This window comes from Apium graveolens, chromosome 7 (assembly GCF_009905375.1).
Source record: "Apium graveolens cultivar Ventura chromosome 7, ASM990537v1, whole genome shotgun sequence".
Classification (NCBI taxonomy): Eukaryota; Viridiplantae; Streptophyta; class Magnoliopsida; order Apiales; family Apiaceae; genus Apium; species Apium graveolens.
This window is the reverse complement of record NC_133653.1, coordinates 205,645,242-205,717,330: the sequence shown is the minus strand read 5'-3', so window position 1 is coordinate 205,717,330 and position 72,089 is coordinate 205,645,242. Positions and strand designations below refer to the sequence as shown.

At 34.2% G+C, this 72,089-nt stretch overlaps 5 protein-coding genes across 8 annotated transcripts; 2 read left to right on the top strand and 3 right to left on the bottom strand.

Moving 5' to 3' along the window:
* Positions 1 to 39,809: 39,809 nt before the first annotated feature.
* Positions 39,810 to 45,314, bottom strand: LOC141672546 (putative ADP-ribosylation factor GTPase-activating protein AGD11). The gene is made up of 10 exons (XM_074479168.1): positions 45,129 to 45,314; positions 44,213 to 45,025; positions 43,722 to 43,796; positions 43,367 to 43,463; positions 42,766 to 42,841; positions 41,903 to 42,066; positions 41,628 to 41,814; positions 40,661 to 40,783; positions 40,468 to 40,563; positions 39,810 to 40,260 (listed from the first exon to the last, which is right to left on the bottom strand). Exons 1-10 carry the CDS (start codon positions 45,142 to 45,144, stop codon positions 39,982 to 39,984), a joined length of 1,926 nt encoding a protein of 641 aa, XP_074335269.1. The 5' UTR covers positions 45,145 to 45,314; the 3' UTR covers positions 39,810 to 39,981.
* A 183-nt stretch (positions 45,315 to 45,497) lies between these two features.
* LOC141673008 (uncharacterized) lies at positions 45,498 to 52,385 on the top strand. Of its 2 annotated transcripts, none has more exons than XM_074479739.1 (10): positions 45,498 to 45,648; positions 45,742 to 45,896; positions 47,646 to 47,933; positions 48,187 to 48,316; positions 49,424 to 49,531; positions 49,614 to 49,716; positions 49,792 to 49,917; positions 50,821 to 51,014; positions 51,735 to 51,860; positions 52,034 to 52,385. In XM_074479739.1, the coding sequence occupies exons 1-9, from the start codon at positions 45,596 to 45,598 to the stop codon at positions 51,823 to 51,825; spliced, it is 1,248 nt and encodes a 415-aa protein (XP_074335840.1). In that variant the 5' UTR covers positions 45,498 to 45,595; the 3' UTR covers positions 51,826 to 51,860; positions 52,034 to 52,385. The 2 variants fall into 2 exon arrangements, with proteins under 2 accessions (XP_074335840.1, XP_074335841.1); XM_074479740.1 differs by having other exon boundaries at positions 52,015 to 52,385.
* Positions 52,386 to 52,768: 383 nt separating this feature from the next.
* LOC141671957 (F-box protein At3g54460) lies at positions 52,769 to 62,617 on the top strand. 3 transcript variants are annotated; one of them, XR_012555314.1, is made up of 11 exons: positions 52,770 to 53,411; positions 53,628 to 56,228; positions 56,407 to 56,620; positions 56,708 to 56,953; positions 57,046 to 57,105; positions 57,186 to 57,316; positions 57,543 to 57,657; positions 59,202 to 59,349; positions 59,478 to 59,546; positions 60,903 to 61,188; positions 61,330 to 62,617. XR_012555314.1 is itself a non-coding variant. In XM_074478425.1 (9 exons), exons 1-9 carry the CDS (start codon positions 52,948 to 52,950, stop codon positions 59,498 to 59,500), a joined length of 3,978 nt encoding a protein of 1,325 aa, XP_074334526.1. In that variant the 5' UTR covers positions 52,769 to 52,947; the 3' UTR covers positions 59,501 to 59,709. The 3 variants fall into 3 exon arrangements, 2 of the variants coding, with proteins under 2 accessions (XP_074334526.1, XP_074334525.1); XM_074478425.1 differs by lacking the exons at positions 60,903 to 61,188; positions 61,330 to 62,617 and having other exon boundaries at positions 52,769 to 53,411; positions 57,210 to 57,316; positions 59,478 to 59,709; XM_074478424.1 differs by lacking the exons at positions 60,903 to 61,188; positions 61,330 to 62,617 and having other exon boundaries at positions 52,771 to 53,411; positions 59,478 to 59,709.
* LOC141674402 (putative disease resistance protein At3g14460) lies at positions 61,066 to 63,839 on the bottom strand. The gene is made up of 4 exons (XM_074481110.1): positions 63,664 to 63,839; positions 63,226 to 63,379; positions 62,374 to 63,135; positions 61,066 to 62,313 (listed from the first exon to the last, which is right to left on the bottom strand). Exons 1-4 carry the CDS (start codon positions 63,837 to 63,839, stop codon positions 61,066 to 61,068), a joined length of 2,340 nt encoding a protein of 779 aa, XP_074337211.1.
* A 284-nt stretch (positions 63,840 to 64,123) lies between these two features.
* Positions 64,124 to 68,626, bottom strand: LOC141671958 (putative disease resistance protein RGA1). The gene is made up of 3 exons (XM_074478426.1): positions 64,852 to 68,626; positions 64,683 to 64,769; positions 64,124 to 64,375 (listed from the first exon to the last, which is right to left on the bottom strand). The coding sequence occupies exons 1-2, from the start codon at positions 68,367 to 68,369 to the stop codon at positions 64,751 to 64,753; spliced, it is 3,537 nt and encodes a 1,178-aa protein (XP_074334527.1). The 5' UTR covers positions 68,370 to 68,626; the 3' UTR covers positions 64,124 to 64,375; positions 64,683 to 64,750.
* Positions 68,627 to 72,089: the final 3,463 nt, after the last annotated feature.

Genomic DNA, 72,089 nt, shown 5'->3' with positions numbered 1-72,089 from the left:
GGATATAGTTTTCAAAACTATTGATCGAATAAGGTTTATTCGATAACTTTATTTTATTTAATGAATATTATTTGAATATTCATTTGAGGACTTATGACTCTGTTTATTCTATTTAATGATTATTAATTGGATATTCATTTGAGGATGTATGACTCCGTTTATTTTATTTAATGAATGTTATTTATAATATTCATTCGAGGTATTATGACTCTGCTTATTATTTAATGATATTCTTTATTTTATTAAAGAATAATATTTCGATAATCAAACTTATTTTCGATTATTCAAATACAGATAGTACTTTCCTATAAGTATATCTTTGGTTATTTAATATTCATTTCAAGTATGAGTTTTAAAACTTCTACTTCGATTATTTTTATAAGGATTATCTTTATGAGAATATTATTTAAATAATAATATTCAGATATTTCTAATATATCAGGACTGATTTATTTTAATAAATCAGCAGTACTCCAAACATTCTTAAAAATGTTTTCGAGTCTTCAAAATGATTTCTAAAAGTTAGGGCGGATCCCAAAACTCATTCTTTATATTTAAGATCCTCCTTTCGAAGGGGATTTAAATACTCGCTCAAAACCTGGGGGATCCGGCTCTGTGGTGTATTTTACATTCGCAACGTGGTTGCTGTTTTGAGAAAACAATTTGATTACTTGCCCAACGTTCGGGAAGTAAGTCCCTCTAATTGAGTCGGCATAAGCGACAGGCCAGGGTACGGTCTATCAAAGTGTAAGTGGCTGGGTGGCAGTCCATCAATGCGTAAGAGGCCGGGTGGCGGTCCAGCACAAGGTCCTTATGTGGCCAGGGTGATGACCGGTGGGGGATTCATCCATCTACTAGTAGAAAAGGTTACTTATTGGTATCTTTGCCTGATCAGCAAGATATCAGGTTTATGCCAAAATTCTTTTCCTTTCCAAAATTCATTGGATGTTACAAACTCTGTTCATACTTTACATAACAGAGGTTCCAGGAAATGTTTAAGAGATATATATGTGGATATATATATATCGGAACTAAATAAAGTATCTCGTAACTTTATTTCATTCAATAATATTTCAAGGATTGAATCTATTCAAGTCTTAACTTGTGGTCTCATCTATGGGATGACCTTTTGAAACCTATAATACTTTGAACAGTGGTAGTTCAAGTAGCCTTATAAATGATATAAGTATAGCGAAGTAATTGGTAACTTCATCCCTTGTTTTTGCTTATATCCAGTAAGTAATTATCTTTCACCTGATAAAGGTTTCCAGCAAGTTATCCTTTTAGATGCTTGCGTTATTGTTTACCCTATATATTATCTTGCGAGCTGTAATGCTCACTCTTGCTTTATTTCTTCATCACACAACAACAGTTAGGAAAGATGGTCAGACTCCAGCAGACCCGGCGCAAGAGCGTGGGAAGCGCCCCGCGCCTTCCTGTTGAGATCATAGCTGCTATAGCTGCAGAGGTAGATCTATTTATAGATCAGACCTTCTACTTTTGGGAATCAATTATGTATAATTATAACTTGTGGCAGATAATGGCAATTAATTGTAAACTTATCAAGTAATCATTTTTGGGTTGTAATAACTTTTAAATTGTGGATTCAAAGACTTGTACTTATTTCAATTTCATCTCTGAGACTATAACGGGTTGTGGTGTGTGTTAGTGTGGGGTCACAGCATGAGGTTATTTATTGTTAATTAAGTGAAGTGATATTGTGGAAAGAAAGACCGTGACGACCCGGATCCCTGACCCCGGATCTGGGGGTGTTACAATGTTGGTCATGATATTGACAATTGTAGTCAACTTAAGGATGATATTGAGTATTTGATCTAAAGGGGAAAATTCGGACATTTCACTAAGGTTGAAGAGGCTGGAGGCTAATAAAGAGACAATGACCAAAGATATGACGATCGAAGGGGTAATGACAGAGATCGCAACCCATTACCCCGAGGTCCGGTAATTAATATGATCTCAGGAGGTCCTACAGCAGCTGGTACTACAAGGAACTCTCAAAAAGCTTATGTGTGAGAGGTGATGAGCGTAGTTGGAGAACCATCTAAGTGTTCTAAGTCAGAGGTGACGCTTGAATTTGGTGACCAGACCTTGAAGGTTTGAAATTCCCTCAGGATAATCCTCTTGCAGGATATACTTACCAAAGGTTGGTAAATAAGATATTTGTCCATCTAATTAGAAAGACCATGGAGGTCTATGTTAATGACATATTAGTCAAAATCCTAAGCAAGGCCGAACATATTAGTCACCTCGGAGAGGCATTTGAAGTGCTGAGGTACCACAAGATGATGTTAAACCCCACCAAGTGTGCTTTTGGTGTTTGGTCTGGAAAATTTTTGGGTCACATGGTCTCTAAGAGGGGCATAGAGTCCAACCCCAACAAGATCAAAGCCATCCTAGACATGGATCCACCATGCTCCATCAAGGACATCGAAAAGCTGACAGGAAGACTCGCAGCTCTAGGGAGGTTCATCTCCAAGTCCGGAGATAAATGCTTGCCCTTTTCCGGAATCCTTAAGAAGGTGAAGAACTTCGTATGGACAGCTGAGAGCCAAGAGGCCTTTGAACAGCTAAAGAAGTACATGACTGAAGCCCCATTGCTGGTTAAACCAAGTCCGGGGACACTCTTTATTTGTACCTAGTGGTATCTGAACAAGCGGTGAATGCAGTCTGAAGGGTTTCGAGCACATAAATGCAACGGAAACGATGTAAAACTAAATTAAAACCAGAATAAAATAGAAACCCTATGCATGATCCATGCGAAAAAAGACATTTTTTTTGCTAATTAGTATTTATATAACAGAAAGAGAAGAATACACAAGGGTTGACCCGTGCTATGTGACATGCCACATAGAGGACTATCTATAGGCAATCTGGGGAAAACAGATTGCTAATAGAAAGTAAAAGATGGTCAAAAGTTAAGACCTATAAAATGTAGGAAAGCCAAATATAAAAGTTGTTAATGTAGTCTAACGGAGGATTAATGGAGTTCCAAACCTTGTTGAATTACAACGTATCCCGCTCTCACGATCTACGCTCTACGGTATCCACTTGAACGCTTTTTTGAAGGATTGATGTGTACTAGCACCTGAAAACTCAATCGCTATGTCTCTTCCTCTTTCTCCTTGAACGACTAGGGTTTTGTAAACCAAGTATCCCTTTTTTTATATAAATCAGCCCTCAAAGAGTTTATATAGAGAGAAAAATGAGTTTTCTAATTATAATCTAATTATAATTAATACTAATCTGAAATCTTAATTTATTATTTAATTAAGTCACACTTAATTAATTAATAACTTATTTTAGAATTAGTTTAAGTAATTTCACTATTTTATTTATTTAATTAATTAAGTCATACTTAATTAATATCATAAATAAAATAAATTACTTATTTAGTTTAAATTCATAATTAAATTATTTCTCCTTCAAGCATTCTTTGTGTGTGACCCTGTAGGTTATTATTACGTTGATAATAATTTTAATATCTCATATTAAAATTATAAATAATGAGCGACATCTAGTAATACATCAATGCTACCCAAGTAATAATAATTAAATCGGTGATTCGATTAAACCTTTCGTGATAATGTACAATGTAATATAATCCCTTTAACCAAATATTATAGATTAAACTAGAGGCATGTAATGTTTCATCCTCATCATAGTTTAATCCAAGTTTCCTTGATCAATGAGTAAACTATCATATCAAATCAACATTTGAGCATGGCCACGCATTTCATAGTCTAGCTAACACAAGAGGCCAATAATATCATTCCCAATAATAGGAGGGTTAAATCCCATCTAGATCATTCATATTTCTCATATAATTCATAATATACCCGAAATACACTTTTATCATTATCTGGTCAAAGGTAACTTTTAATGTAATCAAAGTACATTAATTCTCGTATAAAAATATAATGATTTCAATTCTAAGGACCATTACATCATTATCACAGTGAGAATTACTTATGACACAACAGGCATGTAGAATCTCACATTGGGTTTGTCCAACACCATGTACATTTACATCTTCCTGTGTTTTTTACTTTAGTATCACCATACATATGATCAATGAGATGTGATTATCAGTCAATAAACACACCAGTCTTAATACATTATTATTGTCCCTTAATAATAATACTCGACTAGGGACCTTTAGAAATATTGATAATATTTTCATAATCTCATTTCTAAGTCACGTACTTGGAGATATAGAATCCATATCATATTCAAAGGACATTTATTAATCAAACATTTATATCATGGTAAATTAAGACATAATAAATTATAAAAGGAATATCGATAGAACATAAACATTAATAATCAAAATGTCTTAATCTAAAACATTATAGTGTTGTCTCTAGGGCACAAACACTAACAATCTCCCACTTGCACTAGAGCCAAATATCCATGTATCTAATACTCATGGAACTAGTATGACCATTGTGTTTCTGCTGCGACAAAGCCTTAGTCACTGGGTCTGCAACATTATCATTACTATGCACTTCATATATATATATATATATATATATCCTTGATCATTAATCTCATTAATAAGGTGAATTCACCTAAGGACATGTCTAAACAGTTTCCTTGGTTGTTTTGAAAGCATCAATATATCTGGCTTCCATTATAGAATCATTAATGTTCTTGTTATGAATTATTCAAGCTAACATCACTTATATTTAGACGAAACACAAACCAGACATAGACACATAATCATCCTTGTCTTCCAAAAAAATAGGTTCAGAAACTAGCACCAGTGTAACCCCTTACAACAGTTCCCTATCTTCTCCATACACCAAAAATAATTCTTTAGTCCTCTTTAAGTACTTAAGAATATTTTTGACAACTATCATGTAACCCTCACCTAGATTAGACTAGTATCTGCTCGTCATGCTCAAAGTATATAAAATACATGTCATTGCACACATTATATGTCCAATTGTTGAAGCATATGGAACTTTTTTCAAACGGCCCTTATCATCTAATGATCGAGGGGAAATTATCCTTTGAGATCACTATCCCATGGGACATCGAAACATATCTTTTATTTTCCTCCTGCATCCTAAAATGATGCAATACTTTGTCAATGTATGTACTTTAATATAGGCCGATTAATCTCCGCAATCTATCTCTATAGATCTTGATACCTAATACATAGGTAGCATCGCCTAAGTCTTTCATGGAGAAACTATTTTTCAACCAAGTCTTAACAGCCTGTAGAGAAGGTATGTCATTTCTTATTTATTATATGTCATATACATATAATACTAGGAATGTCACATGGCTCCCACTAACCTTCTTGCAAACACATGATTCATATTCATTTTGAATAAAGCCAAACTGTTTGACTGTTTTTTCAAAATGAATATTCCATCTCCTTGAGGCTTGCTTCAATATATAAATAGATATAAGCAACTTACAGACCATCTTAGCAAACTTTGGATCGACAAAACCCTCAGGTTGTATCATATATACATCCACTTCAAGGCTTCCATATAAGAAAGCGATTTTGACATCCATTTTCCAAATATCATAGTCAAAGTAAGAAGTTATTGCTAGCAAAATCCTAATGGACTTGATCATAGTAACTGGTGAAAAAGTCTCATCATAGTCTATACCATGAATTTGTTTAAAACCTTTTGCCACTAGTCACGTCTTATAGGTCTGTACCATCCATGTCAGTTTTCTTCTTAAAAACCCACTTGCACCCTATAGGTTTTACCCCTTCGGGGGATCAACTAAAGTCAATAATTTATTTTTATACATGGATTCCATTTCGGATTTCATGGCCTCCATCCATCTATCGGAGTCTGGACTGTTCATAGCATCTTGGTAGGTGAGATACTCATTATTATCCGTAAGCATCACATCACCGTCTTGAGTCAAGAGAAATCCATAATTTCCCTCGGGCTCATGGTGAATCCTACTAGATCTATAAACAACCTGATTGAAAGATCTGCTTGACTCATCATCTATCGCACCATGTCCAATAAGGTACGATTTCTCCTCTCAGAATCTCTATTCCATTGAGGTGTTCCAGAAGGAGTAAACTGTGATCCAATATCACACTCCTTCAAGAAACTCTTGAATTTGAGGCTTAAGTATTCTCCTCCATGATCTGATCACTAAACTTTTATACTTTCCCCTGTTTGCTTTTCTACTTCGGCCCTATATTCTTTGAACATTTAAAAAGAATCGGATTTATTCTTCATAAGAACCACATATCCATATCTACTAAAATCATCAGTAAATGTTATAAAGTAGTGTAAGCCACCCCTTGCCATCATAAGCATTCGACCACATACATAATTATATATAAGTCTTAATCGTTCGGTGTAACGCCCTCCAAATCCGGGGTATAAGTCTAGGATTACGAGCTAATCACCAAACCTGTACAATCTTATTAATAAATAATAAAGAAATGAAACTAAACCCCTTTAACACTAACCATGACCTTTTTAGGTTAAAGTATGAAAACAAGAACCACTAACTACTCTTATTACAAACCAACATTCACAATCTCACAAACTCTTTTTATTACAAGCCATTGTCTAATTCATTTTAAACTAAGTTCATCTTTTATTCAAACACACATACTATCTATCAACACTCCACTTGCTCGGGCAACTCAAAGCTTTCTTCCTGGATTGGGATCAACACCTTGGGTATGAGAAGATCCCGAGGCTTGACCCGCTTCTTTACCACTCGAGTCCTGATGGGTTTCATATTCCTTCTTAACTAAAAACAATAAGGTGAATAACAACAAAAGGGGTGAGCCAAAAATTTGCTCAACAAGTCCACAAAATATAAATAGTGTTAAAGCAATTTAAATGAATCCGTAACCCAGGTATATCTGCAAAGATATAACCTCACGAGAATAGAAAGAAGGCCATTACTGGCGAATACAAACGAACTAAACTGGACTCAAGTTCGCAGCTATACCCTGCTGATCAGCCAGGATACAGTGCAGATCTATATCTCACTATATAGATCCCGTCAGGCACCCAGGCACTACGGCTTATCTCAAGGATCCGGTTTTGTTCCGGTCCTTAGGATTAAGTAAACTCAATCCCCAAAGTAGTATTATCCAGTCCCTAGAATAGCAACCAGAATAATCGGTATGCTTTGATATATTCTAATCACCAGAATATATCAATAATTGTGAATGACAATTGGAATATGAACAATGAATTCAAATGAAAAGAATAAATCAAGAATCGAAATGGAATATGAATAAGAGAATTAAAAGAGTACAAGCGTAATAAAAATTTAAAATGAATATTACTATTCTGAAAGTTGAATAGGGGAGAAACTTGCCTTCTGCGCAACTTGCTGCAATTAAATCACTTTCGTCTATCACCTACTTGACCTGCCTTGCTGGATTAGCTTCTGTTAGCAAAATAGACTGGTTAAGTCATTTTGTGCTTCAATTGCATCTTGAATCGACTTCATTTCGTTCCTATTATCTACCCATGCGCTCATGACTGACTCTTATATTACATATAAGCAAGTAAGACTCGATTAACCACATAATACACATAAGCACATAATCATTTTTTTATAGTTAAAATAAATTTTAGAATCAAAATCGGCTCACTGATTACTCCGCTGATCACCTTTTGCCTCATTTCCCATTTTTTCCGGAATTCTTCGGACTCGTCTCGGCACGCATTTCGACTGATAATCAAGTAATTAATAAATTCAACTAATTTCTAGAAGAAATTAGGTCTTCATATTATTTTTAATGAAAAGTATTCATTTTTCTGAGTAAAATGGCTTTCGTTTCGCTCAATTCGGACTAACGGTTGAATTATTATCAATTAAACACTGATAATTCAATTTATTATTCAATATAAGTAATTATTACAAATTTTTAAATCCTAAAATAATTATTTCAGAAAAATCAAAGTCAAAAATAATTTTTTTATAATTTTTGGAGTTAAAATGAATAAGTTATGATTTATTGAAAGTTATTTGATTAATTATCGGAATAATTAATCACTTTTAATGATTTAATAAATAAATAACTAATAAATAATTAATAAATAATTATTTAATAATTTAAAATAATTAATCCCTAATTATTAGGATTAATCACAATTTATTACAAATATTTACAACTTATCATTATTTATTCGATTAGATCGATTATTTATAAATAAATAATAGATATCATTAACTGGAACGTTAATTATTGAATAAATGAGTTATTATTCGAATCATATTTCAACTCAACGATCCCCTACTCGTATTTCTACGAGTTATTCGCGTTTCTCGCATAATTATCGAAACATTATGGTTATTATTACAGTTTATGCGACTTAAATTAACTATATGTATTTAATTACCCGCTACGAGTAATTATTATGATATTTCACGAACAATTAACTATCTTCTAAATAATAATAATAATATTAATAATTGAACTTATCGTTCAATTACTCGTATAATTACGAGTTATTCGTTTTATTCCCCTAATTATCGAATCTTTAATCATAGTATTCGATTAATTTTAATACTTAATTATTAAATAATTCCTTAATTACTAAATAATAAATAAATAAATAAGTTATTAAATACTTAATTAAATCACTAAATTCGAATTTATAAATTAAGAAAATAATTTATGAATTATTAATAATATTTTTCAGAATTTAAAACTGATTTTTAATTGATTTTCAGAATTAATAAAACTAATTTTATTTTATAAAAATATAATTAAATAATTAAAAATCCAGAAACATTTGTCAGAAACCAACCATCTGACAAAACAGATCAAAATCGGGTCAACCACACGGGTCATCCGGGTCACCATCCGGGTCATGAAGAACATGACCGGATTTTTTTCCAGAATCCGGCGACTTCACCGGATTCCGGTGAATCAATTACAGCCCCAAATCAGCACCGTTTGATACGGTTCTTGGGTGCTTTTCATTGCAAATCAACACAGCAATCTAATCATAATCAAAACATCCCGGAGTCATCCCTGTAACAACTTCTCCGGCCAAAATCGATCAAACGCCGACTTCAACTCCGGCCAAAAACCCATCTTTTGATTCTGTAAACGAAACTTAACATTCTATAATGCAAATTAAAGCTAAGAACATATACAATCAAAGCCCTAACCTTTCAAGAACCAAAGATTCACAGAAATCATCAAGTTATAATTTGAAAATTCGGTATAAACCTTAATAATCGAACTTTGCTATTTAGGTATCGTTTCAGCAATTAAACACCAAGAATCAACTGTAAATCACATAACCACGCTATATCAATCATCAAAACATCAAAATAACCCTGAAATAAAAAAGGCCTAATTCGAACATAAACCCTAGAAATCAAAAATCAAAAACTACGAATTAAAACTTGAAATTGATGCTAGAAATGGAAAGAACATATCAAAACCTTTGATTTGGTTACTGGAATCACACGATTTGATGATGAAATCAGCTGGAAATCACGGTTTGATTCTCGACGCGATTCAAGTTCTTCCCGACCCGAATTTCAAAGAAAATTCTGATTTTTAATGATTTATTAATTATAATTAATTAATAATTAGGCTATTTATAGTAGTAAAATTAATACTCCTAAATAAAATTAAGGGGCTAATTATACATCTAATAAAAATATTTGGCCCTAATTTTCATAATTTTTGGGTATTAAAATTTAATTTATAATTATTTTATATATACAATATATATGTCAAAATTTCCCAAAAATTGTGAATAATTCAAAAATACAAAGAAATGTTATAAATAAAAGTCCTATAATTTTATAAAAATAAAAATATGATTTTTGTGGGGTTTTTAACACCCAATGGGGCCCGGAAAAGTCATTTTTCGTAAAACGAGAAAATTTATAAAATATAATGCGATTGTAAAAGCCGTTTGATGAAAAATAAGGCCCATTATTTTATTTGAAATACTGGCTTTAAAATCATTGTTTGGGTCGTAAAACGTTTGAAATGAAAGCTATGAATGTGAAATAAAATATCGGGAAAATACCTTAAAAATACAAGAAATGACACGGAATACACGTAACACATAACAATTAGGGTTTAACAGATAATCACACATAAATGACACATTAACATACCATATTTATTATAAATATAATATAATATAGACGTAAATTTCCCAGTCGTTACATTCTTCCCCCCTTAATAGGATTATGTCCTCAGAATCTTCTATGAAAACAAATGAGGGTATTTCTCTAACATTTCACTTTCGAGTTCCCAGGTTGATTCTTCAACCATAGGATTTCTCCACAACACTCGCACTAAATATACAGACTTATTTCTCAATACTTTCTCTCGCCAATCTAAAATCCTTACCGGATGTTCTACAAAAGACAAATCAGGTTGGATATCTATCGGTTCATACTCTATTACATGCCTGGAATCAGGATTATATCGCTTAAGCATCGACACGTGAAACACATTGTGAATATATTGCATATGAGGCGGTAAAGCTAATTCGTACGCAATTTTTCCCACTTTCTTCAAAATTTCAAATGGTCCGACGTATTGTGGCTTCAATTTACCCTTATTACCAAATCTGGTGAATCCTTTCCATGGCGATATTTTGAGTAATACGTTTTCTCCTTCCTGGTAGTCCATATCCTTCCTTGCTTGGTCTGTATGTCTGTGTTGCCTGTTTTGCGCTGCATCGAGTCGTTTTCGAATGAGTTCAATCCTTTCTTTAGTTTGTTGAATTAATTCTGGACCCAAAATCTTGCGTTCTCCAACTTCATCCCAATGTACTGGTGATCTGCACTTTCTTCTGTATAATGCTTCGTACGGTGGCATTCCAATGCTTGCATGATAGCTGTTATTATAAAAAAAATTCCACCAAAGGTAAATGCTCATCCCAACTGCCTTCTAAATCGATCGGACAAACTCGTAGCATGTCTTCAATCATTTGGATAGTTCTTTCACTTTGCCCGTCGGTTTGCGGATGATAAGCGGTAGTCATGTTTAATTTTGTTCCAAGGCATTCTTGAAATTGTCTCCAAAATCTTGAGTTGAAACGAGGATCTCGATCAGACACGATAGATACTGGAACTCCATATCGCATCACAATTTCCTTGAAATATATGTGCACTAGCTTGTCGAGCGAAAATCTTTCGTTAATTGGTAGAATGTGCCGACTTCGTGAGTCTGTCGATAATTACCCATATCGCATCATGATTTGCCCTAGTTCTCGGTAGTCCTACTACGAAATCCATCGCTAGATGTTCCCATTTCCATTCTGGAATGTCTAACGGTCGTAATAATCCGCTCGGACGTTGATGTTCCGCTTTAACTCGCTGGCATGTGTAGCATTTATTTACCCATTCTGCTATTTCCTTCTTCATGTTCGGCCACCAAAAGTTTTCCTTCAGATCGCGAAACATTTTTGTGCTTCCTAGATGAATAGAATACTTCGAACTGTGCGCATCTCGCATTATTTCTTCTTTTAATTCTGCCACGTTAGGGATCCAGATTCTCGATGCAAAGCGTAAAATTCCTTCATTATCTTTCTGAGTTGTGATCTCTTCTCCCGTTAGGTTGTCATCTTGACCCATCACTTCTTCTTGACAGCGGCGAATCTTCTCTAACAACTCCGGTTGGAAAGTCATAGCGTAGATAGCTTCTACATATTCATTGGGAATACGAATCTCGATTTCCAATTTGTCGAATTCCATGACTAATTCTTCGCATGAAGTTAACCGATTCAATCTTTCTTTCCTGCTCAGCGCATCTGCTACAATATTTGCTTTCCCTGGATGATAACTGATCGTGACATCGTAATCTTTAATCAATTCCAGCCATCGATGTTGACGCATGTTCAATTCTTTTTGCGAAAAGATATACTTCAAACTTTTATGATATGTGTAGATTTCGCATTTTTCACCGTAAAGATAATGTCTCCAAAGTTTCAACGCAAATACTATCGCTGCCAATTCCAGATCATGCGTAGGATATTTCTGCTCATGAGGTTTAAGTTGTCTCGAAGCATATGCGATGACGTTACCATGCTGCATCAATACACATCCTAACCCGCGATACGAAGCATCGCTGTAAATGACGAAATCTCCTTGCTCGTCTGGCAATACTAGTACCGGTGCGGTTACTAACCGATTCTTCAGTTCTTGGAAACTTTCTTCGCATTTATCATTCCATATGAACTTTTCACTTTTTCGAGTTAACTTGGTCAACGGCGTTGCTATTTTCGCAAAATCTTTAACAAATCTTCTATAATATCCTGCCAATCCCAAGAAACTTCGAACTTCTGTCGGGGTCTTTGGTTTTTCCCAATTTAACACAGCTTCAATCTTTGTTGGATCAACTTGGATGCCTTCTCTACTGATGATATGCCCTAGAAATTGTACTTCCCTTAACCAGAATTCACATTTTGAGAATTTCGCGTACAGTTGCTCTTTCCTCAGAATTTCCAAAGCTATCCTCAAGTGTTCTGCATGCTCTTCTTCCGTCTTGGAATAAATCAAGATGTCATCAATGATTACAATCATGAATTTGTCCAAATATTTCTTGAATACCCTGTTCATTAAATCCATGAATGCAGCTGGCGCATTTGTCAAACCGAATGCCATTACCAAAAACTCGTAATGCCCATATCTCGTACGAAACACAGTCTTTGGAATATCTTCAGCTTTAATCTTCAATTGATGATAGCCTGATCGCAAATCTATCTTCGAAAACCATGCAGCTCCTTTTAGCTGATCAAACAAATCGTCAATTCTCGGTAAAGGATACTTGTTTTTGATAGTGAGCTTATTCAACTCCCGATAGTCGATGCATAATCGCATGTTGCCGTCCTTCTTCTTCACGAATAATACCGGTGCACCCCATGGGGATACACTGGGTCGTATGATACCTCGGTCTAGAAGATCTTGCAGTTGCGTTGATAATTCCTTCATCTCGACTGGAGCCATTCGATATGGGGCTTTCAAAACTGGTTTTGTGCCTGGTGCTAGATCAATCGTGAATTTGATTTCTCGATCTGGTGGTAACCCTGGGAGCTCGTCTGGAAAGACGTCCGGAAATTCACACACAACTGGAATATCTTCTATTTTAGGACTTCTTTTTCCAGTATCTAATACATAAGCTATGTACACTTCACAACCTTGTCGAAGCAATCATTTGGTCTGCATTACTGTAAGAAATTTCTTTCGCTGTTTTTCGCCCTTGAATGTTACCGTTGCATTTTCCGTAGTTCGCAATTTGACTTTCTTATTTGCGCAATCTATCTGAGCATTATGACATGCTAACCAATCCATTCCCAAAATGATATCGAATTCTCTTAGCTTAAAAGGAATTAAGTCTACAGAAAAATGATGTCCAGCTATTTCTACATCACACGCAGGACATACTCAATCTACTGGAACTTGGTCGTCATTCGCTAATTTTATAATTAACGTCTCGCCCAACCATTCGATTTCACAATGTAATTTATCAAGAAATTCTTCAGAAATAAATGAACGGGTAGCTCCAGAATCAATTAATACTTTTGAATCTACGAAGTTCACCAAAAGCGTACCTGCGATCACACTTAGACTCTACACTGCTTCCTTCATTGTCATGTTAAAAGTCCTTGCTTTGGGTTGATTCGGCGGCGGCGGCGGAGGTAATGTCAATACTTTCAGAATTCTGGCTGCCATTGCTGGTCCTTTATAATTCCTAGCGATATGCCCTTTCTTTCCGCATTGGTAGCAAATGATTTCTACTGTTTTTCATGTTGGACATTCATTAGAATAGTGCCTTTTTTGCTTGCATTTGAAACATGTCACATCTGCTTTAATACATACGCCGGTATGCATGCATCTACAAGTTTTACAATATGGCACTGGAACCTTAACAATTCCCTGCTGCTTGGAGGCTTGGAAACGATAGCATGTCCTATCCTTTTGAAATTCAAATTTACCCGGGCTTGAAATCCCGGCTTCCTGTTGGAACGGTCTTGGAAACTTCCCTGTCCTCTGTCTCGTTGAGATCTTTCACTTTCTTATTCGATGATCAAGGCTTTCTAGACTACAGCGGTATATGTTGTTAATTCAAAAACTGCAACTTGTCCACGGATCCACGGTCGTAATCCCTCTTGAAACCTCTGAACTCGTTTCCCTTCAGTGTCCACCTGTTCTGGGACGAACCTAGCCAACTCATTAAATTTGGCTTCATATTCTGTCACGGACATACTTCCCTGCTTCAGTTCCAAAAACTTTTTTAGATTCCCACCAATAATTTGCCTCTCCCTTCAACAAGTAACTAGCAAAATCAGTCTTCTGGTCCTCACCTATCTTCACTAGTGCAAACGCTTTCTCTATTTCTTTTAACCAGGTGGTGGCTTTAATAGGATCAGTAGACCCATCAAATTCTGGAGGTTTAACTGCCTGAAATTGCTTAAAAGTAACAACAAGTAATGCTGGTGGTATCTGGGGCTCAGGACGAGGTGGTTGTTGTAACATTTGTTGTTGGATTTGCTGTTGTTGATACTGCATCTGCTGCTGCATCATTACCATCTGTTGTTGTATTAGATAGAACATTTGGTTCATGGTCTCATTAGTCTGACCTTCGGAATTGTTGTTAGAGGTCTCAGCCCTAGTCTTTCTTTTTGGTGCCATCTTCTTCTGATAATAAAACAAGTGATATTTCTTTAACAGTTTAATAAACAATTGACAGTATGTAAGAAAAACAATTTATCATGTATTAATAACATGATTTATATAAAGAAAACAGTTACTGAATGTAAAAACTGGAAATGTAAACAGTTAAATAAAATGGTTGTTCTTTTCTTCTTTTCTTTTCTCTCTTTTCTCTTTTGTCTCTCTTTTTTTTCTCTTTTTTTCTCTTTTTTTTTCTTTTTTTCAACAGGAATTATAATATGAAAAGCTGTAAAACAATGAAGTGAATATAAATACTGTAAAACTGTAAAGACTGAAATTTAAATAAAAGAAATTTGGAAAAGTTCAGTTCATATATATGTGACACCAGCCTCAGGTGTAAATGTTTGATACAAAAAGTCTCGTGCTACTGGTAATCACTACGGCTACAAGTCATACTACCGCTATAGGTTAAAATCCTACTACAGGTTAATCTACTAATACACGCATACACACTACTCACTAGGTTATACTATGCTGCCTCTATATACATCTGTACTCTGAAATCACTGTCTCAAACTGTCCCTGTCTCAAAACCCAGGCGGAATACGCCTAAGCTCCTCTCTAAGTGCCTGGACCAAAGTATGCGCCAAGCGGAATATCCGATAGAACTCTGCGAAAGAAGGTGGTCCCTCATGGGTTAAATCAACAAGCTCCCAAGTAGTGCTCATCAACACCGACTGCAATCTCTGTCTCATATAGTAATCCGGCTATAGGGCCGCTAACGGTCCTCTGTCCCTCTGGTCAAACAGATGCATGATCTCTCGACACTGTGCCCGCCAATACTCCACATCATCCCTCATAACTCTATACTCATGGTATGGTACCATATACGGCTGAGCAACCTGACCTACTGACTCCTGTGAAGGAATCCTCGGTATACCTGCACCCTGCTGTGGTAATCCTAACTATAGATCCACCTCATGCTCTCCCATCCCCTCGACTGGAATCATCTGAAACACATCCGGCTCTGGGGCATGCACTGGTATAGGAGGTAGTAATAGTGGTGGTGGTAACTCCTGCTCAATACCCGGTATAAACTGATGCTCAACTGGTAAAGGAACCATCGGCTCAAAGAACTCAAAGGGATCAAACATCTCTATGGGGTCATGAACTATCCCCTGTATTGGTGGTACCGGCTCCTGTGGCAATGGTGGTGGAGGTGGTAGAGGAGGAAACATGTACTCAGATACTGCAGGTATAACTGGTGCTGCCGTCCCGGTGACTGTCCTCTCGGACGATGCAGAATAACCAGAAGATGCCATCTGATAATATACCAAAGAAAAGAAAAGGTCACTAGACAATCCTAAGATTTATACTTCCCTATTCTAACCTGACCTAAATCCTAACACTATTCTTCCTATTTGGCTATTCCTATCCTATGTGATCTCCCTATCTTATCTTAATCCTAATGTTCTTATTTTCAGGGACCAAACCTACAGTTCTGATGCCAAACTGTAACGCCCTTCAAACCCGGGGTATAAGTCTGGGGGTTACGAGCTAATCACCAAACATGTATAATCTTATTAATAAATAATAAAGAAATGAAACTAAACCCCTTTAACACTAACCAGGACCTTTTTAGGTTAAAGTATGAAATCAAGAACCATTAACTACTCTTATTACAAACCAACATTCACAATCTCACAAACTCTTTTTATTACAAGCCATTGTCTAATTCATTTTAAACTAAGTTCATCTTTTATTCAAACACACATACTATCTATCAACACTCCACCTGCTCGGGCAACTCAAAGCTTTCTTCCTGGATTGGGATCAACACATTGGGTATGAGAGGATCCCGAGGCTTGACCCGCTTCTTTACCACTCGAGTCCTGATGGGTTTCATATTCCTTCTTAACTGAAAACAATAAGGAGAATAACAACAAAAGGGGTGAGCCAAAAATTTGCTCAACAAGTCCACAAAATATAAATAGTGTTAAAGCAATTTAAATGAATCCGTAACCCAGGTATATCTGCAAAGATATAACCTCACGAGAATATAAAGAAGGCCATTACTGGCGAATACAAACGAACTAAACTGGACTCAAGTTCGCAGCTATACCCTGTTGATCAGCCAGGATACAGTGCAGATCTATATCTCACTATATAGATCCCGTCGGGCACCCAGACACTACGGCCTATCTCAAGAATCCGGTTTTGTTCCGGTCCTTAGGATTAAGTAAACTCAATCCCCAAAGTAGTATTATCCAGTCCCTGGAATAGCAACCGGAATAATCGGTATGCTTTGATATATTCTAATCACCAGAATATACCAATAATTGTGAATGACAATTGGAATATGAACAATGAATTCAAATGAAAAGAATAAATCAAGAATCTAAATGGAATATGAATAAGAGAATTAAAAGAGTACAAGCATAATAAAAATTTGAAATGAATATTACTATTCTGAAAGTAGAATATGGGAGAAACTTGCCTTCTGCGCGACTTACTACAATTAAATCACTTTCGTCTATCACCTACTTGACCTGCCTTGCTGGCTTAGCTTCTGTTAGCAAAATAGACTGGTTAAGTCATTTTGTACTTCAATTGCATCTTGAATCGACTTCATTTCGTTCCTATTATCTACCCATGCGCTCATGACTGACTCTTATATTACATATAAGAAAGTAAGACTCGATTAACCACATAATACACATACGCACATAAGCACATAATCATTTTTTATAGTTAAAATAAATTTTAGAATCAAAATCGACTCGCTGATTACTCCGCTGATCAACTTTTGCCTCATTTCCCATTTTTTCCGGAATTCTTCGGACTCGTCTCGGCACGCATTTTGATTGATAATCAAGTAATTAATAAAGTCAACAAATTTCTAGAAGAAATTAGGTCTTCATATTATTTTTAATGAAAAAATTCATTTTTCTGAGTAAAATGGTTTTCGTTTCGCTCAATTCGGACTAACGATTGAATTATTATCAATTAAACACTGATAGTTCAATTTATTATTCAATATAAGTAATTATTACAAATTTTTAAATCCTAAAATAATTATTTAAGAAAAATCAAAGTCAAAAATAATTTTTTTATAATTTTTGGAGTTAAAATGAATAAGTTATGATTTATTGAAAGTTATTTGATTAATTATCGGAATAATTAATCATTTTTAATGATTTAATAAATAAATAACTAATAAATAATTAATAAATAATTATTTAATAATTTAAAATAATTAATCCCTAATTATTAGGATTAATCACAATTTATTATAAATATTTACAACTTATCGTTATTTATTCGATTAGATCGATTATTTATAAATAAATAATCGATATCATTAACTGGTACGTTAATTATTGAATAAATGAGTTATTATTCGAATCATATTTCAACTTAACGATCCACTACTCGTATTTCTACGAGTTATTCTCGTTTCTCTCATAATTATCGAAACATTATGGTTATTATTACAGTATATGCGACTTAAATTAACTATCTGAATTTAATTACCCGCTACGAGTAATTATTATGATATTTCACGAACAATTAACTATCGTCTGAATAATAATAATAATATTAATAATCGAACTTATCGTTCAATTACTCGTATAATTACGAGTTATTCGTTTTATTCCCCTAATTATCGAATCTTTAATCATAGTATTCGATTAATTTTAATACTTAATTATTAAATAATTCCTTAATTACTAAATAATAAATAAATAAATAAATAAGTAATTAAATACTTAATTAAATCACTAAATTCGAATTTATAAATTAAGAAAATAATTTAGGAATTATTAATAATATTTTTCAGAATTTAAAACTGATTTTTAATTGATTTTCAGAATTAATAAAACTAATTTTATTTTATAAAAAATATAATTAAATAATTAAAAATCCAGAAACATTTGTCAGAAACCAACCATCTGACAAAACAAATCAAAACCGGGTCAACCACACGGGTCAACCGGGTCACCATCCGGGTCATGAAGAACATGACCGGATTTTTTTCCAGAATCCGGTGACTTCACCGGATTCCGGTGAATCAATTACAGCCCCAAATCAGCACCGTTTGATACGGTTCTTGGGTGCTTTTCATTGCAAATCAACACAGCAATCTAATCATAATCAAAACATCCCGGAGTCATCCCTGTAACAACTTCTCCGGCCAAAATCGATCAAACACCGACTTCAACTCCGGCCAAAAACCCATCTTTTGATTCTGTAAACGAAACTTAACGTTCTATAGTGCAAATTAAAGCTAAGAACATATACAATCAAAGCCCTAACCTTTCAAGAACCAAAGATTCACAGAAATCATCGAGTTATAATTTGAAAATTCGGTATAAACCCTAATAATCGAACTTTGCTATTTAGGTATCGTTTCATCAATTAAACACCATGAATCAAATGGAAATCACATAACTAAGCTATATTAATCATCAAAACATCAAAATAACCCTGAAATCAAAAAGGCCTAATTCGAACATAAACCCTAGAAATCAAAAATCAAAACTACGAATTAAAACTTGAAATTGATGCTAGGAATGGAAGAACAGATCAAATCCTTTGATTTGGTTACTGGAATCACACGATTTGATGAAGAAAACAGCTGGAAATCACGGCTTGATTCTCGACCCGATTCAAGTTCTTCCCGACCCGAATTTTAGAGAAAATTCTGATTTTTAATGATTTATTAATTATAATTAATTGATAATTAGGCTATTTATAGTAGTAAAATTAATGCTCCTAAATAAAATTAAGGGGCTAATTATACATCTAATAAAAATATTTGGCTCTAATTTTCATAATTTTTGGGTATTAAAATTTAATTTATAATTATTTTATATATACAATATATATGTCAAAATTTCCCAAAAATTGTGAATAATTCAAAAATACAAAGAAATGGTATAAATAAAAGTCCTATAATTTTATAAAAATAAGAATGTGATTTTGTGGGGGTTTTAACACCCAATGGGGCCCGGAAAAGTCATTTTTCGTAAAACGAGAAAATTTATAAAATATCTAGATGTTCAGAATAATGCGATTGTAAAAGCCGTTTGATGAAAAATAAGGCCCATTATTTTATTTGAAATACTGGCTTTAAAATCATTGTTTGGGTCGTAAAACGTTTAAAATGAAAGCTATGAATGTGAAATAAAATATCGGGAAAATACCTTAAAAATACAGAAATGACACAGAATACACGTAACACATAACAATTAGGGTTTAACAGATAATCACACATAAATGACACATTAACATACCACATTTATTATAAATATAATATAATACAGACGTAAATTTCCCAGTCGTTACATTCGGTGGCCCTTTCACCTGATCAGGTTAAAGAAGCTTTAGTCATTTTGCCAATGAGACAAAGTTTATATCTTTTGTATGATCAAAATTAAACTTATCCAAGTATCCATCTATATGTAACTCAGAAATGCGTTTCTCATTAACATGGCCTAAATGACAATGCTAGATGTAATGTTTGATTTGAGTCATCGTAGAACATATAAATTGTTAACTAATTGTGCAACATAATAAGCCTTATCATTGAAATAGAATAAACAGCTATTGTTTATTTAATTAAAATGAATAAACATTCTTGTCCTAACAATAAATTAATATAATGTCTCCGCTAAAGGCGGGCACGTATTAACGATTTACCAAGTTCTCAACTTCACCTTATGGGAAAAATTAGCTACCGAGTTACTCCAACTAGAGCAACAACTTTTGCTCCAATTCCAACCCGATACATGAAGATTGACCATTGATGGTCTTCTTCTTTAGATCTTCCAAATAAGCTCGACAATTTAACTTCCAATCATCCGGTTATTACCATATAAGTGACAATTGTCTCATTAGCAACACCACTAATAGGCTTCAAAAGCCCCCTTGGGATTGGACTCTGGTTTGGCACTGAATAAAATCAAATCTTTATCTTTCATGTACAGTTTTCTTTCCCATTTACATTCCATGTATACACCATCAATATGGACGTAGTTCATGCCTTTACTGTGTTGTTTTCAGCAGTTCTAAACATGCCTCACAACTCAATGTGTGTTTTTTTATCTCATTTATTTTGTTCATAACAAACTGAGAATAGAATTTGTTCAAAGATTGCTTGATCAAATAAATCTGAGTCTTTAGACCAATCTTGAAACCCAAAATATCAATGTATATATACCTATCATCTTTAGAACATTTGGTCCAACCGGATATCATTCTACCATTAATGCAAAATTATGGTGCCTTATTTTTATCAAATATTTCTTGACGGACATATCCTTCAAACATCCTTTGAAGGTGTTCAATCACATCATAAGAATCATTATGCTCTTATTGCTTCTAAAGCTCAGCACTCATAATTACAAACATGAGACATAAAACATCAGTTGCATAATCAATTTGCTTCTGGTAAGCATTTTGTTCAGCACATGTTTCATTCTCGGCTAGAAGAAATAAGGGAGGGGTTTGAGTGACATCCTTGAACCTGAGGACAATCCTCAAGTTCCCATGTAAGTTGAGCAAATTATTTCATGTCAGCTTGTCCTTCTCAAGGACTATTATATAGAGAAGTTATTTGTGTTATTTGTCATTTGATATCTACAATAATAAAGTACATAAAATGAATCAGTCTATAGGTGATCATTAAATTATGTTCAAGTAATTATTCATATATATTTATAATATATATCTCCCACTATTTCTATAAAATCAATAGCCCTACCTATTAATTCAGAAAGGATATCTTCTATATCCTTTCTAATGATCCCATCATAAAGAGATTCCCAATTTTTTCTTGAATAAAATACTTCAAATCAATATTCGTCAATGGTTTGATTTCCAGGTAGAGAGGGAGTCACAACGGTCTCGCTTAAAATCCACAACCTTACAAGTTCAATGAACTCGCTTTTGACAAAATCGCCTTATATCATAAATAAAGAAGATTAGTATTTTATTCCGTGTTTCATAAACACGAGAATCTCATAATCGTTTGTTCATTTTAAAATCTTCAATCGTTACAGATTTTATCTTGTTTATAAATCATGACATGGGTGTCATATCTAATACATACATCCTTAATCTAATTAAGCATGCATAATTAAACTACTCTACACATACATTCATCATATGATCATATATATGTAAAGTGCAATAAAGTAATCGTGGTTGATTATAGATTCATCCTATGTGATCTTCATTAAGCTAATGACAAAGATCTAGGTCAATCTAAGGTGAAAAATAAATATAAGCAAATTATTACATGTCTACTTTCTTGAGTTGTCTCGTCCTTTTTTTGCTTGCTTGGATAGCCTCCATTTGAGATTACCATTCCTTGATATCAAATCTTAATGTCTTCATGTAAATTACAAGAATTAAATATAAAAACTAATCTAATGAACTTACAAGAAGAACTCGAGTTACATTCGAGATTTATAATTACAAGATCAAATGACATGCAAGCCGTATTTAAAAAAACTAAAACCGTTAACCTAATATCATAAGTCAGAACCATCTACCATGCTCAATTAACACATAAGAACATGTTAGAACACAAAATTTGATCTTAACATATCATGCCCATCATGATCTAATGATAAAAACAAAATATGAAAAAAATCAGAAAAATCAAAATCAAAATATGAAAACATTAAATCGCTGTTTACATGCAGTAAACGACGTCAAACGCCTTACAGATGCTCGATTACCTATCGAATAGGGTATTCATTCGCCAAAATCAGATACCAGATCCAGATTTTAGAGAATCTATAACATCTGATTCAGAATCCATATCTAATATGATTCTCATAAAAATAACAAACATAAATCATGTATATATCAGTATACATACAGATTATATAATCATTATATGATTAACCACTCATATAAATATCGTATATTCAAACCATACATTTACAAACATATTCTATCAATATCAAAACATGGCAAATCACGTACATATTTATATCTCAAAAAACGGTTAAACACATAAACGAATTAAATAATTTTGCAAGTAGCTCTGATGCCATTGAAGGGTTTCGAGCACATAAACGCAACGGAAATGATGTAAAACTAAATTAAAACCAGAACAAAATCAAAACCCTACGCAGGATCCATGCGAAAATAGATATTTAATTTGTAGTAAGAATCTTTACCTTAAAGAAGCTTTAAGACTCCATTAACGGGCCAACCACCAAATCAATAAACAAATTCGGGATCAGAGGATTTGGTCGTCACTATGAAACCTCAATCCAAATTAACCTGTTTAATCAATAAACAAATGCCAATGGAAGATATTTAGCATTTATGACCCCATATTAATCCAAGATCTTTTAAGGTTACAGCTCTAGAAACAAGATATCCAAATTCTACAAATAAATTTTTCACTTTCTTTTAAAACTCTTTTCAACAATTCTCAACCTTAAAACTTAACCCGCTAGTATATCTTCGAAAAGAAGTATACTAGGCCCAACTATAAAATACACAACTATAATATAACATAATATAAACAACTTTATACAATAAAACTTACACTAGTCCGCAAACCCTGGACCAACCACCTTCCAAATGCTTCTTCTTTGCTTCCTCGAATTACGCGGCTAAACAGCGCAAGTTAATCCTCATTGGAGGTTAAATTTGAAAACAGGCAAGTATGAGCGGAAGAAATGCTCAGCAAGATCATTGTAATATATATAGGGTCATTTTGATATAAAAACTACGTCTGCAATAGCGCAGAACATTTAAAATCATAATCGATAAATCATAAAATTTTATTTGAGGAACCCCATAATTGATTCCTTAATTGTATTCAAAACCATTTTGATATTTTTGAGCGAAATGCTTCAACAATACTTTGAATCTTAACGAGAATAAAACTTGTAAAACGGTGTTTACAGAAATATCGTAAACCACAATAACATGAAACAATGATTATGGAATGAATCATAAACTTCATTCAAAACCGAACATTGGAAATTAATACTCATTTTGTTGTCATATCAAATTAGATATTAATACGAACTTTGATGCTCACAACATCCCATACTGAAGTCAACATCAATCATCTATACTAATACAACCTTTGATATTTAACAACAAAGTATCTGCATGAATCAGAACTGAATCAAAACCACTTTCCACCTTTTATCCGAAACAGAAACAGTTGATAAACCATTTATTCTATGAATATCAAAACAGTTTAGAAACAACAGTTTAGATTAGAACAAATTATATTTCATGTTGTTCCTGATGATCAGTCGCGAAACAACACCGGTATCCCGCAGCCATACCGTAAATATAGGTACTACCCATATCCCGCAGCCATACGGTACCTATAGGGCGCCAGAAAAGGCATAATTAGCCTTGAAAGATATTACAGCTGGACCGATATCTCGATCACCTACGTTGTAACCAGTAACCAGTAACCAGTAACCATTCCAATCTTAAAACATTTTATTGAGAGGGGTCATAATACTCGACACCCGAAATAATTTTATTCCCCCACTCACTTGGGCCGGAATACTCGCAACCAAATCATTTTTTTCAAAATCCAAAACATTTATAAATTCATTAATTTGATAAGTAAAATCACTTAGCTATTCTGAACATAGAATAGCAGAAGAATACTTGCATAAACAGAATCATTTAATTCAACGATATGTATAACATTAATCTATTACGAACTAAATAGGGAAAACAATACTTGCATGAAAAGATTCAAAATAAATATCACTTGAACAATAAGTGATGACAGGGATACTTGCCTTTGGTCCTTAGCAATCATACACACTCGCAATAACACAAGTATCTCATGATGCTTTCTCAAGACGTCACCATTTCATATTCTTAATTCTTTGATATGTCGCTAATACGGTTACTGCGGTCTGATACGAAATCTTATCCAACTTCAGTCTTGATCCCCAATGTCTGGTTCTGTTCGTCTCGAACCATCCGTAACTACTGAATCACTATGCAACTCTCCCTTTTTCTTTTCTTTTGCTTGGTCTCACGCCCTTAATGCTCGATCCTATCATAAGCAAAAAGATACTACTTTAGTATCCTTCTGAAATGATTATCTTATTTCTACCCTTTCGCGATATATATATATATACATACACATATGGCACATCATATAGCACATAACAAGTAGCACACATTATAGTTTAAAACTTACTACCAACTCAGAATATTATTTAACACGAGAACGTGTAACTTATGATAATATTTCTACGAAAAATTCAGCATGACCTATTCGTAATATGGGCAATACCCTGAATAACCACACCACAAATACAACTCACAAGTCATTTCAATGTTCTTACCCAGACATATCCTATACGTGTTACAGCTAACAATCATAACATGCTTTCAAATCATTGAAATCAAATAAGTCAAATAGATTTAGATACAGGGGAATTTTAGAAAATTTTGGCATGAAGTATTCGTAATTAGGACTATCCACCTGTTTTTCAATTCCACGATTTAATCTTATAACCATACAAAAATAAAGCTGCCTCAACTTGCAGCAACATAAAAGTAAACAAGTAAGAAAAGTACCCGCCCAGACTTGCGGCACCTAAACAATTAAGGAAAATTACCCGCCCAGACTTGCGGCACCTAAACAATTAAGTATACTTAATAACTTATAATATTTGAACTTGCAGTTATATAATTTAGTATCACCAATTCAACTTGAGTAAACACTTAAATAAATCACCTTGCACATATATCACATAGACTAGTAACTATACACATATTCAAATCACACTCTAATAATTAGCAACGAAACTCAATCTCAAATAGGCATATACTAACATGTATTTCCATAAAACACATCGTTGCTATCACAATACTAAATTTTAGTAGTATAATACTACTATATAAACTTTACGACAACTTGCCACATTCTAAAAGCAATACAAAATTAAGTCACTGTATAATATTAAAGCAAAACACATTGGCTTACGTAGTAGTTCAACTAGTAGGCATTTAGCACTTTATGACTTTATTGAAAACCCAAGCATACCTAACATGACTGCCATCTCTAAATCCTTAATCCAAACTCAGTAATCAGCAAATACTAATCCAACATCAATTAAAACACTATTATATTATACTAAATCATACTGCATCTTTATACTCAGAACGAATAGAAATTTTCAGTATATATGGATAGAAAATATTTAAAAAGTCAAATTATATGTATACATCTAATCTAACCAAAACTTAAATTTTCTCAATCCCCGCTTAATCATTATTTATAAATTATATACAATCAATCAAATATAAACTCGTATCTTGCACTAATAACGAAAGAAAACTAGAATAAATAGTTCAAACAATCCTCACTCCATGATTTTTAATAAAATGAATTTTTATTTTGTTTCTATATGAAACTTTTATGAGACACTCCTAAACATTATTCAAATCTACTATAAAAAATTTAAAAGCAAATTCCATGTTTAAGACAGTAAAACATGGTCTCCAAGTCAGGAATCAGAATCTGTCCCGTAGAACCAGCCCCACGCTAAGATTTTTAGTGAATAGACAAATTGGTCTGTTTGTATAAAATTTTAATGACATATTCCAGATCCTAACATCTAACTTCAGTAAAAATATCAGAAGCAAAGCTCGAGCTTAAGGTAGCAAAATAGGGCCTCTAATACGACAAAACCTGCCCAGAATTTTCTGCGCATCTTGCACTAAAACATATATATCTTTTAGCTCGTTAAATGAAACTTTGAAATTCTTTTTCGTACTTGATCTAGAGTTCAAGGAGCACATTATTACAGAAATATTAATCATATAATTTGACTCAATGAGCCCAGAACTGTGCTACAAAAACAGACCAGCAGGAATCTGAAATTTCAGCTTGATTTTGTATAATTCTAAATATTTAATCTGCTACTTTCACTCTTAAAATACCATTCTAAAAACATATACACAATCATCACGCTCGTACACATATACTTAATTCAAAAAATTTAATATCCGATCATATACTCTTGTTAATACAAGTACACAACTCATCTAATTATACTACAAGTTAACGTAGTAATTGTAAAACAAATTCAAATATCAACCAAGCACATATATACAAACCAGTATACACATATATCTATATACACGCAGCAGATGAAAACACACATATATATACGCAATTAAACAGAGAACACGCCTCAGGGAGAAGAGAGAGACACAAATCGAACCTAAAATCGAAGAAAGTAGCAAGATTCGATGGTGATTGTGTTCTAGCGCAATAGAGAGAAGAGAGAGAACCCGAGAGAGACAAGGAGGATCCGAGAGATTGATCGCGAACATCAAAAAGAACAGGGCCTGCTGGTTTTTGATTATAAAGCACATGGGCATTTTTGTCCTTTGACAATTAAAAACTGAATTTTTACTTATATAATTTAAAATGCTGAAAATCCTGAAAACGAACTTGAAAAATATAAACCTGCTCCGAAATATTTCATACTTGTTCAAATTTTATTTTTAAAATATAGAATATAAAATTACCTTTCTTCCCATATTTTTAAAATAATTTTTGAGCGTATGGTTCATTTTATACGAATTTTACAAGATAATGCACAAAAATAGAAATAAAGCTCATTAAATCATTTTAAAATACTCCCATCTCAAAATAAATCCAAATATCATTTTTAAAATGTCTCTAAGGGTATTTTAGAGGTAATAAAATAAGTTTCATGATTCAATCATATACCGATGATTTAATAAAAATATTTAAAAATCCATTAAACCCCATTTTTCACACAATAAATCATTAAAATATATATAAAAAAATATTTTGACCACAAAGTCACTCATTTATGAATCAAATAACACATAATCAAATCTCTCAAATAATAAAATCTCATACTCACCAATTTTATATTTAATCCTTTATTTACAATTCCTTTTGTATAATCGCTGATCACACTTCAAACCTTATACTGACTCGCGAAACCGGAATAATTTATTTTTAAATATTTACTCACTAATTCACGTAAATATCATAACATTCAAATAACTCATATAATATTCTTCACTTAACATGTACCAAAATAGTCATTATATACTATTTTTGAATATTTTCACAATTCACCCGCTACGAATCAAATAACACATGTACCAAATAACACATGTACCAAAGTCACTCATTTATGAATAAATAACACATAATCAAATCTCTCAAATAATAAAATCTCATACTCACCAATTTTATATTTAATCCTTTATTTACAATTCCTTTTGTATAATCGCTGATCACACTTCAAACCTTATACTGACTCGCGAAACCGGAATAATTTTTTTTTTAAATATTTACTCACTAATTCACGTAAATATCATAAAATTCAAATAACTCATATAATATTCTTCACTTAACATGTACCAAAATAGTCATTATATACTATTTTTGAATATTTTCACAATTCACCCGCTACGAGGAAGAATCTAGATAAAACTGAATATATTTTTTGAAAATAGTATAAGTAATTAAATACTCTCACAATAATGACAGGGATCGATACTAAAATTATCAATTAACACATTAATCATTTATAAACACGAATTCATCAGATAGGAATAAAATATCCACAACTTTATTCTCTCCTAATTTTAAACAATCACGTAAAATTATCAAGATATTAATAATATTAATTCCTAAAATTACGGGATATCACAGTTTCGAGCACATAAACGCAACGGAAACGATGTAAAACTAAATTAAAACCAGAACAAAATCAAAACCCTACGCAGAATCCATGCAAAAATAGATATTTAATTCGTAGTAAGAATCTTTACCTTAAAGAAGCTTTAAGACTTCATTAACAGAGGATTAATGGAGTTTCAAACCTTGTTGAATCACCATGTATCCCGCTCTCGCAATCTACGCTCTACGATATCCTCACGAACGCTTTTCTTGAAAGATTGATGTGTACTAGCACCCGAAAACTCCATCTCCACCTCTCTTCCTCTTTTTCCTTGAACGGCTAGGGTTTTGTAAATCATGTATCCCTTTTTTTATATATAAATCAGCCCTCAAAAAGTTTATATAGAGAGAAGAACAAGTTTTCTAATTATAATTAATACTAATCCGAAATCCCAATTTATTATTTAATTAAGACACACTTAATTAATTAATAACTTATTTCAGAATTAGTTTAAGTAATTTCTCTATTTATTTATTTAATTAATTAAGTCATACTTAATTATTATCATAAATAAAATAAATTACTTATTTAATTTAAATTCATAATTAAATTATTTCTCCTTCAAGCATTCTTTGTGTGTGACCTTGTAGTTTATTATTACGTTGGAAATAATTTTATTATCTCATATTAAAATTATAAACAATGAGAGACATCTAGTAATACATCATTGCTATCCCAAGTAATATTAATTAAATCGGTGATTCGATTAAACCTTTCGTGATAATGTACAATGTAATATAATCCCTTTAACCAGATATTATAGATTAACTAGAGGCATGTAATGTGTCATCCTCATCATAGTTTAATCCAAGTTTCCTTGATCAATGAGTAGACTATCATATCAAATCAACATTTGAGCGTGACCATGCATTTCATAGTCTAGCTCACACATGAGGCCAATAATATCACTCCTAAAATAGGAGGGTTAAATTCCATTTAGATCATTCATATTTTTCATACGATTCATAATATACCTGAAATACACTTTTATCATTACCCGGTCGAAGGTAATTTTTAATGTAATCAAAGTACATTAATTCTCGTATAAAAATATAATGATTTCAAGTCTAAGGATCATTACATCATTATTACAGTGAGAATTACTTATGACACAATAGGCATGTAGAATCTCACATTGGGTCTATCCAGCACCATGTACATTTACATCTGCCTATGTTTTGACTTTAGTATCACTATACATATGATTAATGAGAAGTGATCATCAGTCAACAAACACACCAGTCTTAATGTATTAGTATTGTCCCTTAATAATAATACTCGACTAGGGAACTTTAGGAATATTGATAATATTCTCATAATCTCATTTCTAAGTCACGTACTTAAAAATATAGAATTCATATCATATTCAAAAGACATTTATTAATCTAACATTTATATCACAGTATATTAAGATATAATAAATTATAAAAGGAATAATCAATAGAACATAAATATTAACAATCCAAATGTCTTAAACTAAAATATTATAGTGTTATTTCTAGGGCACAAAGGCTAACACATTAATCCTAAAGAAAGAAAAGAAACTCCAGAAGCCTATATACTATGTAAGCAAGGTGCTCCATGGAGCAGAGTTGAATTACTCCACCACTGAGAAGTCCGCGCTTGCTCTCATCACAGCCTCGAGGAAGTTGAGACCATACTTCCAGGCTTACAAGATCGAAGTCCTAACGGACCAACCCTTGAGAAACATTCTTCATAGTCCGAAGGCCAATGGAAGGCTTATCAAGCGGACAATTTAGTTAAGAGAATTTGACATCAAGTACAATCCTTAAACGGCCATCAAGGCTCAGGCCTTATCAGACTTTGTGGTCGAATGTACTATTAACGACAAAGAAGTTGGGGGGCAGGAGATAGTAACCCCAGAAGGAAGAGAGAAAGAGAAGGGTAAAGAAATGACCCTAAAAGAGTATTGGGTTCCCCATTTTGACGGAGTGTCCAAAAAAGAATGTAGTGGTGCAGGCCTAGTCTTGCAAAGCCCCGACAGGTTTATGATTGAATATGCTTTGAAGTTGGACTTCCCAAATACGAACAACGAAGTAAAATATGAAGCATTGATAACTAGCTTAGTCTTGGCTCCAGCCGTGAGGGTATTGAGTGGCATTTATGTCCACTTGGAATGCTCTATAAAGGCTTGAATTGGTGTTTTGTACTCAAGTTGTTTGTGTTTTTGATGCATTTTTGTGGTGTTTTGCATTTCAGGCATAAATACGGGATCAAGGAGATTTAACATTGCTATGGTGCTAAATTGGTGTTAGGAATATGTCTAGGATGAAAGCTCGTGGAAAGCCATCTCAAACCAGTCAAGAAAATAAAAATCAGAACTTTTTCCAGAAGGTCAGCGCGCCCGCGCTGTAATAGCGCTCGGCCGCACCGGATGTCAGAGTTGCAGCGCGCCCGCGCTGATGAAGCGCGCGGCCGCACCGGGTCGAAAGCTGAGAATCATGTTTCAAGTACAAGAGTGATTTTCTGGACTTCTCTTCTGATTGGGCTACTATATAAAGACAACTTAAAGACATTTTTCACAACAGAGCTTAAGGAGAAGACATTAAGAAGACCTAGGAGCACAAATTCAACCAAGGCAAAGAGGATCTAGTTTATTCTTGTGATTCTTTGTTTTAAGTTGTAATCTTGGATGCTAGTTTTCTTGTTTGTTGAACCTATTACTCTTGTTTAACGTACTTTGATTAATTATTCAGTTTTATAAAGACTTAGTTTGTTATACAATGCTTTCATCGGAACCCACGGTGATGATGAGTTCGGTTATGGGCTAATCGTTATCGTGGGATTCTAGCGGATTTATTTATGAATTTCAATAGTTAATATGTTTTGATACCTTAGTGTGTGGTGATTGTATGATATCCTATTATTGATGGTGCTTATTCGTCTTATGAGTGTCGCGAACTTATAAGATAGCGTGTTAATCTCTATTGAAGCGAAAGTGAATATAGGGGTTTAGAACTTGCCATGCTAGCATAGGTTCGTGTATTTGATATGCATGATTCGTAGGTAATTTTAACTATCTTACTTGCCCTATGTAATCACGATAGATAACTTGTTCATTAAACCATTATGTTTTCAAATTATATAGACATATAGGGTCTCAACATAATTGGTGTCTATTCAGCTTCCATCTCTTTTATGGATGTATGGTAATAGGGTATTCGTACAATGAAAGTTGGCGTTTACTAGTTTCGTGTTGTCTGATTAGTTATCATCACCATTGCATGCTAAGGTTAAGAACAAAAAGGCTATTGAATAAAGTAGTTTTGAAGTTAGAATCCCATGTTTGTGTTATATAAGTAAATCACCCTTTTAATCTCTTACTTAATTGCATGTTAGTTAATAATTTTAGTTATAAACAATCTCAACTTGTTATCATCTTAACATTGAATAATAACCATACCACTGTTGCATAAGTACATTAATTGAAATTAACCTACACCAGTCTCTGCGGTAATGAACTAGAATTAATTCTATATTACTTTCGAACGCGTATACTTGCGTGATTATTAACGCGTGTTTTCGTCCTAACAGAGGGCCAAAAACCTGAAGGTTTGTGGAGACTCATGACTTGTGGTTGCTCAAGTTAATGGAGAGTTTGAGGCCAAAGATGATATAATGACCAAGTACCTAAGAGTCGTAAAGTTAATACTGACTCAGTTTGATGAATGGTACGCAAAATATATTCCGAGAGAGGAGAACAATACGGCGGATGCCTTGTCCCAGTTTGCCTCGTCTGAAATCCGAGAAGTATCTACTTCCAGGTCCTGAAGACCCCTATTATTCATGTCATAAATATGATAGCACTGGTTGGTGTGACAAGTTGTTGGATAAACCCGATGAAGACCCACTTAGAGACTGGGTGGCTCCCCGACAATGCCCAGGAGGCACCCAAGCTGTCGGTGAGAGCATTGAGATATTCATTGATTGAAGGCCTTCTCTACAAAAGGTCCTTTGTTATTCCATACCTGAAGTGCTTGAGACCTCTTGAAGCAGAGTAGGTGCTTAAAAAAACCCATGAAGGGATTTGTGGACAGCACTTGGGGGGTAGGGCCCTCGCTCACAAGATAACTCGATTGGGATTCTACTGGCCAACTATGTAGCCGATGCAAAGGCTTATGTGAAGAAATATGATAGGTGCCAGAGGCACGCTCCAATAGTACGACAGCCCCCAGAGAGGCTTGCATCTATCAGCATACCATCACTTTTGCAATATGGGGAATGGGTATACTTGGAACATTTCCTGTAGCATCGGGACATAGGAAGTTCATTAAGACTCTGTAGGAGAGCCCGGAGGGGGGAACAAAAGGAGGCCTTATGGACGACATGGAGCCTCTACAGGAGAGCCCGGAGGGCCCCAAGATCCATTAAGACTAGCCATGGCCGACCAGCTAACAAAAAGAGGCCTTATGGCCAACCAGGAGCCTCTGTAGGAGAGTCCGGAGGGCCCCAAAATCCATTAAGACTAGCCCTGGCCGACCATCCAACAAAACAAGGCCTTATGGCCGACCAGGAGCCTCTATAGGATACCCCAAAGGGCCCCAAGATCCATTAAGAGTAGCCTTGGCCAACCAGGCTACAAAAGAAATCCCTGAGGCTGACCAGGAGCCTCTGTAGGAGAGCCTTGAGGCCTTCCAAAGTTGTTCCGGTGGCTCTCTTGGGAAATTTTATGCGAATTCGTAGGAAGGGGTTGACCTCCAAAGGAAACAAGTTTCTTGAAGATCAGGACGTCCACGAGAACGAATTCCATAAAGATCAGAACGTTAGCAAGAACAAGTTCCGTGAAGACCAGGAGGTTCACGGAAACAAGTTTCGTGAAGAATAAAGCGTTCACCATAACAAATTCAGAGAATTTTTCCTCCCGGCCGACCAGACCACCCTGAGAGTGGCCTCAAGTCCTACTAAGAGCAAGCCTGGCCGACCAGGCTATAATTGAAGCCTTGAGGCCGACCAGGAGCTCCTGTAGGAGAGCCCTGAGGCCTTCAGAAGTTGTCCTGGAGACCCTCCATGAAGTCTCTTGGAAATTTCTTGGAAAAGATAACTCTAAGCGGAACTAAATTTCATGAAGAGTAGTACGTCTACGAGAACAAATTTGTTCGAGTATAGAACATCCTAGAAAGAAAGTTTGGACAAGTTTAATGAAGAATAAGACTTCCTATAAAAAAAAGTTTAATAGAGCACAAAATGTTCAGTAGAACGGGTACAGAACGTTCGATAGAATGAGTACGGAACATTCACTGAAACAGGTGTAGTAGAGCCACAAGGAACTCTAGGGCAACCATGAGATTAATTCCATGGATAACCAAGAGCAAGAATAGCATAGAAAACTGCACGAAGGGCTTGAGTCTAAGTAGAAGGTTCCATGGAAAAAAATTGGAGCAAACACCCCTGGCCAACAAGGGACATGAGGAACTGCCCCTGGCCGACCTCATGAGGCCGAGCAAGCCACAAATGAGGCCATGTGGCCGAGCAGGATTTCCTGCAGCAGGAGGCCCTGCAGAGCCCCGGCGACCCCCCTGCGAAAATTTTCATTTTTTTTGCAAATTTGGGAAAAAAATAGAAAAAAAAATCATAAAAATTTAAATTTTCAGGATTTTAAGATTAAGCCCCGATTAGGGCCGATTAGTGAAATTTAGCCCCGATTAGGACCGATTAGTGTATATTACGCGTAATTAACCTAAATTGGGGGGTTTAGTGAATCGTGTGATGAAATTAGCTTCGATTAGGGTTGTTTAACCTATTCACTCTCGTGATTAGTGTAAATTAGGGATAATTAATGTCATATGCATGCTGACTAGTCCTGATTAAGACAAATTAGCCCCGATTAGGGCAAATTAGATTCGATTAAGGCCAGTTAGTACGTTTGAGCTTAAAATTAGGCTCTTTTAGGCCTAGTTAGCAGCTTGTACATGGAACTTAGCCCCGATTAGGGCCAATTAGCCCCGAATAGGGCCTGCTAGCAGCTTTCGCCCTTTAATTAACCTTGACGAAGGTTAAGGGGTGATAAATGCTCACTTTTTAGTCCCAATTAGGACCATTTAATGTCAAACACTGTCCAAATAGCTTGTGCAAAGGCCTAAAATGCATATACCCGCACCATATAAGTCGTTGTAAACGTGTAGGTCACTCCATACTTTACGATAAAATAGAAATACCAATGAAGGGTCGACACCCATGAAGGGCCGATACTCGAGAAGGGCCAAAAGTACCCCGAGTCGCGAAAAGACCATTTTAACTTCCACGAAAACTTGAGCATTATTCCTGAAAGTTGGGGGGCAAATGATATGGATAAAAAAACATTCTAAATACACATTAAATATCGCATTAATTACACTTGGGCTTCTTGTTTGAAGTCCAGTGCAGACCTGTCTGGTCCAAGCTCATAGCAGACCCAAGATGACCAATATAGTCAAGGCCCGCCAGTAGAGGTCGTCAAGGTCCACGCACATGAGCTTTTCACGGACTAGGCCCAATACGACTGGAAGAACAGAGACATGTGTCCTAAATGGACTCAAAGTCCTACACAGAAGGTTCTGGAGTTCCTTCCCCTATAGGACTCCTAATCACCATCTAAGTTGGAGACTTGTTCCCAGTCTCTCAACACAAGTCTAACCCTAGACTCACCTCTATATAAAGGGCTTTATCCCTCGACCTAAAACCACGTTTTTGGCTTAATTCTCTACCACACAGAGATACGTAGGCATCTTGTAAGGACCGATAGTCCCGAACGCGAGAGCAGCCATTAAAGCTCGAAGCTCACAAACCCTAGCATTAATTACCAACGAACTCTAGTTTTTATTCCACAACAAATATAATTTTCAAAAATTTGCAATTTTATCTTATCTGATCATATAATAATCATTGTTACTCGAGAGCACCTCACGACGCCGTCTCGTATTTTATTATATATAAATATTTTATTATAAACATATATTAAATATGTGTAGCTAATTTAGTAATTTAAGAATTCATAAAATATGTTTCAAAAATGCTTAAAGAATATAATTTTCATTATGCAGGTTTATATTATATAATCATATAATAATTAATTTAACTCGATGGTGCATCATAGCGCCGTCTCTCATATTATCATATAGAAATATTTATTTATAACATATACCAAATATGTATAGCCAATTTAGTCTTAAAATTATTTACGAAATTCCAGCCGAGAAGACTTGTAAAAGGAAGAGCCGAGTAGCTTGAAAGTAATCTACCTTTATAAAATAAGATTCAAAAATTCGTAAAAGAATATAATTTTTACAAATTTGCAAGTTTACCTCATCTAATCATATAATTATCAGTGTTACTTGACAGCGTCTCACGACGACGTCTCACATTTTATTATATAAAATTATTAATATTTAATAAAGTAAGTTCATTTATACAATTATAAAGATCTATAAGTTTTTATTATTTTAATGTGTATACGGAACTGTCTTAAAAATAATATAATTGAATAATTAATGATTCATTTACTAATAACATTATTTGTTTAACCAATCAAACTTTTACTTGGTTTTTTTAGTTATAAAATGGATGATTGTTTACATATATATATATATCAGTAAATTTATAATTAATTAAAATATTAATTATAAATTTTCTAATTTAAAACATTGATAATGGGAAAGTATAGGCTACTAAGAGAAATAAATAAAATTTTAAATTTTGAAAAATGATATTAGTGGGGAAAGTATAACATAAAGTGTTAAAAAATTGTTTTGCTTAATCAGTGTACAAAATTTAATTTGGTTTATTATATTAATTACTTTCTTATTTTATTTTAATAATAGTTTAATTAGCAGAATCAATGAGTTAAGGAGCTATTGTGTCCAACAATAGGCTATTAAGATAAATACTTTAAATTTTGAATTTTAAAAAATAATGTGAATAAGCAAACATTAATATATGATGCTGAGAAGATATTGTTTTGCTTAACCAATGCACAAAATTTGCTATAATTAGTTTGGTACATTAAATACTTTCTTATTTTAGCATAATAATAGTTTAATTAGTAGAATCAATACTCTCTTTGGAGGAATAAATTGAAATTTGAAACATAAGGGTAAGTAGGAAAGAATAATTTTCATTGACTAAAATATGCAAATTTCCTTGAGAATATCTTTTTTTATAGGAGAATGTATTTTAAATCAATCTTACAAATTAAGTTACTAATAGGAGAATTTCCTACTTTTGTTACCAATCTTCAATAAGTTCCATCTAGAACATTTCATGAAAAGAAAAATATATCTTATTTTATAATGCATCTAAATTGGATCCATGAACACAAAACAGCTAAAAAATATATCCATCTTATAAGCTAAAAAAGTCGCTATAAAATAGAAGAAGAAAGTTTAAAAGTGAAAGAGATGAGTTGTTGAATCAAAAAATCATAGTCATTCAGCTTTATCTTTTACGTCCTTTATGAATTCTATTCTGATAGCGTATATGCAGCAAACATAATTTAAGAGGCTAATTTATTTTAGGATGATTTTGAAAATAGAAAGATGCTTACACGGGTTGGAGATCTATATCAACTAATTAGACCATACTTGATTTACGTTTTCAGATTTCACAATTAAAACCACGAAATACATTCCCCAAGTTCATGTCTAGATATGTTTATCCTACAAATGCGGTGAAAAAAAATAGTTATATATTAAGTGTTACATAAAATTGGCACACACAGCATGTCACATTGAAAATTAACTCTCTATAAACATATATAGTCATTTTAATGGAGTTGTTAATAACAACATACCTCTCTCCTTTGTATATCTAATTCGACAGTATTGTAGTCAGGTGAATGACTGAATGACAAATTAAATGCTTTTTATATTTAAGGTGTACTAATTTTATACAAAGGAGAGGTCATACTCTTTTATCCATGTATTATCATTGCTATCAAATTCTGAATATAGACATTTGAATTTGTCTCTTCCCCATTAACTTTTAATGACTATCAGACAAATGTAAGTTTTAGAATTTTGATAAAAACCACTCATTTCTCCCATTACAATGGGAGAAGAAAAAGGAGTAGAATCATCCAATGAAGTATATATGAAATTTTCCAGTGTATTTTTAAACAAAGGAATCACGTTATTTAAAAAAAATAAAATCGAGGAAAAAATAGCAGTCGAAAATCATTCAAAAGCCAAACACATACAACTATGATTTATTTAGTGCAAATATAGATATTGGAGGATGAATGTACAAAATACACTCCGAACTATAATACATGAGCCATACCATTGACTAATTCTGCTTCGACAGAACTAATTTGCCCAAATTATTATCTGGTGCATTCTTAGCTGCTCCATTTATCTCAACAAAGTCGCTAGCCACCATCTCCGGATTCATCAGTAGCCATACCTCCTACTCAGTTCCTCGTACATATGAAAAACATGTATAAGATAAGCATTTTTCAGTATAAAATTTAAGTCCGGTTGTGACTTCATTTAAAATCATCAAAATTACAAACAAAATTGTCTAAAGACTCTAAGGCATACTAATTTGCAAAGTACAGAAAAAAAGAAAAAAGGGCAAGGTAATTCAGTCCTTACCAAGGTATTCCCCTCATATCCAAGAGTTTATCTTTTTGGATTCATTTTATGAATATCCTATACATGTTGTTCATATCTCTAACATAAGTAAGAATTGAGATATTGGTTGAAAGATTTATAACATTAGTTGGAGAATAAACTGAATTAATCTATAATGATATAGAAGTTTCATACCTAGATTGACATTTGATCGGAAATTACGTCTTATTCATTCTTGATGACTTATGCCATCAAACATGTACACGCATAAAAATATTCATAAATCCATCTAAAATTTCGTCAAACACTTAGTCTTATAAAAAATGATATGCATCAACAAATCACTATAAAATCAAAACACAAAAGAGATAGCTGATACTATACTCTTGATATCATTGTTCAATATTTATAAAAAAATAAATGTTTTGATCGAATCCTTGCTTACAAATAATTACTCCACCGTTATAATACCTATATCATTGAAACATATATTTAAAAAAAATATTTAGATATGAATTGACATCATAAACACATATATACCGGATTTCACAGTTTGCTCAAACAAGTTTAAACAATATGAGTAATGACTAATAAAATAGCTACAGGAAGAAGAAGGAAGGCGGCTGAAGATGAAACAATGAGAAAATAGAAAATATATACACCGGAAGATTTAAAATCTAAATATACAAATTTAATTTTTAGATTTCTATAAATGTATATGCATATCATATATCAAAATTTAAAAGGGGACAATAATGAAAAAATTGATATAATTTTCTTTTAATTGAATTTTGTATTGATTTTTTATTACGATTTTGAATGTTTAAAATTGTTCATACCACGAAATTTGGATCTCTAATTGATATATATATATATATATAAGACCGTATTTATATTTGATTACTAATTTGTTTAAATTTCTAATACCATGAAATTAAGATCTCTGATTCATATACATAAATTGATCTTTGATTACGATTTTGAGCGTTTAAATTGTTGATACCATAAAATTCGGATCATAGATACATAAGATCGTAATTGATCTTTGATTATGATTTTGAACGTTTAAATTGTTGATATCATAATATTAGGATATCTTATTGATAGATAGATAAGACCGCATTAAATAAAAGTGAGTAAACGGGTTGGACTTGGTTATTTTATTGGTTATTTTTATTAAACGAGTCGGAGTTGGTTATTTTTTTAATTAGTTAATTTATGATACTATCCTTTTTAATGTTAATATTTCTTACTAACACTAGCGTGCATTAAGAATATATTGATATGCAAATATATTAGAAATTACACAACCAGCCAATGCAAATGTTCACTCAACAAGAAGAATGTTTTATGTATTTACTAGTAATCATGTAAACACCGAAAATTGAAAGTACCTTTACAAATCAAACATAGAGGTGGAGTTCCGGTATATGTACTCAAACAATATGGCATAAATAAAAGAAGGTCATGGTTACTGTTAGTTTTTACTGTTGATGGTGTTTTGTCAGTGAGCGAGAAGGTGGTAATATAAAAACCTTAAGTACTAGTGTGTCATCTTAGCGCTTAAGTGGGTTTTTTTAACGATTAAGATAAATTATTAATCATTATGACAAAAAAAAGAGGTCCAAATGATCTTAACACTTAAGATAATTTTATTAAGAAGAATTAAATAGGATTAAGAGATAAACAAATGACCCTTTATTTTAAGGTTTTCGAAATAGACACCAGGTATAACAAATCAGAAGAAAAACTAACTTTAAGATCCATCCATCAAGTACAAGAACTCGATACAAAATTATGTCGTGAAATTCTAATGTAAGAATTGATATTTGGAAAATTAAAATTATTGGATTACAGGTAAAATTAACTTAAGATGATGTTAAAAAATTAATGTTCAATTTTCTTACAAATATAACATAATATACATTACAAATCTTCTTTTTGTGGTTACAAAATTTTTAGTAGATTTTTTTTAATTTACAGATCATTAATAAAATATTTTGTCTCGGTGCCTCCTACTGACCTGGCTATTATGTTAGAAGAACACATTCAAGTTCAATCTCCATTAATCCTCTTTCAACATTATTCAGTTTGAGTGTAATCGTCTGTTTCACTTTCCCATCTGCTAAATTAATGTTACTGTCAAACACTAGCATGTTTTCTTTGCTTGCGATCAACTTTCCCAGCTCCATCGACTCTTTAGATTTAACATTTTCAGCTGCTTTGGCAGCAGCAACTAACGGTTGGATGTCAATCTCAGCTTCTCCCATGTGATCATCATATGTGAATGTGTCCTTGTCATATACAAGCTACAAAATAATAGGAAATGAAGTCGTATTACATCATTATTATCCATACAGTGAATAATATCAAAATTCAAACATGTATATTAAAATAATGCCACCAACATGAAATTTTAACTATTGTCAGTGTATGTAGAATTTTAGTATGTTCTCGTTAAAATTTATGTCAACAAGAGATGCACCAACACATCTATCTGGTTAAAATAGATTTACCAGCTTGAGAGGAGGAATGTTATTCGGAATTGATAACATAAGTGTGTCCTTCCACACTGGATTCAAACTATTTTTAACGGATTGTGTCTTCACTGACTGCAAAACACAAAGAAAAAGCTCATTGGTTCAAGTAAATTCAATTCAGCCCTTCAAAGTTTAAAAAGAATTTCACGAAAAAAAGTAAGAAAATTACTTGATTTCCCAATGTAAGGATGACATAGGGATCACTGTGACTGGACATCATATCTCGAACTGCTAGATTACTGCCTTTGACTATATTGACCTTTATTAGTCCTACAAATTCAACCATGCCTACCTATATGGAGTATACAAAATAAATCATTTAAAATATTAGACAACTATTAGATATCAAATTACACCTCTAAACCGTATTATTGACATTGAATACATTGCTGTATAAATTAGGGAGAAGAAGATTGAGTAATGAAAGTAATGCTTTGTGAATGGTTTATAAACTTTGATTTGAAAGTAACCCCCCTCAGACTACAAATGGTTTATAAACTTTTAGAATCACGATGATATCATGCTAATAAGATGTGAAACACGATATATCAAATTTTCTAATTAGAAGATCACTAACGAGGGCATTGATGAATATGGAAAGATGATTATATAATATATGATGTTTTGCAATATTATTGTCCAATTATGATCTATCATTGCATCAACTCTTTAGGGAAGGGGGGAAGTTTAAGTTGCGCGAATAACAAGCAACAAGAACTTCCATTTTGAAATAATTTTTGTTACTGGGCGAGTGACGAGGATGATTTTTGTCATAATGACTTGTGTGGTGAAACTAAAGTGTGAATGTAGGTCCAAAAAGTATAAATCTTGAACGTGACTCATCTTAATAAATATCGAATTGAGTTTTAGTTACATTTCAACAGTTATTCATACAATAATAGTCGTGCAGTTTATTTTTACTCAAATTGATTATTAAATCAAAATGGGGTTTCATTAGTAATTCGATAACACCTGAAGTTGGTGTTAAGTAAGTACCTCTGACAAGATAAGCTTTCACAAAAATAGACACACGAATATGCATGTGAATTATTTTAACATATCTTGACCAAAAAATAATATCATTGTAGCGTATATGAAGAAATCTCAGTCATTGATAATAAAGAAAAAATGCCTACCATTGAATTGCTCTTCTTAGTGGTCTTGCTTTCCGACTTTTTCCAACTATTGCGAAAAGAGCTACGAGTTTTGTTGTTGCTATTCTTCTCGACTGAACCAGATTTGCTACTTGATGATGATGGATATGGTAAGGGACAGTTAATCAATTCATCAGCTCTCAAAAATTGTTGTAACTCATACTTTCTCCTGCACAGTCACAGTTAGTATAATGAATGATGTATGACATTTGAGCATGTGTTGAACACGTGTATAACAAGATTAATGATTGCATTACCTAATGAAGTCGACTCGCTCTTCAATGGAAGAATCTGGATTTGGTTTTTTAAAGTTGTCTGGGATGGCTCCCTCAAACTTGTAGTTTACACTTGTATTCCCCCCTAACTCTCTCAGAGCTTCAACTTGCTCATCTGTCCATTCATCTAGTTTTATCGATAATATCTGTGACATATATATGATCAGTAACACGAATATCAAGTTAAGTTGTATTATCCTATCACAGTAATATAGAAGATTTAATCAAAACTATATCAAGATAAGATATATGATTTTCCAAAGAGGACTTCGTATATAAAAAAAATCTGGTGTATAAGTATTCAGAGTATAAATTTATCTCTAAGTCTTTTGATTTTTTTAATGAGTTTTGGGGTTGTTTGGATTGTTGATGAAAATGAGGATCAGACAAATGGGAATAAGGGGTATGAAAAAGGGAATGATTTGGTATCCAATCGGGTCAATAAGAAATGAGTTATTCGACCAATGAAAATGAAGGTCCAATTCTGACACATTAACGCTCTCAACCAAACACCAACTCTTGAAAAAAAATTCCAATTTTCATTAACCGGATTTAAATGCCACTCAGCTAAAGCATTGTAAGTGTAAAAAAATTATACTATAATAATTCTACCATGCTACAGAAAAGAACTATACGATAATTTGGGTGTCAATGTCCTCGGCCATTATTTCATTTAGGGGACTTTTAAAGAAAATCATTTTGAAGATGGTTCCACATCATAACAAATTGTAACAGTACCCCCAAACATGCAAAAATATCATCAATTTATTATTGACTACATTCTGCGTGATTGAAAAATAATGTTAAGAAGTGAGCAATATATGAACATGTCATGTAACCTATACCTTCGATATATGCACTCCAAGACTTCTATGTACTCCAGAACACTTGATACATATAAAAGCTCCTATATTTGAAGATCTGGTATCAGGAAAAATAGATGGTCATGACAAAGCATAACCAACTCCAACATAATGTATTAAAGCATTAGATACTGAGTGACAATATATCAACAATATATCAATAGATTACTTAACCCATTCTGATATGTAAGGTTCCTCGTTTATGTTCACTTGGATGGAATAGAATGGGGAGAGAATGGGATGAGGTTTGTACTCTTACTTTTTGTTAGCGGGGAGGGGGCGGGGGTTTGGGAAAATGTTAGTAAATTTCAATTTATACTACAACTTTACCCACCAAATTTGGAAGCAAACTTCCATTTCCTTCTTCCCCAATTTTCAATTTCTGCTATATCATAGATTACAATTACTAATTCATTATTTATTTGGTCGTCAATTAATCCACTTTATATTCTTTTTAAAAAAAATAAATGTAGAGAGAACAAATAAAAGACCACAAAGTATCTAATACATTATTTTATATTTTAAGCATAATCTTGAGTTATTAAGGAATTTAGCCTGGACTATACTAATGTGAGATACTTACACCCATTTTGGATCTGGTGTCCCACAATCTGCACAGAATTTATTTGCAGCTTCGGACGAAAATTTATTCAGTCTTTCTTGAGGACTTTCTCGAGGACCTGATGATTGAAAATAAAATCTCATAAAAGGCACATAAAATAAATATTTGCATAGTTTTAGTACATGCCATGACATTAAAATATTTGAAATTATAAGAAAACCAAAGCATATGGGCACACTACGTTTAAATTTTATATACCCATTAACATGAATATCCATGTTAAATTTTAAACAAGTGGAATCCGTTTAGAAGATCAAAACAATGCTGGTAGATTGTTAATGGTTTTAAAAAACTTGAAAATATAACAAATGCTTACTTTCACTGCAACTCCCCTGCCTTGATTTTTGAAGGGAGTTTGAATGCAACAGATCACGGAGACGATTTCCTGATACTGCAATTACAAAGCTAATTGGTTCAATGTAATACATATTACTATTTTTACGAGCAATATTGCGTGATTTCTAACATAGTAGTCCGGTCTCTTAATAAAAAGACTACAAGAGAGAGCCTTCAATTATCATAAAAAAGAAACAGTAACATCCTTAATTTCAAATTTCAGAATCTTGGATGAATGGTTGTGATTCAAAAAATCTTATTCTTTCAAGTGCATGACTAATAATTTAATCGGGAGTCATACTATGCTATATAATAATCAGGCACCAATCTTGCGGTGATCATTGAGTCATAAATGCTAATTTAATTAGCTTCCATGATATATTGGCTTAAATTTACTAAAAAGTTTGGGTATGAAGTTGCGAGAACAAGAAACTATAATCTAGAATAAACAATGTCAGGGCATAGATATACCTGCATCCGACTTGGAACCCTTAATTTCTTTCCGCATAGATGTATCTGTATCCGTCTTGGAGTCCTTATGTTCTTTCCGCATAGATGTACCGGCATCCACCTTGGAGCCCTTAATTTCTTTCTGCATAGATGTATCTGCATCCGTCTTGGAGCCCTTATGTTCTTTCCGCATAGATGTAACGACATCCACCTTGGAGCCCATAATTTCTTTCTGCATAGATGTATCTGTATCCGCCTTGGAGCCCTTAATTTCTTTCTGCACAGATGTACATGATCTACCTTCATTCGCCTTGGAGCCCTTAATTTCTTTAGATGTACTTGCATCCGCCTTGGAGCCCTTAAATTCTTTTTGCACAGATGTACCTTCATCCGCCTTGGAGCCCTTAATTTCTTTAGATGTACTTACATCCACCTTGGAACCCTTGATTTCTTTCCGCATAGATCTACCTGCATCACCCTTGGAGCCCTTAATTTCTTTTTGCATGGATGTACCTGCATCCGTCTTTGAGCCCTTAATTTCTCTCTGCACAGATGCATTCGCCTTGGAGCCCTTGATTTCTTTTCGCATAGATGTGCCTGTATCCTCCTTGGAGCCCTTAATTTCTTTCTGCGTAGATGTGCTTACATCCGTCTTAGAGCCATTCATTTCTTTCTGCATAGACGTTCTTGCCTCCGCCTTGGAGCCCTTAATTTCTTTCTGCATAGATGTACTTGCATCGGCCCTTGAGCCCTTAATTTCTTTCTGCGCAGACATTTCAATTCCAAAGACAAAATTCAACTCTAAAATTGTCCATGCATGATCATGATCATCATCTGCATGAAACATCAAAAATTTCATACAAACATAAGAACATATAACAAGCACATTATCATTTTCTCCAAAATCAAAACAAAACGACATGCATTCTACACTCACGTATTTGTAAAACCATGAATGACACATGGGGGTTCAGCCAAAATCTATCACCAAATAATGTAACATGAGGCACAAACAACAAAAATTCAAAATAAAAATAAAAATGTAATTAGTTCTTGAAATGAAAAATGTTTACACACAAAAAATGAAGAAATGTAATGTGTATATATAAGATTGAGAGGAAGATGAAAAGAAGTTGTGAATGCCTGGAATGAAGACCAGAAATAAGAATGTATATACTTAGCATTCTGTTTAATTTTGTACAAGAAAATTAGATTACAAGAATAGCCAAGTCTTGGGCTTTTTTGCGTCATGTACTTAATGGGCTTTATTTCGGCAAGCCCAAGTGAGTAAATAAATTAAATAAAACCCACAAATTGGAAACTAAAAAGAAAGGGTTCTTGAAATTTGTGAAGCACCAAGAATTGCTAAACAGATACATACATACAAGGTGTTTGTGTGTAAACATGCCGGATGTGCAAGCACAAGTTAATGATTTTGTGGTCAAGCTTCGAAAGCGGTGAGTTTTGTTATTATGTTTGTGTGTTTTTGTTTTGTTTTTTTTTTTAATTTTAAGTTATTTAGTGTGTTTTTTGTGGTGATTGTTTGGCAGGAAGATTGAGGGGTCGAAGACGACAGCGAAGCAGACGGCAGAATTGTTGAGGTCAGTGATTTCGCAGCAGCGAGTTCCGCATACTAATCAGGCTGGGGGTTATATTCAGGCTATTAAAGCCGTTGGGGAGCAACTCATTGCTGCCAATCCTGTCGGTATGAATATTTTCTTGTTATACTGTGTTTTACGGGTTTTTTTTTTGTTGCGTACAATGCAAGTGCGGAATATTAATTTGGATTATTGTCGAATTTAGAGGTTTAGAGATAGTATTAGCTTATTAGGATTGTGTTTAATTAAGTTCTGTACTTTGTTAGCTTGTAAACATGGAGAATTCACTAAGAACAACAAAAAATATACGGACAAGTGTAAGTAGTGTTCACCAAGTATTTTGAAAATAAAGAAAGTAATTAACATTTTTCACATTGATGAACTGTACTCTTTTTCATTAATTGAACATTTTATCTTGATTAATATTAACATTGGTATTGTTAATATTGTTATAAAGATATATTTTATTATCAAAGTGTTTGGTGAGCATTGTACTTGTGTGCTCTAATGTTTTTTAAGGTGTGTATGAATCATTGGAAGTAGAGCTATACACAAAACATAATTCATGTTGATGAAAAAACAATCATGTAATTTGTGGGTATCCAGTCACATAATTGTGCACTTAGTGTATGATGATGGACATGAGTAGGGATGTTACTGAATTATATAAGTTGATTTAAATTATTATTAAGGATATATCTAAATTTAAATTTATAATTTTATTCTTTTGTGGTCCATTGATAAAAAATTGGTTAAGGCAGCAATGCCAACGGTCAACAAGTTACCCTAATTGAACATAATCTCTATTTCTGGGTACTTCAAACAATACAGACTGGGTTGTTTAGAACATACTTGTTGCTGGAGCATGAAAAGTAAGCGTGAAATGCTACGCAAGTGGCTACTTTAAAAACAAAAACAGTAAGAACTACATTAAGTTCTTCAATTGTTATAATTAGAGATCTTCGCAAATAGTCCATAAGAGAGAACTGAAGCACTGTTAAGGACTTAATCATTATCGAGTAGTTATGTTCCTAATAATTTAAGTGGTTGATTTTTGTGGTTATATATAGTATCATTACAGATTTAAGAGTTTATTTATTTGTAGCTGCTACAATATAATGGAGTTTAAACTAGTAAATAGTGATGGTTAAATATTAATATGATTCATAAAGTACGATCATTTGTGAATAGAATAGATATATCAATTATGAGGGAACTCCCATGCATCTTAGATTTATTGCATATAGATTCCGAGAGTCCTTTTTGTGTTATCCATTACTTCCTACAAATTCTCTGTGTGGTGCATTAACATATAAGAATTATATACATATTAAGTCCTAACACATTAAGGGTTTTGATGAGCTGCTAAGGACATGGCATTAGAGCTCAATATTTTAACTATTGACCTCAAATCCTTGAAACTCCAATATTCTCAAGTACATCTGATTTTGACACTGAAAAGGCTGATTATTGCCCTAAATTGGGTTCCTACTTACCAACTCTCCAATCTCAGTTTGGCCTTTCAAGCGAGGGGGCTTGTTAATGTATAAACATGATATATGCTAAGGCTTTGTAGGAAAGAGAGTAAATTATATGGAACCGTCATTAAAGAGCTAAGTGATTCTGTTTGACAAAATCTGAATGAAGAAATACCATCTTAAGATATTATGTGAATTTTTGTATATCTTTAAAAGAATCTGGAGACCAGCTGTTTTTTTTGCTGAAAAAGAACAGCTGGTTAAGTTTATTGGTACTTTCTACTTTTTTATTAATTTGTGTTTTGTAATCTAGTAGCTGCCTTTCTCTTATTTTGTAATATTTGTTGGTCTACTAATCTCGCTCCACTTGCAAAGCAGAACTTGCAGTTGGGAATGTTGTCAGGCGCGTTCTGCATATAATACGAGAGGAAGATCTTTCTCTTACGACTGCTTCTATTGGTGGTCTGAGTGTATCAGCTGCAAGTGATGAAGAAGATGATCTTGAGCGAGACGATCACCCAGTTCTGTCTGCTGCTGCTGTCGCCGCTGCTTCAAGAAGCACACTAAGGCCACCTTCCTTGCAGACACTTCTTGAGGATGTCCCTCATTCTGCTGCCGTTCCCCACACTTATTCCTCTGGTGGTGATTCTGAAGGAAAAAGCAAGTGTAAGCCTTTCCTTTGATTTGGGCCTTCTCTCAGTTAATATAATATATTTATGTAAGGGGTGTTCGGAAGTATTTTAATCACCTATTACTTGTCATAATTATTTAATGAATAGTTTTTTCATTGTTAGGCATCAAACATGTAGATGGCACTGGCTTGTAATGTTATAGCTGTTATCTACTGTTATCTACATATATATAAATTTGGTTTCATTGGAAGTCTTTGGACCGATAGTTCAATTCTATATGTTTACAGCTACCGATAAGAATTCAAGGAGCCGGAAGCTAAAGCACAATATTATCGAGACTGTAAATGAGCTCATTCAAGATATCACTACCTGCCATGAGCAAATTGCTGAGCAAGCCGTGGAGCATATTCACCAAAAGTACCTTTCCTTGAACCTTGCATCAATTTGGTGTCAATTATGCACATGGCATTATTTATATCATACTGAGTAGCGTGTGTGCACATAATTTATATTGAATTCCATAGCTAAGTGGTGCTGATACCCGATGTTTCATGTGTTGTTTTTAGTGGGTACACTACTTTGTATAGTTGTAAGCTGTTAATTGTATTTCCATCTCTTTCCGACCTTTAAGGGTTTCATTTTTAATCTATATTTGTGTACCCTACCACAATCTGGTTTAGATACACCTTCCACTTGATGCCTTTGCTTTATGAAATATATTTTGGAAGTTGATTTTATTTACTTGAGCTGTACTATATCTTCTATAGTTCTATTTTAAATAACTTGATAGCATGTAGTGATAGACAATTATGTTAGCTCTCTCTGGAAGCTTGACAAAAGTGAAGACAAGGGCCATAAGGCTCATTAGACGCTTCCCACTTCCAAGAATTTTTTATGCTGAAACTTTTGTGTTGTAATGGACCTTAACTTTTTTCAGAAATATTCGATCACTAAGTTATCCGCACTACTGATCTAGTCCCATCTTTACTGGTAGCCTGATGGGAAAGGAAATGAATTAATAATCAAACAAGTATCCTTACTTTGCAAGCAATTAGTGTTCTAGAGAGCAATATCCTGTTATAAATTGTACATCCAAGGTACATTTAGATATCTATAATAGTTACATGGGTTGGTTACTGAGATGATTAGAGACCTGGGGAACCACCTAGTATGCCAACCTTCAATAAAACAATTATAGGACATATAATTGTCAACATATTAGATTGCAGTTTACCATGACATGTGTATAGTTTCAACATACAGTCGGACAGTGAAATTTTCTTAGTGGTTTTTATTAGTTAGTAGAACCTAGGGCACGAATTCTGAAACTGTAGTTTGTTGAAATCTTTTTCTAATTTTACTTGTATCAAAAGTGCCCAGCTCTTTCTACTCTTTAAATTCAAATCATCTCAGTGATGTATTTATCGTGTTGCGGTTGCAATCACTATTATGGCCAAGTATCTGCACTGGTACAGAAGTCCTTTTCACTTTATTTACTAACATATTTGATTTTTAATGTTTCAGTGAGGTAATACTGACATTAGGCAGTTCAAGAACAGTAATTGAATTTCTTTGTGCTGCAAAAGAAAAAAAGAGATCGTTCCGAGTGTTTGTGGCAGAGGGTGCTCCAAGGTTTGTTGAACCATGTCCCTTACTCTCATTGCACTGGTGACTGGACAGACTTTCTTACCCTTGTAATTTGTCATATTTTTAGATATCAGGGGCATGTTCTTGCCAAGGAGTTGGTTGCTAGAGGATTACAGACCACAGTAATTACTGATTCTGCGGTGTTTGCTATGATTTCCAGAGTGAATATGGTCTGTAGAATACTTTAAGCATTTGTTTTATCCTATGCTGTTATATCTTAATTTTAAATACCAATTTTTTTAAAGGTCATTGTGGGAGCTCATGCTGTCATGGCGAATGGTAGTGTTATAGCACCTGTTGGGTTGAATATGGTTGCACTTGCTGCTCAAAGACATGCTGTTCCCTTTGTGGTTCTTGCTGGCATTCACAAGGTATTTCTATTTGTAACAGTACTATTTTAAATCAAACTTTAACAGTAATATAGTTTCATCCTAGCTATCCCTTGTTAGTTGTTACCAATAACCCGAGAGAGATTCCTTCTTAATTAATTTTTTTTCTTTTACATTGTTAAATTACAATAACATGGTAGAGTAAGAGACAGAAGCCTGCCCAAATGTGATGCAATACATATTGGAATTAAATAATAGTCACTGCAATCAAGGTGGACTTTTGTTATATCAGCCACAAGATGAATCTTCTAAAAATAATCTATAATCAAAACAGATTTTACAAAGTATTATTCCTTTAATTTCACATAAAAGCAAATAATGATCCCTCCACTTTTCAATTTTAATATTATACTGAATTTATTATAAATTCAAGATGTGATGCATTCTATTGTAGTCAATTATTTATAATATTTGGCCTATGGTTGGAAAACTCTCAGGTCACGGTTTTAATATTGTAGGTTCCAAGTCTATTCAAGATGTTGCTTCCTACATTTCTTTCAGGAAGAGAGAGATGTAGGAAAGACAATTGGAATTTCAAGTTTATTATAGAGATTTACAGATTCCTGCTAGTTCTTGTTTTGTTCCCGGTCCTCTTCCATCTGATTTGTGAGAAAAAATTAACAAATATTATCATTTTTTTACGCCAGAAGAGAATTCTACAGTTTGATGTGTAAAATCAGTTAGAACCAACAAATCCATGATTAACATTCTGTTGAATAAAATTGTGGTCTGCAATGTGTAAAATAAGATTGTATATTTGTATGTCACATAGACAAAGTATTTAAAAAAATAGTCTACATTCCTGGCTATCTGTTTCTCAAATGGACAGTTTAGAAAAATTTAACTATATTGTCTAAGTGTTGTTTCATGTTACATGTAACTCAGTTGTGCCCCCTGTATCCTCACAATCCAGAAGTCTTACTGAATGAGCTGAAGTCCCCAGCCGAGCTACTAGATTTTGGAGAATTCTCAGATTGCATGGATTTTGGGACTGGCTCCGGTTCTCCTCTTCTTCATGTTGTGAATCCTGCATTTGATTATGTCCCTCCAAAGCTTGTCAGTTTATTTATTACCGACACGTAAGTTCATAAAATGTAGTAGTAATTGTTTACATGGATTGTATTAGAAGTTGTTCCTGTTTTTAGTTTTAATCTCTCATGTTTTGCTATCTCTGCGGATGCCTCTCACAGTTACAACAGCACTGATTTCAGAGCACAAGAAATCTGAAATTCACGAAGCTGACATAAAATGATATCTATTATAATATTTAATATTCTGCATTGAGGTTATAGACATATGAGATTTTTTAATAACATATATCCATAATTAATATTAGCAATATTCTTAACTCGCGTCTCGCAGTAGTATGATCTTCTATAGTACTTTATAAGCTCTATTGTGAATATTTGTGATTGAAGTAAGAAAAAATACGCAGTTTCTGAGTAAATAGTCTCTGGAAAATCTTGTGATTGGTGGTGATATAGGTGGCAGATTACCTATCATCGAAACCGTAAAAGTTTGTTACTGTAATCTACCCTAAATTTTCATCTGCTTGAATGTAGATGAGGATTGCTATTGCTAATTGCGTTTTATCTTAGTTTAGTCATTTATATTATATATAAATTATATCTTCCTGATTTTGTATGTTTTACTCAATGGAAACTCGGTCTTAAAATTAGTATGATGGAAATAGCCAGTTTGATAAAATATTGAATGTAGAGAATATTGAATCTGTAGCATCATGTTTTAGTTTATGACACTCAAGTTGTGCTTTAAAACCAATCTTAAACTTGTTGCAGGGGAGGACACAATCCATCATACATGTACAGGCTCATTGCTGATTATTACTCTGCTGATGATTTGGTGATACAGCAGAGACCTACATCTTAAAATTTAGACCATCAATCTAGCTATCTATATCTTTGGTAAGACGGTCATACAACTTAAGCGTCATAAACTGTTGATGCCATGCTAGAATGACTAGTTTAGGATCGGGGATATACAGTTTATGTTTTTTTTATTGCAAATATCATTATTTAGTGAAACAATGTCCGAATAGTGATGGCTAAAAAATTCCAGACTGTTTGGCATGTGGCAGGACATGATGCTGAAGGTAGAGGAGCGTATTAATGGAAAACCTTTGTTTTAATAGAGTCATCGTGGTTTCTGAAAGCATGATGGAAAACTTTGTGCTGGGCGAAAGCAAGAGGAAGTACACGAGTAATAACGGCGCGGTCCTAATGATGACTGTGTGTAAATTAGCATGTCCAGTGTCTAATTTGATTTGTTTCTAGGTTCTGAAGTACAATCGAAGTGTATTTTGTTTATAATTTGGTTTATCAGTAACTGTTTCCTACCGTGGTATGAATCAGCAATATGATGTTTTTGTTTTTGAATTGCTATTCTACATTACTTTATATTTTATTAAATATGAATTTTTACCCACTTTATATAGCATGGATTCTTTTTTTTTCAATAAATGGATTTGATTAAATATGAAATCTTATTTATGCATATATTTGTTAATATTAAAGCGTATATCGTTTCCTTCACAAAATAAAATAACAGTTAGATTAAAAAATAATAAATAATAAAATATGTCAACGAATTTATTTAATAAGTCAACGAATTTGACGAGGCAAAATCCGGTACAAATACGTAAAACAATATTCCATATAGGCCCAATTATAAAAATTTAATATTTATAAAAATAATTTTTAAAGCCCAAAATCATTGGACGAGATTAAAAATAGGTTAAAACCGAAGCTATTAGCTATATAAACAAACATCATAAAATAAAATCACACACAGTTTTACTACTCCTGTATCAAACGCCGTCGTTTCAACAACAAACCATCATCATATTCATATATTCATCTCTAATTAGAATCAGTTACAATTACAACTTCTGTATCTTCCATTCTATTTTACTATGTGTTTTCCACACACTTCTTCAAAAAACCCCCAATTCACCAAACCCTAATTCACAAATTCACCTCCTAATTTAATTACATGGATGATAATTCAATCCCAAATCATAAATTATGTGGCTATATTTACACAATTCTCCAAACAAATTCACCAATTGCACCTAATTTGGTTTCAAAATCATGTGAGATCTTCGCGGAAGGCTCCGAGACCGGGTTTGTTTGCGAAAACGGCACCGTATTGTATCCGATAAGCGGAGAGGTTGGAGAAGATGCGGTGGGAGAAGGGAGCAATGCGGCGTCGTTGAGGAAGAAGCGGAGTGGGATAGGGTTAGTTAATGGGAGTATTAGTGTCGTTGATCAGCTTTACACGTTGCTGAGTCGAAAGTGTTTGAGTATTTTTTCGAGAGTTGTGGAGGTTGATGAGCTGGATGGGAAGGGTGGGAGGGTTGTGGTGTTGGTTGATGTTTATTTGCCTGTTCAGGTGTGGAATGGGTGGCAGTTTCCGCGGGCTGCGCCTATTGCTGCTGCCCTTTTTCGACATTTGAGGTGTGTTGGTGATCGGTTTTTGTTGTATTAATGCTGCATTGCGAATTACAATGTTATTTGAGCTGATATTAGTAGAGTAACCTGTTTTAAGTATATGTAGTTATTGTTTTGTTATTGTGATTCACGATAAAAGACCTGAGCTTCGTATTCTGTTAGTAGTGTTTATATTGATCTTATCATATAATAATTAAAGAATTTTTTTTTCTTTTTTTTTAGCTGTGATTGGGAGGCTAGAAGATTGTTTCTGGATCGTGGCAATACAGATAATAAATTTAGTGATGGCATCTGGACTGTTTCGGACTGTCATGTGCTTGGTTGTAAGCTACAATGTGCTGCCCCAGGGACTTCTAAGAAAAATCTTTTTGAACTTCATGACATATTTATGAGCTTACCTAGTGTTTCCATGAAAGGAGATAGCGACCTTTCAAGAGTATATCCAGAAGATGGTACTTCTGAATCTGGTATATGGGATGTGTCGGATGATGTTTTGATCAATATATTTGCTACGTTGGAACCTATTGAGCTTCTCAGAGTTTCTGCTACTTGTCGCCATTTAAGGTCCTTGGCAGCTTCAGTTATGCCATGCATGAAACTTAAACTTTTCCCTCATCAACATGCAGCAATTGAGTGGATGATGCAGCGTGAGAAGGACTCCAAAGTGTTACCTCACCCTCTGTATTTAGATTTGGTAACTGAGGATGGATTTGCTTTTTACGTAAATATGGTGTCTGGTGAAATCGTTACTTACAGAAAACCTGGAGTTAGAGATTTTCGCGGTGGAATGTTTTGTGATGAACCTGGATTAGGTAAGACCATAACTGCCCTTTCTCTTATTTTGAAGGCACAAGGAACACTGGCACTACCCCCTGATGGCGCAGAGGTCATATGGTGTACACATAATGGTAAGCAGGGATGTGGCTATTACGAGATCAGTGCTGAAAATTTAACTGGTCAAGCTTTGCCAACTACAAGAGTTGTTGGTCAGACACCGCGCAGAGGCCAATTTAATCTCGATGATTCGCAGGAGAACCTATTATACTCAGCAAAGAGAACCAGAGTCATGGGTTCTGCCAAGGCTATTGCAGGGTCTGCTAAGTCGTACCCTCACAAGGAGGCTGGATTACCTCAAGCTGCATTTTTTACCCCTACAGCATGCACGGCCCCTTGCACCAGTTACCAGAGTAAATCGAAGAAAAATCTTTTGGATGCATTCGAAGAAGAATCTGATTCTTCGACAGGCACTGCTAGAAGAAGCTCACGGAAGAGAAGGCGTCCATCCAATGGACCATTTTACAGCTTCTTAGAGAAGGATAGCTCTTCAGCTGTATCATCAAACAGCAGAAAGAGGCATAATAAGATCACTAAATCTGAAATTAATGATACTTGGATTCAGTGCGATGCGTGCGGGAAGTGGAGGAAGATCGCAGAATCAGATGCTGCTAAAAGTACGACAGCATGGTTTTGTAGCATGAACCCCGACACCTTTCACCAGAATTGCAGTGCTCCAGAAGAACCTTGGGATTCTCACGAAAAAATAACATATTTACCTGGATTTCATACAAGAGGAAAATCTGGCGAGGAAGAGAAAAATATCTCATTCTTCATCACGGTGCTTAGGGAGCACTCTGCACTGATAAATTCAGCAACCAAAAAGGCATTAACTTGGTTGGCGAAGCTCTCACCTAACAAACTTTTGCAAATGGAAACAGTAGGACTGCTGCAGCCAGTCATGCAACCTCAAGCAGCACATAGGGGAAATAAACATCAGTTTCACAGAGTGTTTAGAGCATTTGGTCTTGAAAAGAGGGAAAAAGAGGGGACTACAAAGTGGTACTACCCAAGAAATATTTCAAACATGGATTTAGATGTAGCTGCCCTGAGAGTTGCTCTATGCGAGCCATGGGACTCGATAAGGTTGTATTTGTCAAAGGCAACTCTTATTGTTGTTCCTTTAAATCTAGTTGATCACTGGAATACTCAAATCCAGAAGCATGTCAGACCTGGTCAATTGCGTGTTTATATCTGGACTGACCACAAAAAGCCTTGTGCCCACAACCTGGCCTGGGACTATGATGTTGTACTGACTACATTCAATCGTCTGAGTGTTGAGTGGAATCCTCGTAAGAGAAGTGTTTTGATGCAAGTCCACTGGCTCAGGGTTATATTTGACGAAGGTCACACCCTTGGCTCGAGTCTTAACTTGACTAACAAGCTGCAAATGTCTGTTTCCTTGACAGCTACAAGTCGTTGGTTGTTAACAGGAACACCAACACCCAACACTCCAAACAGTCAATTGTCCAATCTTCAACCTATGCTTAAGTTCCTTCGTGAAGAAGTGTATGGACAGAATCCGAAGTTATGGGAAAATGGCATTCTCAAGCCCTTTGAGGCGGGAATGGAAGAAGGTAGATTACGTTTACTGCACATGCTTCAAAGATGTATGATAAGTGCAAGAAAAGCAGATTTAAAAGCAATTCCTCCTTGCATTAAGAAAGTGACATTTGTGGACTTTACTGAAGAACATGCGAGGAGTTACAATGAACTTGTGGTTACAGTGAGGCGCAACATATTAATGGCTGATTGGAATGATCCTTCTCATGTTGAGAGTTTACTGAACCCAAAGCAGTGGAAGTTTCGAAGTACCCTTATTAGAAATGTCAGATTATCTTGCTGTGTTGCTGGTCATATAAAAGTAGTTGATGCTGGGGAAGACATTCAAGAAACTATGGATCTGTTAGTTGAAAATGGAATGGATCCTTCTTCAGAGGAATATGCTTTTATCAGATATAATATTCTGCATGGCGGAAACTGCATGCGGTAAGATGAGCATGAAGTACCATGTGCATTTTAGTTAGAGTCAAATGCAGTTTACATCCCTTACCTTTTCTGCAGTTGAATTTCTGTATGTGACCTATTACAAGATGTGAACTGCATTTAACTCTTCTGATTATGATATTCTGTCAATATGTAATCCGATTTGTTTTAACTTCTTCAGGTGCAAAGAGTGGTGCCGGTTACCTGTTATTACACCGTGCTGGCATCTCCTGTGCCTCGATTGTGTAGCTTTGAGCAGTGAGAGGTGTACATATCCTGGATGTAACAACTTTTATGAGATGCAAAGTCCTGAAATATTAACCCGTCCGGAAAATCCTAACCCGAAGTGGCCTGTTCCGAAAGATCTGATTGAGTTGCAGCCATCGTATAAACAGGTACGACTTGTTTACTAGTATATCTTAAACTGCCTTTTTAGTTTCCTGTAATTTTCTGTATTATATTTCATAATGTTCTTTTTGTAGGATGACTGGCATCCTGATTGGCAATCAACTTCTAGCAGCAAAGTAAATTATCTCGTGTATCGGTTGAAAGAACTGCTTGAAAGTAACAAAAACATTAGCTACTCAAATAACGGGGTTGTTGATCTGAAGGAAGTCACCGAAACTAACTCTAGTTCTGAGTCGTGCAATGAGTCTAGTGGAGCACCTTCTGAAAAGATTATTATATTTTCTCAATTTCTTGAGCATATACATGTAATTGAACTGCAGGTAATACTCAAGTAACTGTGGATACTACACAGGAAAATTTCTTCTTGTATATGAAATGATAAATTATTGAAGTCTGGTTTTTCTTTTTCCAGCTCAGGATTGCAGGGATCAAATTTGCCAGCATGTATAGTCCAATGCATGCGAGCAACAAGGTAAAACTTTGAGTATTTCAGTTCTTTTGAAATTACCATTCTATATAAGTGTAAAAAATAATCATTCTTAAATCATTTAGATGAAATCCTTGACGACCTTCCAGCATGACCCAAAATGCATAGCATTACTGATGGATGGAAGTGCAGCCTTAGGTCTTGATTTGAGCTTTGTAACACATGTATTTCTGATGGAACCAATCTGGGATAGGAGGTAATAGATCAATACAGAATTTGCTGATTAAAAAATATTAGATTTTCAGATTTGTGGAACTACCTGTATGTAATATATCTGTACAGGATTTTTTTTCTCTGCTATATTTGTGCCGTTCTTGCTTATAAATTCCATTTGAGTAGAGGGAAAGACTGAATTGTATTTCTACTTTCAAGCTCATATTTTAACTGCCTTAATATAAAAAAATTTAATCAAACATTGTCAGCATGGAGGAGCAAGTGATAAGTCGTGCTCACAGGATGGGTGCTACACGTCCTATTCAAGTTGAAACGCTGGCTATGAATGGTACAATTGAGGAGCAAATGTTAAATTTTTTACAGGTAGTTTACTTTATAACATGTTTAAATTGTCATTTTATTCACTTAAGATCCTCCTCATCTCTAGATGAGGTATATTCAGTATACAACTACTTGAGATGTCTTTACTAGCTTCAGTAGCCAGGTCTATTAACATTTTGGATATATGTTTTTGCTGCAGAAGATAATAGCCTTTTTTATTATGTTGATGCTGTCTATCTGTATGGGTTTTAGCTAATGGGATCATTCTTTTTTTAAAATGATGATGGTAGCAATAGAAGTACAAGTTCCTTGGGGAATTGGAATCTTCTCATTTTAGATTAATATATATCGTGAATTCAAAGTTTCCATAGCTTTTTGTTAGAGAAAAATGCTTTATCTAAAGTGGCATTTATTTTTATGTGTGTGACACGAGGAGAGTAGTAATTAACTACATGGATTGTATGAGAAGTTCCTATTTTGGTTTTAATCTCTCATGTTTTGCTATCTCTGCTGATGCCTGCTCACAACAGGACTAATTCCAGAGCCCAAGAAATCTGTAGTTCACAAAGCTGATATAAATTGATATCAATTCTAATTATAATATTTAATATTTTGGCTTAAGGTAAAAGACATATGAGATGGTTTGGTAACAGATATTTATTGTTAGTAATAGCAATATTCTCAACTCCTTGTATGAAATTATATATTACTAATAAGCTCTAATTTGATCGAAGTCATAAAAATAATGCAGTTTCGTAGTAAATGGTATCTGGAAAATCGTGTGATTGGTTATTCAGGTGGCAGATTACCTAGCATAAAAAATGTAGAAGTTTGTTACTTTAATCTACCCTAAATTTTCATCTGTTGTGAGTAGGCCGTAGATGAGGTTTGCTATCGCTGCTTGCCTTTTATGTGTAATCATTCATCAATAATATATCCTGATTTTGTGTGTTTTACTCCATCGAAACTAGGTCTTAAAATTTGTATGATGGAAATAGTCGGTTGATAAAATATTGAATCTGTAGCATCATGTTTTGGGACTCGCTCAAGTTCATAAAGTAGATTATAATGGGTTTATGGCACTTCAGCTCTTAATTTAATGTTCCAGTACTGTATATGTTAGTTCTGAAAAATGAAAAACATTCAATTATGTATTCATATTTTTCCAGGAGCTGTGGCTTATATTGAATAGTTTGTATTTTACGCTGCAAAATTAAATATCAAGGAAAATTTGGTAGGAGTATGTATTATCTCCGCGAAGTTGAATACAACCTACTCAACAGATGGTGTGACACTGGGAGTCGTGGACAATCATTTTCTCTATTAGTGCAAGACTGCAAATTCATTTATTACTAGAATAACATGTAAAGTATTAAATTTGTAAATACATTAATCTATGGATTCTGCATTAAGTGGCGTAAGTATTATATAGAGCTATCATTAGGTCTGCTTAACTTGGCATTTGTCATTCGTGACTTGACAATATTTTGGTTTAATAAGAAATTTCAGTTCTTGTGCCCTACTTTTTCCTGTTTGTTGTTCTGCTCCAATTGTTGGTTCCTGTAATACCCTCCAATTTTTTGCAGGATGCTGATGAATGCAGAAAGCTATTAAAGGAAGAAACTGGAAAGCATGATCGGGAGAGCAGTCGGGCACGCCGGAGTTTGCATGATTTTGCTGAGAGCAACTATTTGACGCAGCTAGGTTTTGTGCGGACAGTCCCTAGACTTGAAGGTAAACATTTTGAAATTTGGTAGCCATCCTCAAACCTATAGCGGTGTGTATATACAATACTCCAGTTATGAAGCCTTGCTGAACTGCAAACTTTTGGATTGTATTTAATCGTGGCTTTGCTGTTACAGGGGTGCAACTGTCTGCTCAATAACCAGAATTTTTTTGTTACCCTATTTGTACAGTTCTCATTAGTAGAGGTACTTATCTCTTTGTTTATAATTCTTTCCTCTGAATTTGTGAAGTTGCGTCTGGTAATTGTTATTGAAGCAGGAGCAGGGGTTTTTGGCCTGAAAGCCCTAGCATTACTAAATAAATGTAGTGGAAATTTTCATATAATGAAGCTATAAATTATTGTCTTGATGGAGGCTGTGTTTGGCTTGTTTTATGCATTTTTGCAGCTCATAGATTTTCTGAAAAAGTCACATAAATTTCAATTTAACTTATAACAGTTTCCGAGTTTTTTCTCTTGTTTTTAATACCCAATGTTTCCACTTGAAACTGCCTTCTGGCGGAATAAAATTTCTGTACATTTCACCCTCCGGGGTACATTGCAACTCCGTAGAGATCATGGCGTCAGTGTGGTTGTGTTGACCGCAATTAAGTATTATAAATTCAACCAGAATTTTCACCCTTGTGCACAAATCACATATTGATGGTAGTAATATTATGTCAGCTGCGCCACCACTCTCTAGACTGAAGTAATAAATTTTGAACTAATTAGGTGACATTATTTGCAGTAGTTGCAAAAGAAAACATGAATTCCATAAAAAATGAAGTGCATTTTAAAGATGCTCCTCATGTCATTTGTATAAATTAGAAGGAGAAAAAGGTTGCAGGTTGAGTAGTGAATGTTATGGTGGATGAAGATGTCAATGTGCAGAAAAGAAAAGAAAAAGAAGGAAAAAGGCGGTAATAAAGCTAGTAGAATAACTGCCACTGCTATTTACTTGATTCTTTAGCATTGATCACATGTACTTGTACTCTCTTAAAGTTTTTCTTAATAGTCTTTCATGTTAAATATAGTTGAAAGCTCTTCCTTGAACCTCACATATGTAGCCTTGGACATATGATGATTAAGTTCATCATCTGCACCATTTTCTTCCCAAGGCCACAAGTTCCTCTGGTATCTGAAACTCCTCCATACGAAAATGTTTGAACAATGCCCAACTATCTTCCTCCGATAAGAATGAAAACATTGCACAACCATGAATGAATTCTTCTTCCTTTGGCACCACCAAACACCATGCAAAAGAATTTATCAAAATTGGTAAATGTGGTACTCCTTTGGTTGTTTCTGAAGAAGCCCATCTTCATTTTTCAACTTGTAATTGGCTGAGGTGAGTGACATTACCATTTACTATTTCATTTCAAATCAAATTTGTCTGATACAGTCTGTCAGAAACCCACTATCTTTTAGGAAACATCTTCTAGAGGTGCTTGGGGTCCCTTTATAACTATCTTTAATCATTGATTTAACTTCTTTTGATTATTTCTATATTTTTAAAATGCAGACAATGTATCTTTATATACTCTAACTATTTTTTTATTGCAAGGAAACATTAATTGATGCTGCTGCAATGAAAAATTGATTCAAAGTACAGTGAAATGGAGGTAGTATTATGGAAGCGACAAGGAAACATCCTAACAAAACTATTATATTCACAGTTACAAAATTTTAATTTTATGGAGCTGAATAAGATAAAAACAGTGAGATGTTCAAATTAGCATGCGGCTTCCTGATCTGAAGGGCATACAAGTAGATATGTGTTGAATCTTCAACAATTCTCCATCACCCTCCTTCCTGTATCTTTCCAGAAGAGGACACATAAGTATTCTCAGGTACCTGAGTTTCCGCGATTCATCAAACGTGGGAAAACTCTCCAAATTCTTACAATATTTTATAGTTAAAGTAGTCAGAGATGGTAGTTTTGCTAGCGAGTCCGGCAGAGCTTTTACTCCTTGGAAACTATATATTTGCAGCAGAATTAAAGCTTGGAATGTGGATGAGAGACAATCATTTATATGTCCTTGAGGCACTATCGACTTCACCTTTTCCCACCCATGCAGTGTTTGCGAGATTAGGTTTGGAAAGGAGGAAGGAAAAGGCAATGGAAATTCATCTAATTCCTCCGAAAAAGGACCTAATGTCAATCTAACAAGCATGGAACTCAGACTTAGATCAAATAACCACTCTGTAAGATGTGAGCAACCCCCAATCGTAAGATCACTTAGAGCACACGAGTGTTCTAGAAATGTTATACTAGATAGATCAAAGCAATCTATCACTTCTAATTTCTCAAGAGCAACACCAAGATTCAGACATGTCAACCCCTCACAGTTGCATACTTTCAAAGATGTTAGAAACTGAGAATTGTTTTTCAAGAGCTGGTCAATTATGAACTCTGCATTTGACGAAGAAGAAGAGCAAGAGCCTCCTCCTTCATCTCTAATACGAACCAATTCTAAATCCATGAGAGACCTAGCATTGATTCTCATTGTTTCTAGTATAATGTTGCTGCTATCAAGATTGCAGATTCTCAACTGCTTTAAGGATGGAAAACAACTATCTGGGATCCCTTTCAACTTTGGACACTCATAGATTTCCAACACCTCGAGTTTAGGAAATGCAAGCACATTACTTCGGTCTTCACAGCTTGTACTGATTTCGGGTTCTAGCCATTCCTCTACCTTACACAAACCCCACAATGTGAGTTTTGTCAATAATGGATACAGTGTTGTAACTTTATTTGCTGCTCCTCTTCCACTAAATTCATAATTACTGCTACATATATCCCCATGGAAACTGCTCCCCATAACCTTGATACTATTCATTCTAAATATCCCCATCTCCCTCAGTTTAGGAAGTTGTCCCAGAGGTAGAAATTTTTCACAGTTTTCGCAGTCTACAAATTTGAGTTTAACCAAGTTGGTCATCATTGTAATCCATGATGTAAACTTCCTCCCCTTAAAGTGTTCAACCGTCAGATCTTACAAATTTGAGTGAGATTTTAATCCTTCCATTACATCCTCATCATTATATTCTATGTTGTCCCTTCCATATCGATTGTGGCTCTCCATTTCATATCCATTCTTGCTCCAGTCTAACCGTAAGCACTGGATATTAGGCTTTTCATGAAGCTTTGCTTTACGTGCTTCTTCTATATTTTCCACATCTCTAAGGCCATGAAGTGTAAGGTTACCTCTGAGACTGTATAACTCTCCTAATTGTCTAATGAGACAATTTTGATCTCGACTTACAATAAAATGAGGCATCGTTTGCAGAAAAGTTAACCTCTCTATCTCAGTAAACATAATTGTCGTTGAAAAGAATATATTCCTGACAACAAAATGCCTCAAGTTAATTAAGTTGCAAAATGTTTTTGGGATCTCTTCTAAAAACGTAACTCTTAGTGTCTGCAGGTTGTAGAGTCTTGTGATGAAATTTGGTAGTCTATATCTCACGTCAGAAGTTGAGATATCCAGGAGTTTAAGATACATAATATTACTCATAGAACTTGGCAACTCAAATTTGCAGTTCTGTTTCAGAACCAAAGTAGTCAAGGTATTAGAATATGGTAACACATCGTTGAGGATATGAGTCCCTGCATACAGTACTTGTACTCTCTCAAAGTTTGTTTTCAGGTTCTTTAGTTTTACACCTGAAATCTCTTCATTAACCCTTCCATATATAGGCTTCAACATATGGTTCAACTCATGATCCATATTCACAATCATAGAGTAGCGTTTAGAGAGATCCAGTGCAAGATCATGTACTAAATCATGCATCTTGCAATGTATAATGTTGCCGAATTATTCTCTTTACACATCTTGTAACAAAGAATTCCACAACAAAATGTTAAAGTATTCATTGCCTACGTCTGCAGGAGGCAAGAGGAATCCTAATGGCATCCATGTATGTATCAATTCATCTTTAAAAAATTTGGATCCCTTTGGCAATATAGAACAAAATACAAAACATCGTTTCAAGGATGAATTTGGTAAATTATCATAGGACAACCTCAAGGAAGATCTTCATGAAGATTCCAAGCCTGAATCACTTCTTGAGTTGCTAGTGAGACAAGCTTTCGAACCAGTCCAGCAGCAAGATCGATCGGCAACAAGTGCATCAGCCATTACATTTATTTTACTTTGTTGATTCTTCTATAAATTCAGGTGAAAATGGAATTTGCATATAATACCTACCATTGTCTATATCCAGAAGTCGGTTTTAGATGTCAAAATGGCACCGTTTTGTGTACAATTAATCATGAAATTGATACAATTGCGGAGGAGGTCAGGTGCCTAAAAGACCACCTGGTAGCATGGACCGCGACACACTTCAGTTTCAGAAGAATATCACCAGAATTGCAATGTTCTGAGCCAATCTGAGAATGTGAAGATGGCTTCCAACAGCAGCATTGATCTGCGAGGGACTGCAAGGGAGATGTTGCAAGATGCAAGCATCGTAGGAAATGACTTGGATGAGTCATGAGTGTACTGATTTAATCAGCTCTATCGACTCCATTTCTTTAAAATGATCCCATTAGCAGTAATGAATACATAAAAAGAATGTTAAGTAAAAAGGAACAATAATATATAAAAAGAGAACGGAGTAGAGAAGAAAAAAGAGTAGGGAGAAAGAAAGCTTAACCCCCCCGCAGTACGCGTCACAAAGGAGTCTAGAGAACAGAAGGCACTAGTTGATTTAAATGTAAGAAATGTGCTGGTTTAAAATAATCATAATAATTGAAATAAAAGCAACTTCAAATTTGTGTAATTTTGTCTAATCCGCCCATTAACAGCCAATGCAAGAAGTTGCATCTCGTTGCACCTTGCACAATATTGTCTGTTTTTACAAACTCAAATTCAGTTACATGTTTCAGGCAGGCCAATGCTTACGCAAAAGCACAAAGAATATATGATCAGTAGAACCCACGATGGCCTTAGGTAGGGCTGCACAACTGGGCAGACATAGTGTGTGGATCGGTCAGGCAGTATAGCCGACTTTTTTGTTTAAACACATCATCTGTGGAATAAATGAAGAAATATCAGTCTGTCTGCATAGGTTGAAGAACAATGTTCACCAGTTCAGAGGGTTACTTGGTCTCCAAACTCTCTGTACTTGTACACATGAGCCCTTAATACAAAAATAAATTGTAATTTTTATTACTGAATAACCTTTTCTTGTATAAAGTTTTAGTTTTGCAATAAAATCTCAATTAATTATGTGACTTCTGTAGAAATTTTGTTTCAAAGTACACTGTTTCTGCAGGATTTTTGTGTAAACAAAATGATTGTGGAATGATAGTAAATATTGAAGAAACAAGGCTTACATTATTAGTACTTATGCTGCTATGCAGGTGTCTTTGATCAGTAAGTAGAAAGGAAGGGAGTGAAATCTTCAATCACTATGTTTAAACCTGATGCAACAAACAAATTCAAATATATGAATCAAATGAATGATATAAAACCAGAGAGATGGGATTGCTAGATTTAGCTTACCCCCATGTTGTTGGAATGTGTTGAATCTTGAACCATTCAGGCCCTCCCTTTGAACATCTCTCTGCCAAAACTGGACAGCGAAACACAGATAGCTGTTGAAGGCTATGTGATTCATCAAACAAGGGCAAACTCTCCAAATTTTCACAATTAAAAATCGATAAAGATGTGAGGGATGGAAGCTTAGCTAGTGAATCCGGCAGAGCTTTAAGTCCTCCGAAATCAGTTATGTACAAATAACTCAATGCAGGGAAGGTTGAGGAGAGACGATCATCAATTTGTTTTGTAGGCACTATTGACTTTGCATTTTCCCACCCATACAACGACAGCCAGGTTAAATTTGGAAAAGTAATTACAGAAGTTGGAGAAGATGAGAATTGCCATGAAAAATTATCCAGTTCATCCAAGGAAGGACCTATTGTCAATCTTACAAGTGTGGAACTCACACTTTGGGCAAATACCCACTCTGAAAGCGAGAGACTTTTCCCAATCGAAAGATCTTTTAGAGCAGCACCTGATTCTTCTAAAAGTATGATAATAGTTAGATCAGGGCAATTAAACACTTCAAGTTTCTCAAGAGGGACATTAAGGGTTAGACATGTCAAGCCCTTGCAGTTTTTTACTGTCAAAGATGTTAGAGACAGAGAATTGTTTCTCAACACCTGCACAATTTTATCCTCCACATTTGATGATGAGGAAGAACAAAGGCCTTCTCCTTCGTCACTGATATCCCTCGGATGTAGATACTTGCTTGCACTAACAATTCTTCTCATTATTTCCAATAACAGGCTGCTACTGTCCAAATCTTGGATTCCCAATTTCTTCAAGGATGGAAAACTACTATATGGGATCCTTGTCAGCTTTGGACACTTCTCGATTGTCATCTCCTCGAGTTTAGGAAATGCTAGAGTGGTATCTTGGCCTTCATCACCTCTACTCATTACTGGTTCTAGCCATTCTTCTAAATTTGGCAAATCCCACAAATGGAGTTTGGTCAATGATGGATACATTGTTGTAACTGTTTTTGCTGCCAAGCTTTCACTGAACTCAATACTACAGCTACTTAGACCACAACAAAAATCAGTCCCCATAACCTTGAGATTATGCATCCTACTTATCATTATCTCCCTCAGTTTAGGAAGTTGACCCAATGGTGGAAGTCCTTCACATTCGTTGCAATCTCCCAAATCGATTCTCACCAAGTTGGTCATCATTGTAATCCATGATGCAAGCTTCTTCCCCTTAAAGTATTTGACTACCAGTTCTTTCAAATTTGTGTGAGGTTTCAATCCTTCCATCACATCCTCGTCGTTGTATTCTACATTGTCTTCCCTTCCATCTCTATTGTTGTTCCAGTCTAACCACAAACGCTGAATGTTAAGTTTCTCATGAAGCTTTGCGTTGCTTGCTTCTTCCATATTTTCTATTTCACTAAGCCCATAGAGTTTGAGTTTTCCTCTAAGATTGTTCAGCTCTTCTAATTGTCCGACGTGGCAATTATGATCTCGATTGACAACAAAATGAGGAATTGTTTGCAGAGAAATTAGGCTCTCTATCCCAGTAAACATGACTTTTGGTGAAGCAAATTTGTACCTAATAACAAAATGTCTCAAGTTAATTAGGTGGCACAACGATGTCGGAATCTCATTTAATTCTGGAAGTATCAAAGTCTGCAAGTTGTAGAGTGTCATGATGTAATTTGGCAATCTATAGCTCTTGGTGACAGTCGAGATATCTAGATATTTAAGATACTTGATGTTGCTCATTGAACATGGCAACTCATCTTCACAACTTGGCGATCCATCTTTATTTAGTTCCAGAACCAAAGTAGTCAGGCGATTGAAGTAAGGTAGCACGTCAAGGAACGTATGAGTCTCTGCATATAGTACTTTTACTCTCTCAAAACTTCTCTTTGTAGTCTTTGTTTTCATACCTGTTAGCCGTTGTTTAAACCTCACATATATAGCCTTTGATGAATGATTCAGCTCATGATCCGCATTCACAGTAATGAAATGATGTTTAGATAGTTCCAATGCAAGATCATGCACTATATCATGCATCTTGCAAAAGATGATGTCACCATATTCATCCCTATTCACGTCTTGCAACAAGGAATTCCACAACAAAATGTTGAAGTATTCATTGCCTATGTCTTCCATCAGCACATTGTTGTTTTTGGGAGGCAAAATGAATCCTAATGACATCCATTGATGCACCAATTCATCTTTATATATCTTACAATCCTTTGGGAAAATACAACAATAAGCAAAACATCGTTTCAACGAGGAACAGGGCAAATTATCATAAGACAATCTCAAGGAAGCCAATATACCTTTTGATTTCCATATTTCACTATTTTGGATTAGCAGCCAATCTTTCTCGGACCTCTTTGAGTGCAATAAACTACCTAATGTTTTTATAGCCAAAGGCAGGCCACTACAGCGTTTCACCATTTTCCTCCCAAGGGCCTCAAATTCCTCGGTTTCTGAAACTCCTCCATATGAAAATGCTCTTTGCTTGAACAACGACCAACTATCATCATCTGATAGTTTTTCCACTCGATGAAAATCACAACATTGCGCAGCATCAATGACCTCCTGATTGCGTGTGGTAATTAGAATCCTGCTTCCTTTTGCAGCACCGACTCCATGCAAAGAATTCATCAAATTATCCCACTTCTCTTGTTGATCATTCCAGACATCATCTAGCACCAGTAAAAATTTTAGACCCTTTAGTTGTTTTCGAACATCTTTAATGAGTCCATCTGCATTTTTCAACACAGAATTGGTGGAAGTGAGTGATACTACCATTTCATTCAGAATATTCATGAAATCAAAATCATCGGATACAGTAACCCACATCCTCTTCGGAAACATATCGATTACAACATCTCTATTGTAAAGCATACGAGCAAGAGTGGTTTTTCCTTGACCTCCCATCCCTACTACAGCAATTACTGATAAATTCTCTTCACAATCTTTGCACAGGGCGTGGACTAAATATGACATATCACTAACTCTTCCAACTATTTTAGACTCGTCTTCAAATGGCGGTGTGTTGCGAATCTCTTTCTGTGGCACAACTGAATACAAATGCGCCAAGGGCTGAAGTCCAAGATCTCCCGCCCATTTAAAAATTTTATTGAAAGAAGCATGAATAGACTTGATCTTATGAGACGCCTTGAAACGATATAAAATATTGTTTTTAGAAGGAACAAAAAAGTCCAGTACCTTACGACGGTTCTCTACTCTTCTTCGAGTGACTTCATATGCAAGTTCATCTATAAAAACATCAGCTACATGAGCAACAACTTCAAGTTTGTTGAACCAGTTTTGAACAGTAGACATGGTTAGTTTCTTGGTATCAGCATCGGACAAGAGAGCATCAATCGTTTCCAACCTTTCACGCAGGGTCTCCAGGTCTTCATTAAGATTCCAAGCTTGAATTACTTGCTGAGTAGCAAGTGAAACAAGCTTGCGAATCAATCCAGCAGCGAGATCAGTTGCAACTGCATCAACCATATTAAGGCTTCTATGTATTCAGGTGATCAGATGAGGAAATGAAATTTGTTTGCAGTTATTTGTGTCAATGATTGTAGTTTAAACTTAATGGATGAAGTCTTCGTCGACTTTGAGATGTAATGATCACAAATCCAAATCTTTAAATTAGTTGTAAGCAAGGACAATCCACATGCTCTGCGAAATTTCACTAGTAATTTATTAATGATTTGGTCTGAAACCTATTAGTATAAATTAATAAATTGTGTTGTTACTTTTTGTAGTTGAATACAGAATACTATTCATAATGCATTTTAATATCATTGATGTGATACAAATTAACAATATTATCTTTTCTAATATACCAGATTTGAAATCCAAAACTGCACTTAAAAAAATTGAAATCCATAGCTAAAGTTAAACTGTACTAACAAAAAAATAGTCCGGTTGTTTATACTTGTTCTGAAAAGACAATAACTAATAGAAAGAAGTATGATACTCAAAGCCTACTTCATCGGATATACTTATATAGGTTATACAATTTTTACAACTTACATTGCAGCCTGCAGACTACGCTTTAGTAAAAATGTTTTATATGCAACTTGCAAGTATGTACGAAAAATGTACCAGTGATACCCAGAAAAAGGATGAGACTGGGCTCAAACATGGTACCTGCAACATTGTTAAGGGCTTTCTTTGTGACCTTGAATTATGGCTAGAGAACAGAATTGAAGGCACTAGTTCATACACCAGAGATTTAAAGATCATCTCTTCAGAATTTCACACCGGTGCATTCCTATTCAGCTAATACCTTAGCATTGCTATGCAGTCAAACATTAAATCACTGAAAGTAATAGTGCAGTTAGAACTAAGGAACAAAAACAAAGAAAAACAGTGAAACGATGTCCCCAGAATCGACCAAGTACTGAGAGGGTTCAAGTCCGAGATTTCCCGGCTGTTTAAATTCTTTTGTCAAAGGAAGCATGAATAGACTTGAAATCATTATTATATAAATATAATAATGATGATTGAATTTGAATTTGAATTTATATTTGGATCAATATGATTTGTATTTGGATAATTTGATAATTCAAATTTGGATTCATGGGTGGAGTTAGCCTTAGGAATATGAGTGGCATCTTCTAGTTTGTTAAACCAGTTTCGGACACTAGGCATGGTTAGCTTCTTAGTTTCCAACCTTTCACGCAGTGTCTCCAGATCAGCATTAAGATTCCAAACTTTGACCACTTCTTCAGTTACAAGTGAAACAAGCTTATGAATCAATCCAGCCTCAACATCTGCTACAAATGCTTTAGTCATTATATATATAAGAGTAAAGTTATGGGTATATAAGTATTATAGGAGTTTAAATAGTATCACTTGGAGCTTATTTAACAATTTCCTATTTTTTTAATTGTTTAATTCTTCTATCTATCCAGGTTGTGACATGGTTTAAAATAAAATCCAGGTTGTGAGATGATGGGTACGAAACTTGATTATAATTACTAGTGACTTGTGTCCGCTACGTTTTGGCATCATAAAAAAGAAAAAAAAATCTATTGTACGATTAGATATTATTTTTTTATTCCCTTTAAAAAAATGTTGGCCGTCATGTCAATTTTTGTAGATACCCCTTATATATACCCTAATCATTATATTTTTATTGAATAATTTTTTATGTACTTATTTGATATAACAAAATTACGTATTGAGGCAGAACGAATGTTTAAAAAACATTGAACTCCCGCATATAATTTGTGTAATAAAAACATGGCTAAATTTAATTGGAATAAGATTTCCAACAGTGATTTCATTAGAATCAAATTTATGTTATTTAGCGTATGTATATAATTTCAAATTATATATCCTTAACATAAAATATTTAAAAGTGATTAAATTATATAAATTTTAATCAATATATTAAATTACAAATCTATTAATGTTGTACAATTATTACTTCATCATATTCATCCTAAAAAAGAAAAAAAGGCCATTGTACTATTAGATATTAATTTTTTATTCCCTTTCAAAAAATGTTGGCCGTCATGTCAATTTTTGTAGATACCCCTTATATATACCCTAACCATTATATTTTTATTGAATAATTTTTTATGTATTTATTTGATGTAATAAAATTACGTATTGAGGCAGAACGAATCTTTAAAAAATATTGAACTCCCACATATAATTTGTGTAATAAAAATATGGTTTAATTTAATTGGAATAAGATTTCCAACAGTGATTTCATTCGAATCAAATTTATGTTATTTAGCGTATGTATATAATTTGAAATTATATATCCTTAATATAATTTTTTTAAAAAGTGATTACATTATATAAATTTTAATCAATATATTAAATTACAAATTTATTAATGTTGTACAATCATTAATTAATCATATTCTAATAAATTTTATTTCATAGGTTATGATTATTATTGCAACAATTATTATCAAAAAAAAAATTAGATCCCAAATTGTAATTTGACTTTGTGTGTCATGTGAGAACCGTAAAAAAACTATTTACCAGTTTACAGTTTCAACCGTTTCGTTTCTTGACATATGTGCATTTCTTAAAACCCGTTTACTTTTGAGTATTAACTTCAACTAATTGTTGTCTAAATCATCTCTTCAATTGGGTTTCTTGACTAAGTGTTTTGTACACTTCCCATCCTTCATGCAAGGTGATTTTGTATTCTGCAGGCCACAAGGACCATGAATCATCAAGCTTCTTACCGCATCCTGGATCAGTAATGGGATCTGAAATTTCAGCTGTCACATACTTATCTACATTAGCAGTGAGGTTTCTCTTTGAATCACCATCTAGCCATATTAACATATGCACATGTGGGAGACCACGCTTCTGAAACTCCACAACGTACATCACTGCATAAAAAAAGATTTAGAAGGAAAAAAATTAATGTTATGGAATAATTCAATGTAGAAAAGGAACATTAGAAATCTACTAATCATTTTCTTACCTCCTATGCAATTACCAAAAAAAAATTTAGTCTTTATATCTTCTATTAACTGCTCAAGTTTGAGATGGAAAACACGGGCTATTATATCCGGAGAATCACTAGCTGAACATCCAGGTAAAAAATTCATCATTTCTTTTATCTCTGTCCATTGAGAATTACTGGTCATAGTAAGGAAAATATTCGGATGACCAACAACTCGGCAAACTGCAAGAGCATCTTGAAAATTCTGCTGCATATAACGTTTAGACCCAAGGAAATTAGCAGGCAGTACAAATCCTTTACCAACATTTGCTGCATCAGTCCCTCCATTAACAACTTTCTTTGCCAATGTGCTGTACAAATCACTCCTCAAATTTGTCTGGTGAGTACGCAACCATCACAATCGGGCCTGCTCTATACAGGAAAAGGCATCAACTACATATTGTTGGTAGAGTCGGCCAGCTAGACGAACATGGAGTCCTGTCAGGCCAATAGAAGTAGGTGTTAAATAATTAAATTTATTGAGCAAAAAATTAAGTAGAGTTGGGAGGAAGTATTATTCGTACCTTCATTTTTTTCGGACCTGTAATCGATAGGAGTAGTATTCTTTCATGGTGATTCTCTTGCGTTTCTTTTTGGTTTGTGTCTCAGAATCAACATACGGAATTTCATCATGGTAACCATCCTCACCAAAGGGAAATAGTATTGGATATTGTAAGGCCATTAGTGATGGATGAACATATGATATCCGTTCAAGCTTCTTTTCAGATTTCTCCATTATAATG

Excerpts from the sequence above, each read along its gene's own strand:
- LOC141672546 (XM_074479168.1), bottom strand. Across the intron at positions 42,842-43,366 it reads ACACCAGATCCAAAATGGGT|ATCTTCAAATATAGGAGCTT; the intron begins GTAAGTATCTCA and ends TCCTGATACCAG. Across the intron at positions 40,261-40,467 it reads ACATTCCTCCTCTCAAGCTG|CTTGTATATGACAAGGACAC; the intron begins GTAAATCTATTT and ends ATTATTTTGTAG.
- LOC141673008 (XM_074479739.1), top strand. The coding sequence starts at position 45,596 with ATGCCGGATGTGCAAGCACAAGTTAATGATTTTGTGGTCAAGCTTCGA. Across the intron at positions 47,934-48,186 it reads TTCTGAAGGAAAAAGCAAGT|CTACCGATAAGAATTCAAGG; the intron begins GTAAGCCTTTCC and ends ATATGTTTACAG. Across the intron at positions 48,317-49,423 it reads GTGGAGCATATTCACCAAAA|TGAGGTAATACTGACATTAG; the intron begins GTACCTTTCCTT and ends TTAATGTTTCAG.
- LOC141671957 (XM_074478424.1), top strand. The coding sequence starts at position 52,948 with ATGGATGATAATTCAATCCCAAATCATAAATTATGTGGCTATATTTAC. Across the intron at positions 56,621-56,707 it reads TGCAGCCATCGTATAAACAG|GATGACTGGCATCCTGATTG; the intron begins GTACGACTTGTT and ends TTCTTTTTGTAG. Across the intron at positions 59,350-59,477 it reads GACAGTCCCTAGACTTGAAG|GGGTGCAACTGTCTGCTCAA; the intron begins GTAAACATTTTG and ends TTGCTGTTACAG.
- LOC141674402 (XM_074481110.1), bottom strand. The coding sequence starts at position 63,839 with ATGACTCATCCAAGTCATTTCCTACGATGCTTGCATCTTGCAACATCT. Across the intron at positions 63,136-63,225 it reads TCCTCTTGCCTCCTGCAGAC|ATGCATGATTTAGTACATGA; the intron begins GTAGGCAATGAA and ends ATACATTGCAAG. Across the intron at positions 62,314-62,373 it reads TAGAATATAATGATGAGGAT|GGGAGGAAGTTTACATCATG; the intron begins GTAATGGAAGGA and ends GAACACTTTAAG.
- LOC141671958 (XM_074478426.1), bottom strand. The coding sequence starts at position 68,369 with ATGGTTGATGCAGTTGCAACTGATCTCGCTGCTGGATTGATTCGCAAG.